The following is a 70,847-nucleotide window of genomic DNA, read 5'->3' on the forward strand; positions in this document are numbered from 1 at the left end:
TGGCGGATCCCTACACTCAAAAGATAGCTGTAAAATGCTAACTTGAATGCAATTCAAATTAACAAAGAGCTTTCCATCCCACCAGGATCTTAGAGATTTGTACGTAGAATCATCCACCTCGTCTATAGCATGTAATGCTTTTGCGAAACAGTCCTTTTAGACTTCTCACGAAATCTGGTCGTATGATCTGCTCAAACTTCGATGAAAACGGGTCTTCCAAGCAAACTAGCGTCGTCGTGTTCTATAGACTATTCACTTTCTATTGGCCCATCCAAATTTGACGAACCCTCCTATGGTTTGTTCTCCTTCTACAAAGGTTCATCCAGACTTATAGACTCATTTCCCGTGCATTATGTGTCCTGTTGTTGACACTCCTCCGCTTATGGCTTGGGTGTATAGAAATTGTTTCTTATATACAATCAAAACATTTATAGTAGTAGCCTTCTATTATGCAAAAATCTTCAAAATATCAAAATAGATTTCCTCAACGACCTTCCCTTTCTTTATGACGACAAAACAATCTCTTCCAAAATGCAAATGCATTACGCGGATGAGGGTTTTGAAATTTCTAGTGCATGCAAAATAAGCAAGCTTTAGTATTATGCCTATGTATTGCGAGTTTAGGGCAAGGCACAATATTCAAGCCTTATAATCTCCAAGGCATGAGATTTTCATTGAATGTAACCTTAGACGTTACCACAGAGAACAATATTTAGCAAGATATACGAGTGTTCTAGCAGTGTTCTCCTACAAGATTACTCAATCATATGAAATTCCGTTAAGAGAGGCGATGTATCACAATTTCAGATGGAAAGGAAAAAAGAGAGGAGAAAATGGGAAGAGAAATTGTGTACTATGCACTTCTCATTCATACGTCTTCTGTTTGTACAAGAGGACTTACTTATAGTACAAAAAATGATTAATAAAAGCAAGTATATATTCTCTAATCTAGGTGTATCAAAATCTTATCCTAGATTGATCACAATCCCCGATTAAGTGTATAAATTATGATCGGGACAAATCCCCCGAATCTCGAGCATATCTTCCAGCACTCTCCCTCAAGCTGGTGGCTTGTAGATGTCCAAGATGCCTAGCTTGCTTAATAGATATGCATGTTGCCTTTGACAAAGAGGCTTAGTAAACATGTTCGCGGGTTATTCTGTGGTCCTAATTCCTCTTGTCTCAATTACCCCTTCTTGAATCTTTTCTCTGGTAAAATGACAATCTACTTCTATATGCTTCATTCTTTCGTGCACTATGGGATTATGTGGAAGTTTGAGAGCTGCATCGTTATCTCAAAACAACTTGGTTGGCTCCTTCATTTGTACCCCAAGGTCTTGAAGTAAGCCTCATAACCATATTATCTCGCAAGTGGTTTTTGCCATAGCTCGATTTTCTGCCTCTGCTGAAGACAACGAGACAGTTGGATGCTTCTTCGCCTTCCATGAGAGTTGAGATTCTCCCAATTTAATACAGAAACCTGTGATGGACCTTTTGCTCTTCGGGCAAGTCGCATAATATGCATCACAATAAGCCGTCATTTCCATGTTGCAATTCCTGGAAAGAAGTATCCCGGGTCCTGGGCATTTCTTCAAGTACTTCACAACCTTCAAGGCAACATTTATATGGGATTGCTTTGGTTTATGCACAAACCGACCGAGTGTTGTACAACATAACATATATCCAGTCTAGTCATAGTTAGATATATGAGTTTTCAAACGAGTTTTTGATAACTTGACGAGTCTCTGAGCATGGGATTGTCATCTTGAGATATGCTCGCATCATAATCCGCCATGGTTAATTTGATATTTTGCTTGATTGGAACAACAACTAGCTTGCATCCCAATAGACCCCGCTTCGATATAATCTCCAACATAAATTTTCATTGGCTGAGAGAGATTCTTTGATCTGAACGAGCTATCTCAATTTCAAGAAAATATTTAGGCGACCCCAAATCTTTAATGTGAAAGGTGGAATGTAGATACTCTTTAAGATTCTTCACAACATATTCATCACTTCCCATGATAAGTATGTTATCAACATAGATCAATAGGTAAATAGATGACATAGCTTTTGTCTACGTAAACAGAGCATAATCATGTCCGGACTGTTTAAAATCGGCAGTTGTAATTGTGTTGGTAAATTTTGCGTTCCACTATCAGAAAGTTTACTTGAGGCCATAAAGGGATTTGCGGAGACGACATGCTCTAGATTTCCCCTATCCCCGTAATCCTTGTGGAAGATCCATATAAATCTCCTTATCCAAATCACCATGAAGAAACACATTGTGGACATCCATTTGATGTAGTGGCCAATCACGAGAAGCAGCAACTAATAAAAAGGAACGAATCGTAGCGTCCTTTGCCATAGGGGAGAAAGTCTCATGGTAATCAAATCCTTCCCACTGTGTGAAACCTTTAGCTACCAACCGAGCCTTATATCATTCAACTGAACCATTTGCTCTATATTTAATCTTGTATACCCACTTGCATCCAATTGGCTTACAATGGGAAGGTAGTGGTACAATATCCCATGTATGATTCTCCATTAGGACTCATAGTTCTACATTGATAGCCTTTTGCCAACGTGGATAAGTCACCGCCTCATCATAACTAGCGGGTTCTCGTTCCTCAAATATACGGCTAATGCAACATATATGCTTTGATGACAACCAATTAAAGGAAACACATGAGGAGATAGGGTAACGAGTACCTGGTGAATTCAAGGTGGTACATACATAGTCCTTCGTCTAGGTCGGTGGGCGAGTGATACAACCAGATTATCGTGGTAGGTCATGTTGCTGCATTGAAGATGGTTCTTTAGTAGTTGGTGTTGAAGGAGCTGCCATTGGAGAATGTTGAGACTCCTCCTCGGTTATGATGGGAGGATGCTCAATTGAATAATCCATTGCTGTACAAGTTTCATCAAATGTTGGAAGTGATACTATAGCCGGTGTTGGATGTTCTAGAGGAGTAACAACAATACATGATTCTCCGGAAGATAAATATTCTTCAGACAAAAATTGACGATTAGTTGTTCTCGTCACTGGACTTTCGGATGAAGAAATCTCACCTTTGAAGGGAAATATGCCCTCATGAAAAATGACATCCCTGCTCACAAAGAATTCTCCCGTGGATGGTTCAAAAACCCGATATCCTTTTTTGAGACTCGGATATCCCATAAATATGCATCGATGGGCACGAGTTCCCATTTTATCCCAAGGCCCCACGGTAGTCACATACCATAAGCAACGAATAACTTTGAGATGGTGAAGTTATGGTTTCTTCCCATAGAGCAACTCAAATGGAGTTTTACAGTCTAGAATACGCGATGGCATGCAATTGATCAAGTAAGCTACCGTGATCACATAATCTTCCAAAAAAGTCTCGAGAACGGATGCTTGGAATCTAAGAGCATGTGCTACTTCTAAGAGATGACAGAGTTTACGCTCAACGACTCCATTTTGCTGTGGAGTGTAAGGGCAAGAGCTCTCATGTAAAATTTCAATTGAGGAGAAGAAGAAAGCACATTCACCATTGAAGAATTCTCTTCCATTATCTGCGAATGTGTTGAATCGATTTCTCAAACTGAGTTCTTGATAGAAATGACTTGACTCTTTGATTGCATGAGAAATACCCATGTGGCACGAGAGAAATCATCTACGATTGTGAGGAAAAATCAAGAACCATCACGATGTGGAGTGTGATAGGGTTCCCAAACATCAACATGGATTAAGAAAAAAATATTGTCTTCACGAGAGTTGTTATTTTGGAAGGGTGAAAATGCTTGTTTTGCTAGGGGACAAATGGAACACCGAGGATAAGGAAACGAAACAGTATGACCCAATCTTTGATGATTAAGAAAATTCTTATCATTGGTAGTAGTGTTACACAATGATTGTTTAATTAATTCAATACAAGATAATTGAAATTGCTTAGCAAATTGATCCAAAAATATAGCCCTTGAGAGATTCTACCCAAACCCATCGGTTTGCCAATCGAAAGGGCCTAAAAAAACACTTATCAAAATTGAATATGACTCGACGAGAATTTTCCTCACAAGCTTGAGAAACGGAAATAAGATTGAACTGGAATTCAGGAACATAAAGCACATTTTGTAATGTGATAAATGAATTAAGATTTACTGTGCCAGTCATCACGACATGTGTGTCATTTCCATTTGGAAGTTGTACCGAGGCAAGAAAGGGCAATTCTTTGACATCGAAAAAGAAATTTTTATCGCAGATAATGTGATCACTAGCACCTGAATCAATTATCCATGCATCCTTGGAAATTGAGTTCATCAAACAATAAGAAATACTCATTCCCCGATCGCCTATAACTCGTTCCATAGGGCTAAAAAAAATTTATAAACGGCGGTGACGGTCATGTTGCCCTATTTCAACTCTGAGATCTATTGAGTTAACGAAAAAAATTTTACTCGATCTAATTGTCCATACATTTCTTTGATATTTTCCCACATTTTTTGCGAGTCCTTCATCGGGGGAAGTCCAACCGCGACTTTTGGGGCGATGCAATTTTCAATCTATGTTTGGAAAAGTTGGTAGCATTTCCTCCAAAGCCGCGCCAAACACTCGTCCGACAGAATCAGAATTGTTCTGTCGAGGAATCCGTCTTTGTCCTTGGTTACTAGCACACGTCGGAACACCCGCGACCAAGTTGAGTAGTTGTCGGGGTCGGATAACTGTTGGGTGATGAGCTTCGGTTCCGGTCTATTGGGGCTTGATGTGTAAAGCGTGTCACCAGGCTCCAATCAGCCACCGGCGGCAACAATCTAATATGGAAGAAAACCCGGTTAGCGAACCAGGTAGAGATTCGTTCCCGGACCCGTAATACTCGACCTGGACGTATAACCCGCATGAAAAAAGTTCAACCCGGTGGTTCGACTTGCCCGGAATGAAGTCGGTGGGCCCCAACTAAGTTGTTCTCTATGGCCCAGGTTCATTGGCCATGGGCCTGTTTGTGCTAGCCCATAAAACCATGGGTTGGGTCCCATCTAGATGGGTAGCCACTGGATGGATTGGCCTGCGATGAGCTGGCCCTTAATAGATTGCCCAAAAGTGGGTTGGCCTAAAATCGGCTATCCCTACTTCACGACTTGATGAGGCGGATCCAATGTAAGTTCTTAGATTGATGGATTTTCTCACGGGTTTGACTCTTCCGAAGCCAATGAGTGGTCTTTAGTCATGGTCTTTGCTAGGGATGAAAAAAAGTATTTTTGAAAGTGTTTAGATACTAATTCCTACACTGGAGTGCTAACCTTGTTTTGCAAGCTAGTGTTCCTACAATAGCAAAGGTGCAATATTATCGGTGGGCAATCGGGAAGGTTGCGGAAGCTATGTAGAGAAGGCAAGCTCTGATATCATGTTACAATTTCAAATGGAAAGGAAAACAAAGAAAAGAAAATGGGAAGAGAAATTTTGTACTGTGCACTTTTCATTCATATGTCTTCTATTTGCACAAGAGGACTTACTTATAGTTCAAAGAATGATTAATAAAAGCAAGTATATGTTCTCTAATATAAGCGTATCAAAATCTTATCCTAGATTGATCACAATCCATGATTAAGTGTATCAATTATGATGAGGACAAATCTCCTGAATCTTGAGCATATCTTCCAACATGATGCATAATCATGTAAGCTTATGAAGAGTTTGTAAAGTTCAAAGCATAGCTCGCTCTCCATATGTTGGCCGCAAGTATAAGAATTGATGCGATTTGTCGTTGCTTCTGCAAACTCTACACTTATTCCTCACTACTTCTACGGACTAAATACTTACTTCTACAAATTTGACTTCTTTGAAATATTCATTATCATGAATATAACGGTTTAATTCGTAATATATTCAAAACATAAATGTATATAAACATCGACAAACAACTTCCTCTCCCTTTTCGTTATCGATGAAAAAGATAATAACCAAAAGGTGTTGGGATATGATTTATGCTCTCATGCAACAGGAAAGCACGTCGGTCCCGCTCCATGCTGAGCGTACGCGGGTCCCGAAAAGCCGTCTTAACGGGGGTTTCAAGGGGGCAGCGTCCTTTGGACACCAAATGATTTTTACGATTTAAGCTTGTAATTTTTTATTAGTAGTTTTGGTTTGGTCTCATGAATAGCTATTGATATATATACTTTTTTTCGCTTGTAATTGAGTATTGTAATTAGAGATGTGAGATGCTAATTATAGTAAAACCTTCTACTGGATGTAGCCCTAAATTAAGGGTGAATCGGGATAAAATTTCGTATCTCAATTTTCTATTTCTCACTCGTTTTAATTCTTTGTGATCGTGCGCCAATCCTAACAAAAGGAACGAGGATGAAGCATGATAGCTTCATGTAAAGAACTTAAAGTTGATCCAGATGGTAGAAGCAAAGAAAAATTAACCACGCATGGCTCCTAATATTAGAACATCAAACTTTCTTCTTCTTTTTCTGCGAGGTTTAGGGAGATTTCGAGGTCTGAGTTTACTGAAGATATCAAAGCATGAAAAAGACCGAATTGTTTGGTCTACACTATGAAGGTACGAAAATTATAAGGTCAATCCTAAACTTACTGTACATATGTTAATTCCATCATGAACTTTTTAATTTTTTGTAACGAATTTTCAATGTAATTCTTCTAGCTGATTATTACCGGAAGCCGGTGACTTGACGTCCAATCTTGGCTGATTGTCCTATTATATCAAGCTAATGATATTTCAAGAATTTATAGGACCCAAATCGGAGTCCTACTAGAACACATTATTTCTGTACTGATTCTGCACTTTGTGCACTCACATCATTCATACTTTCTTGGCCGCGCAAAAGCCCCGTCAAATGCATTTGTCATTGATTACGACGAAGTCATGGCCAGAGAACGTCAAGTGAATATTTGCGTATTTAATTTTAACGTAGGGAATAAAAGTAAATTTGAGAAGGCCGGAAAATAAATATTTTAATTGTCGTTCTATTTAAAATTCTTCATTTTGTTTTGTAGATTTATGTTATCTCATCATATCCCACAATGTCCATAGGGTAAGACGGTGTTTTGGGAAAGGAAATCAGTCACTTCTTCACAAGCGAAGATGCACAACTTGAGAACGCCCCTCGAATTTCCTTTTGCTTTTGGGCCCCTTTTACGACAAGTTGCTTAAATATCTGCATACATTATGTCAAAGTCTTCAGAAATAATGTATGCCGAGATTTACACTGCTGATTGAATTTTGTGTTTGTTTGTTGCAATCCATATTAGAATGCAAATCTATATGAATAACATGGGATATCCCGTTCGATTCGCATGATAGTACACAAGCCGTTTCTATTGGGAGCACGCAACAGGAACTCGATACCTTTACCTACAGAGATTGCCAAGAGGGAGCCCAAGTCTGAGTTCGTCAATATATCTAGTTGGACTCACCTTCACTCAAAAGCTTAAATTAATGAGTTATGGGCCAATTAGGATATATTAACTACTCTCTTAACACAGCTCACACATGTTTCCTAATAGTTTCTTCCACATGCATCGTGTAAACTTTCACCCACATAGTAAAGGGGGAAATTTCCAAGGTTATTAAGAATGGAAGACACTATAATCCTATGATTGGGATCGTTCAGCGTAATTATAACATAACTAGACTAGTTATGATACTCAACTTAATTAAAACGCCCTTTAAATCGGTAGAAACTTGCCAATGGCGGTGATGTATCGACCTTTCAAAGGGGTAAAAATTAGAACCCTTTGTGGTTCTTAACTCGTGATTCGAGTGCACAGTATGCTCGCCATGTTTAAACCAAAAAAAAAAAATTATAGAAGGAAAAAAAAAGGAGAAAAACAATTAAAATAGCCAATAGCACATCCTTGGAAAAGAGAAAATGCCATGTTGCAAAAGTCAAATTTCCCGAAAATGCTTCATACGGGAGATTTCCAATTTGAGGAGGAAGAAGAAGGATACAGAGGGCCAATCCCCCCATTGCTAAAAAGTACATGACTAGTCCCTTCAACGAAAGCATAGTCATGATGGTTTCGAATCATTTTGATAGATCGGTATGTTGTCTCCCACTGACCCTCATTCGTGGAATGATCACGATATATAGAAAAAAAGAAAAGAAAGAAAGGATGAAAATAATTGAGAAAAATGTGAAGGGGAAAAAGAAATTTAGGAAAGAAAACACATAAGCTAGGGAAGGAAAAGTTAGAACTCATTTTTCCATCTCACTGTATAGACATACTCGCACTTTGCATTTCTATGTTTTCGTCCTAAGATGAACATTTGGATTAGCTGGGAAGCAATGATCTCGTGATATTATGATATAATTATTACCCCAACGCTCGTGTTATTGTCGATACTTGAAAGCATGGAAGATAAACAAAAAGAGAAATACAGAGGAAGTCCACAAAAAAAATAATAATAAGATGCGCATGATAGAAATATAAATTTTTGTAGGGCCACTATCAAATGTTCTAAAAATTTAAAACCGTTGGATGAAGGTGTGATATAATATTTGAATTTTTCATCACTCTCCCTTACTCATGAGAAAGGAGAGAAATAAGAAATCCGGAAAGTTTTATATTCGAAATCTCCCGTTCTGATATCATGTAAAATCAAGTAGCGTCACTCCCAATTGTTCTAAAAATTTGAACTGTTAGATACCGTCTTTCAGCACGCAAACCGGCTACACTGATTATGAAGTCACTTTCTTTTAAATTTCAATAGTGGCACTGAATGGACGGCGGAGAGTACTCGTCAGTCCACAAACTTGTACGATGCAAAATAAGAGTTTGAAAAAGGGAGGAGAACGAGGAATTGGAATCATTACCATACAAATATGATGTCATATACTCTGATATTTCTCTATATCGAAGAAGGGCGAAAGAATGCAGATGGTCCAATTTATGGATATTGAGAGCCTTTTCAGATGCATGATTGCCCATCATAATTCATTTCAATGGAGGCATGATGTCCCTCTTGACCATGGGTCGATTTTTGGGTGGTCCAGTGATTGGATCTGTTGCAACTTGCAAGGAGCCATTAAATTTCTCCTACAATTTTCGGTTTTCGATCGGGATCGCAATGTAGAATTCTTCGTTTTCCTGAGTTAGTTCGGGCGAGAGCTGGGCTATCTTAGAAAAGAAGAAGTACCGGGATGGCCCTTAATGAAAGCATCCCCGCTCCTTCAAATCCCCGAGACATGACTTCGAAGCCGTCGACATACGTAATCCGGCGGTGACCCTGTAATTTCGTTCAATGCCTATAGTATGCCCAAAAATAAACACATAAATTATATAAAAAAAAAATTCGGGGTGACCCTGTAATTTCGTCCACACAAAAAAGGGTTCGAACTATTGACTCAAAGTCCACGATTAGAGATTAACGGCAAATGGTCCACCGTCCAGGGAAGCTTTTTCCTCCCATCCAAAGTACGAAATTGGCCGGACCTGAAAAGGCGCCCATAATGTTGGAAATTCAAAGGAAAAAATTGGAGCCAGGACATTCTCTGAGGAAGTTGTTTAGCATGTGATTCACGGTGAATCGATCAAACACATTGTTTAGCATGTGATTCACGGTGAATCGATCAAACACATCAATCTGATTGCATTCTCAAATTCCCAAAAGTAGATAAGATTATGCAGGTGGTGTAATGGCGCTCTCTAGAGTCTAGGGGTGCATCACTTTAGGAAGATGGGCTTACTTAGACATTTCAGAATCAATGCCACTCAAGAATTACTGAAAAAGTCATAAATCTATTGCAATTGTATCAATTCAGTCTTAAACCTTTTGCTTTTGTGTCAACTTAGTCCATCTAGCCAATTTTGACCGACCGGCACTACCAGTGCCAACGCGAATTTTTCAAATAATATTTTCAATAACTCTTTGAAATTTTATATTGAAATGTTATTTAAAAAATCTAGGTCAAGTCGGCAGTGTCACGTTAGCGTCGGCCTATCAAAATTGGTCAAATAGGTTGAATTGACACAAATTCTAAACTAAATTGACAAAATTATAATAGACTTAAGATTTTTTTTTTTTTAATATAATTCTCCCCTACTTTTCCTCGAGGGTTGTTCACCATTCTTAAATCTAACCTAGAGATCTAGCAAGTGGAAAGGGAATTCCAAAAGATGTTAGGAAGCCCTTTTTTGTCTTTTTTGTTTTTTTAGTTGTTTGGGTGGAACCCGCATTCATATGATTAATTGCTCAATCAGGATCAAACGAATGTAAATGAGGAATGATTCCATTTTTTTGACTTACTTTACCACGACTGACTAAGAAGTACCACCTGTCCACTATAATCAATTCGCTTTCTATTTACGATCTCCTAAGTTTTAAGTACACACTTTTTTTTTTTTACACGAGCAGGAGGGTGTCATTTTATAGTATTATTATGAATAGCAAATGAGGAAGCACAAAGATTTACTTTCATAGGTCCAACTAAACGGCTCATCTATCGAATCATTCCCGACATGATTCTTTTTTAACCCTAAAATGTACACAAGTAAGAGAGAGATTCTATTTCGACCAAAAGAGAGAGAGAGATATTCTGAACCATTCCGATGAAATGCGATTAGTCCAAGTGCAATCCAAAGCTTAAGTAATCAAAACCTCGTATTTAAGCAACGCGAGACATGTTCTAAGTATAGAATGGCGGGACAATCGTACAACGTACAAGTAGCGGAACACATAAGAATGCGCGGGATATACAGTATGGATTGCGCTCGAGTTGATTTCTATGATTGAACAGGCATGGAGGACCAAATAGTTACTTTTGCTATCGAAACAGGGGGAGAGGGAGCAATTGGCGAAACTGCCTCCGCCGAGCGTTTATCATAGGAGCTCTGCACCGCACCGCACCACTCCACATGATGTTTAATCGACGGGGTCTGCCGGTTATGTTATTGCATTGTCTGAGCCAAATCACTTCGCACCAAAGTCTCGGACTATCCTCCAAAGCCCGCCACCATGACCTCATTTCGTGGATCGGCTCAAAGTTCAATTCTTAGATTTGTAGGACTCGTGATCTCTAACTACTCGAAGGAAACCACGGGAGTAAGCCCTTGTCCAGATGAGCTACCGCCTTGATTGTATGAGGGGGAACCAATCATCCTTACTCAATATTACATTTCTTTTCGAAACGTACCATAGTGAATTTAATTAAGCAATCTCTTTGGTGCATTGCCATGAGCTCGGAAGTTAGCGCAGTACATCAATAGTTTGCACAAGTAATATAATCAAATAATAAGTTGATTCCATAATTTACGGTTGCAGCTGAACTACTCATTTTAAGATGACTAGCAATTGCTTGTGACAAGATCCGCTGAAGCATTCTATTGAGAAAAGCAATCTCGTGAATCTACTCAACTTCGCGAGTTGTCTCAATAGAAAGAAGTAGCCGTTTCCTTTGAAAATGCATTAGAGAGCCAAGAGAGGACCGTGCTTAGCTTATTCCAAGGAAGGAATCCAGTGCTAAAGAAAAGAGAAGAATTAGTTTTGTGATAGTCCAATTAGTGAAAAACCTAACTTGCGCCAACTAGTGAACGCCAACTTGCTTAAAAGGTCAAGACAGGGATGTACATTGCATAATAATCCTCTCCGTAACCAAGGTTTAGGAAATCAAATCGAAGCATTGGACATCTATCGGCATGACATAGGCTTGATCTTCCGAGAACATCACGCAATCGTAAACAATGTTGTGTAGGAGAAATCATGCTTCAAATCACTTGCAAGAGAAGCTATGGTAAATGCCAAGAGGACTCTTACCCATTAGCACAAGCTCTCCACAAGTGTTTCGGTTGGTTTTGGGCGAGACGGCGACGGCCATAGATGTCTACAATTTGTGGGGCTGATTCTTTGAAATAATGATGTTTTGGACTTTTAAGACAAGAGATCCATCGAAAGATATAGCACAATTCCGCGGGGGTGTTGGCACGAAAGGACTTCCCCAGCTTACAACATAAGCAAATGGGCAATTGCTGTAGGAAAGGCAGCAGGCCCAGCCACTCTTTAAATCTGACTATAGAAGAATAAGTTATCACATTCTCATCCCATCACTAGCTTGAAAGGGAGCTTTCACAGTGTGGGTATCTCCATGCATAATTCAACGAAAACAGCTCCAAGAGAAAGAAATTGCATAAGTTAAAAGCTTCAATTTTATACACGAGCAAATGATAAGCGGAACTTACCGAAAAACTGTCTAATAAAAATCAGGAGCTACTTCTTGTCGGATAGTCAATAAATGAAAGCGCATTTTAATTATTACATCAATGAAACATATGATAAGGACAGCTCCATAAAGAAACTCTCACTACAGAACCGGAAGGGGCAAGCAAGGCCTGCAATTTATGGGACATTTGGGTGGGGGCATGGGGTGGGGGGGCGGGTCCATGAGCAACAATCACAAAAAGTTTACTGAATGTTGCAGTTTTATTCCGGCAAATCAATCATGACTTCCACAAAAGCTATTTGGTCATGGACCTCGGAGGAAGGCGCACTGCAAATTTGTGTCCTCCATCTTATGACAAGGATTCAGACAGCCCAACTGACACGCACATTCCTGCAGATCCCGCATTTGCATTATTTCACATCAGATGACTCGGTCCAGTTGAGACCGCGATTCAAATGTCTAGGTGCAAATGAAGGTACGGACAATCAAAGATATCCTGTATGCACTCTCATCATGGAGAGTGCGCGGTGTGTATACAAAAGGGCACGACAAAAACTCGTACTTGACATCTGTTCCTTTCGTACTTCTATCCAGTCATCAACTACTACAATAATTAAACCCTAGATGTATAATCTTTCCTAACCCAGTGTTTGCCTGGCTTTCTAGCATTCCTCGCACTGTTTTTCCTCGTACTTGAGTTCCTATGCTCAATGGTGCCTCGTGGTTTTGAGGATCCAATGGAATTACGGACAGGAGCAACTGCCTTGTCTTTTTGCTGATTTAAGGCATTGCAAGAATCTGTTTCCAAAGAGACAGCTTCGTCCCTTGGTTGTTGTTGCTCCATATTGTCATTCGTTGTACCAGATGTCGATGAGGTAATTGTCGGGGTTATGTACATTCCCGGCAACACGACCAAGTCCTTCTTGGGTTCAATTAAGCCATTGTTTTCTTCCTGTACTTTCATAATGGTCTCAAATCTCTGCCTTCTGTTATTTTCAGAATCTGACTGGAGAAGCTCCCCATTCTCTTCAGCGACATCTCCTTCAGAACTCTGCCATGACAACCGAGAGAGTGCATTTATTTACTTAACCTGGCTAGCGAAAATATCGAAGACACTCTCAACAGAATACACAAGGAAAAAGGCATTTTGACCACCAATTAGAAGTTCCTTCAGCAGGACTTTAACAGAATCTGTAGTGGCCGAGGAAGAATTCATGAGAAAGAGAACCATAAGTTAATGGAAAGGAGCCATAAGTTAATGCATTAGGATAACGGATATTGAAGGTTTTCATTCCCAGCTTAAGCCGTCAGATGGACACAAATATCATGCATGTTAATTCAGACATAAAACACCTCCAGACTTTCTGAAAGATCCAAAGTCTAGGAACCTCCCCACAAGGGATATAAGGGAATTCGAACTTACTAATAGCTATAAGAATGTCACCCACGATAACACAATAGAAGACCCAGCCAAACCAAAGCAAAGATGTGCAGCCAAAAGGTTACTATAACCAGCACCCGACATCTAATCTGATCTGACATATTATGTTAAAATAGATTTTTGGACATTTGATACATTTGTTTTAATGAGAGAAGCCTTTCTTTTTCCAAATAGAAGTTTAGAAATTTTGTAAGTAATAAAAAGTGCCTGGCGCATTTAAGACATTAAACTTTAATAAGAGGAGCCTTTCTCTACAAATAAAAGTTCAAAACTTTGGTAAATGATGGTAGAAAATTTCAGAAATATTTTTAAATTCTCAATCTAATTTCAAACATCTTATTGTATTCAAATAGTAAATGATTGAACAAGAAAAAACAGCTGTGTGATTGAGAAAAATGTTTCAAAATATATGTGAATCCGTCATGATTCATAACATACATAATCAAAGAGTATTTCAATAGGGTATACACAATAGTAGCTATATTATTTTCATACTAGTTGAATAGAGCAATTTAAATTCATATAGTTCGATAAGGTATATTCATGCTACCTTTATCTATCTAGTCGGTTGTCATACTTCACTGAATGGCTTTGCCTTTTTTATCAAGGAAACTTATTTGAGAGTTTGTCGTATCTTGTTTATTAAATATAAACTCATGCTAATTATTCTTAATAATGTGCTACGCCATTTTTATAGAGTGCAACATGTTACGATAATTTAAAAAAAAACTGTTTCAGCTGCAAATTCTATATGCATGAATTTATTTCATTAGCCAAAAGAGCAATTGAATCTCTATTAGTATTGTCCATCGTCATATGAACCAAAAAACAGAAAACTAAATATTGAATAATTACTTCTAGCTGAATGTTGCCTCCAGCTTCGTAATCTTAGGGGAAGGTAAAAAAATAATCAGATCATCTACCAGATGGTTCATAAAAGTAGAAAAACTGGATATTCAATATAAACAATGGTTTGTCTTTCTATTTCCATAGTATTATGCAACAACTACATTTTGGCCTAGGGGCATGGGCCACGGGCAAGGGGGGGGGGGGGGGTTACGAAATTCCAATGTGACGTCATTATAATCCAATTAGAACTTGAAAAATCCCTTGGCAGAAGTTCTCAAAGTAGCTCTCCATAATTTCGAAAGTTGCTAATAATAATGACTTTCCCAAGCGGAAATATATGACTGACAACAGATTCACTTTTGAGTTTGAATGTGTATTAATGTCGTCCTTATTTTACACGAGCAGTGATCAGTTTGATAACTATGCAAAACCACAACTTTTTACCCCTCTAGTGATTCATAAAGTGTTCTCTAAAACACATCGTATTTCATTGATTTCTTTGAATTTAGTCTTTACCTACCACTTTTTCACACTAAAATTATAGAGATTCACAACTTATGCAACATTATAAATTATTCTTTGAGTTCAGCCTTTAATTCTTTGGCTAGACATAATTTTTTTCATTTGACTACTAGACCAACAATTGCAAAGCAATGGAATGAATCTCGACTTGCAATGTACATTGACATCAAGACTTGACTTATCAAAAACTCAAAAAATCAGCAAACAAAAAACCATTTATTATAATGGTTATCACTGGATCTTTCTTACATATGACATTTCATGGTAATATGTGACCAAATATTTCATGACTAATCCATGGCTCACAAAGAAAATACCTCAAGAAAACAGTAATGGGAGAACTAGAAGATAACTGAAAATACTTTATGAACAGGTTATAATTTTTTGCTACAACCCAATGCACAGTATTATAATAAATTCTTATGTTCTCTCATATGTGAAATACATTTTCTAAATAAAGTTTGAACAATAACCCATGCAATGCATGAGTAAGCTGGCGAGAATCTATTTCCCCTCGTCATATCAATAATATGCAGCAAACAAATTATATTGACCATTTTTAAAATTTTGCCACTTCATGCAGCCAACAAATTATGGCCTAAGTCCTGCATTGTCTGCTTTTTCCCCACCAAAGGCCATTATTGATTTGCTGATACAGGTTTTACAGGTTGGCCCCACATACTGGTTATTTTCTGCAGTCTTTGTTTCTAGTATTCTTTCCCTAAGATTTTCTGCACATGAGCCATCAGGCCACTATACAGCCGCATAAGGTAAATATGCCATGGACCCATATGAGCAAAGACCGCTTCTCTACTACATGCTTCTCCCCCAACCAGTTGTTCCTCAACCTATCTAAAGAGAGGTGACAACCAACTAACGCTGACAATGCAAGTTACAATGACATATGCTTTGAATAATTCCTCTAGACTAATAAGTGAAATGACATACCGACTTGGAGGAATATGAGCTGATTAACGTAAGTACATGTTCCAAATCCTTGGCCTGAAAACCTTTCCTGCAAACTGGACAGTTTCCCTGGCTTTCTAACCCTGGATGCATGTGTAGCAGCAGCCGCCAGTCAAGTACTTAAAAATAAAGATTTGAGCATAAAGAGAGCAATTAATGTCCAAAAAGAAATTAAGTACAATTACAGCACATCAGCGAACAACCTCATCCGATCATGAATAGGTACGTGTCAAGTAATAGTGCTAGTGTCATAATAATGCTCCTTACAGCCTACGAACACAGGAAGCATCAAGTGGTTTCTATCCTATACTGACAATTGAGTAGATGCTGCTACTACAAAGTGCTCTTTTATTTCAGTTAACAGTTGTACGTGAGAAAAGGCACTTGATTAGCATGTTATAGATCAAAGATAAGACCCACTTTGATGGATTACGATGCAAACTAAGGAGCACCGCTGCCCATATTACCGACATTTTATTTGATACTCTTAGTTAGCTTGATATAGAAATGGATATAAGGAGAGTAAGTACCTTGTCAATGACATGAATGACAGAATTATTACTAACCATTCAATAGCAACGTGCTATCATGTAGTTGCATCTTTGAATAATTTTCAAAGGAGTCTTCTCCTTCCCAAGAAAATTTCTATTTTGGCAAAGTTCTCCTAACGATACATTTCACAGATCATACATTAAGTGGCCCTCAGAGATCAGGCACCATGTAGCCAAATGCAGTTAATAGGGCACGAATCAAGGATCAAACATATGGAACAATGAGCAAACAGTTGATCATCCCAGAGAAGACAAATATTACAACCAAAATAAAATTACATGACCTTAAACTTAGCAATCATTGGACATGTTCTGAATGCAAAGCCAGCAGATGAGACAATGTCTTTGCACGGCAAGCTGAAAATTTCCTAGTAGCATCTATGTGTTAGCCGAACCAAGTGTTCTCATAAGATACTAACTACAGAATGAACTGAAAGTACAAATCAGAATCTCCTCAAACTGATGAACCTATTTTAAATGTCCCAGAATGACACATGGACAACCTCCAACCCTAAGAAAAATTCTGTTTAAAAGACTAAAAAAAGGAGAGAAACTAGAATAGAAAAGGAAATCCACCTTTAAGTTCAAAGAGGGACAGTTCTTTCAAAAACCTTCATACCTTTTTCATTTTCCACCTCACCAACTTTTGTTTGTTTTTCGTTTTGAAGCCAGGTCCACCACCTGATAATGCAGTCACTGCCATGGTTCCAGGTGAGGAAAATTAAAGATCAAGGAGGGGAAAAAACATATACATGAGGGACACAACTAAAAGCGCAAGCAAGAATGCATTCTGACCTGTGAAAGCAATGGAAACAAGACATCAGCTTCATAAAAGCCAAATCTCTGCGTTCTGTATCTTCAGGAACCAGAGGAAACAAACACATTGGACAGTCACCCTCTGGGTGGTTCATCTTAGAGAGGAGTTCCACTGCTTCCTACAAAAAGATTCACACCGCGAGATGATTCAACAACAAGAGCCATCACTACTAAGCCATATCCAACTAACTAGATAGGCTATATGAACCTTTCGTGCAAACTAAGCTAAATCATGTATCTAGGTCGGAAAGTATAGAGACTCAAACTTGCACAGCAGACGAATTTGGAAAGTGCCTCTTCCATCTCAGCAGGATAACAAATAAATTTACATATTACCTTCTTTGTAGATTGTGTTACCCTAGACCACACTAGGGACGCCTGATGGGTTAATAGACTAGTTCTGATCTGCGTATACGAACAATTTTATGGACACCTCTCCCAAATACAGTATAAATTTCAAAAAGAAGTCAGAAAGAAAACATTGATTTCTGTTTTAGCTAAGCACTTACAAATGAATGGTTAAAAACTTAAATTCAGACACCTCTACTAACCAAATCAACTGGATTAAGACCCCGTGAACCACAAATGTATGAAGCAACTCAAACTTTGCTTTTTGTTTAAGGATGAAAAAAAGGTTAATCCTTTCAAATTGTTTCACCAAGATTAAGAATTGACATTAAGCTGAAGTTATCAAATCAAATGGTCCCTCTTTAGAAATAACTGCATTGCTGCAACAGTGAATAAACATAATGACAAGAACACAAAGTGTATGCCACATGACCTTGTGTTAGTATCATTAAGGCCGAAGAAATAAGGCTGATGAACGATTGTCTTCAGCAGTCTTGCTCGCAAAACTTGGGGGATAAGATTTTTAATTTCTCAAAGTAAGGGACTAAAACATGAACCTGACAAAGCCTACACCCTACTACTAGCTCGTCCAACACTTTCTGTAGCTACTCCTTTTTCTACCATACCCAAAGCAAGTCATTTTGCAGGAAACATTTCGTCATTTAAATGGTATCCATTGATGTCATACAAGTAACTCTTTCATATTTCTTTAACTGAGTTCACGATGCTAGCCATAGGCAAATGCAACTCTCAAGCTTGAGCAGCCACCTACCTGTATGCAAGGTAGCAGCTACTTCAGCAACTCATTCAGCACAAGTCGACTTCTTAACATTGTGGAGAAAGGAGATTTTAACAGAGTAGTCACGTATACCAGATGATACAGCCAAAAATCCAACAGTTACCAACTAAGCTTCCACTGAGGAGATTTGAGATGCTAAACAATTTGAGCACACTTTTCTATGAGGTCAATAGACATCACGCCAAAAATAAAAAATCACATGAAAAAAGAAAGGATTGCCAGCAGAGAAGACAGTTCATTCCCTAGAGAGCAAATCAAGTCTGTTCTAGCCAGAAAGAAAGGTCAGATGGAGAGGAAAGATCCATGTACATGATTGATTAAGGTGCCCTACAAACCTAAATGAAGTCAAAAATGTTCTTGAATGCGCTTGCACTGTCATGTCAGTGGAGCTAACACAAAGATATTTACATACGGCCAGCACTAGCTACCATCAAAGAACTTGCGTGACACGATCTACTAGGTTTACCTCACAAAGTGCTACTAGCATTGAACACGAGGAAAGTTGACGAGCTTTGTCCAATATGCAATCCAAAAGACATTTCTGCCTTCTATCATCAAGACCCTTCGATTCTATAAGTTCAACACAAGGCGGGACATCTGGATACTACACAAGACATCAAAATTAAAGTCATACAAAAGACAAAGTACAAAGACTAGCTAAAAGTATAGCTTTTGCAAATTCACTGAGTAAAAACGCATGAGAGTACAGATTGATCTAGTAGATACCAGACAAAATCAGCTGCCAAAACAACGACAACATCCATCAAGTCTCACACGCTGAAAGAGAGAGAGATAGATGCATCTCGTTTCAAATGCCAACCATTTATAGATAAGGAAAAGTTCAAAGTTTTGAATGATAGGCAACAAACTTCGAACCTTCACACAGCAACTAACAATTCTCAACATACTCTATTTGCTAAAACAACTTTAACTATTCCACATCTTCACTTCAGTGAACACTGTCTTCGGAAGAGTATCAGTGATCTTGAGGATTACCCAAAAAGAAAAGCCCAAGAGAAATAGACACTGACAAATAACAAGGTAAAAACTGATGTTCAACAAAAACAATCGACCACTATCTTGCTTCCAAGCTTGAAAACTATCTAAATAGAAAACAATTCCAGCACTGCCCAGTGGTGACTGCAACTCAAATTCATTCAACAGTAAGCAAGCCAACAGTCAAAAGTGTCCTACATCACTTCTAACCTAATTGAATCGAAACTAGGCAATCCAGCAATGCTCCTTCGACTTCTAACAAAAATCCGCAGAAGTTGATTACCTGCGGGCCTGCACTTATTCCGATGACTGCTTCCACAAACTGCGAAGAACACAGAGGCAACACAAATGAGACCCGTCCTCGGTCGGAAACGCGCGCGCTCTCGGCCTGCGAAATCGAAATCGCAGAGAAAGGAGCATTGAAAGAGGAGAGAGGGAGAGGCACCTGTTGAGAAGAGACGTCGGCCGTGCGGGGCACGATGCGGACGTGGAGGCGGGGAGGATACCGATCGAGGACGACGCAATCGCCGCCGTAGACGGACTGCACGGCCTCCACTTCCATCGCCACCTCCTCTTCGTGCCCGGCCATTGGAGGTGCGCGGGCGACGGAGGGAGAGAGGAGCGCGCGGTGTTCGTGCGACGGCGATGGACTCGGATGGTAATACGCCTCCTCCTACCGTGGTCTGCGCGTTCCCTCCCGCTCGACGTGTCAACAGTGGCGGCGCAAATAAATTATTATTTTTCTCTTTTCGATTTTATTTTCCTTTCTAAGGCTGTAGCAGGTTGGTCGGTATCGACGTCTTTTTATTTACATGTTCAAATAAATAAAAAAAAAGAGAGGTGCGAATATCCACCTTGATTTTATTTTTTCAATAAAAGAGTTTGCAAAGGCTACAATGATAAAAGCTTGAAGCACTTCATTTTTCCAAATAAGGGCATGTAGTAGATATTATTTCAACTAAGGACTTCAATTGCCCTCATTTTTTCAAATAAAGATAAGAATTGGATATTATTTCAAATAAGGGCCTGAAATGACAATGATAATAACAAATAACGGCATAACCTTATAGCTAAAAAGGGCATTTCCATCCTTTTTTTTTCAAATTTCTTCTTCTTTTTTTTTGCATTCTTTCTTCCTTTTTCATCAGTAACCAATCTCTGGCAATGGGCGGCCACTAGCGATGCTCGAAGAGGGTTGGGCGAGCGTCACCCTTGCCCGATTTGGCAAGGGCTACCCTTGCCTTTTGATGCCGCCATCAAAGGGCCGGCCCTCGCCTGATTTGGATGAGGTTAAAAAAAATTGGAAATGAGAAAAAAGAAATAAAAGCAATAAAAATTGAAATTAAATTTGAAATTGTCTTTGGATGGAAACGCTATTAATTAGCTGAAATATTTAGCCGGCTAAAGAGAGAGACCCTTATTTGAAATTGTCATGGCCACTTCATGTCTTTATTTAACAAAACAATTTTCCCCAAAAATAATACTATCTCCCATATTTATTAGGATTCTCAATTTATCTCATGCAATTCGAGTCAATCCGATACATGCATCTTTGATAAGCCGCTAATCATCCGAATTGCAAGTAAACTTATTAATTTACTATCCAAGATATAATCAATTCAACTGATGTAGTTTTTTCATATCTTTATTAATTAACATGATGTAATTTTATCATATTTTACGAAATATGTTATATTTTGATAGTTATCAAATAGTTAAAAATAAAATTTTGCACTTTATAAGGCAAAGGTAAATGATGACACATTGTATGGTATTATCACACATGCACAGACTTAAAATTTCTTTTCCCAAAACCATGATTCTTACTCAAAATCCAATATCTTATAATATTGTTTATAAAGTCAGAAAAATGATTATCGATATAGAATACTAATTTTAGATACCCTTTTTCTATATTGAATCTCACCAATTGATTCGATTGAACTCTCCATTTACGATTCGTGAATTCAAGTTTTTTTATTTAACATAGATATATTGACAACTTTTCAAATTGAAAAACTACACATTACGGTAGGGCAAGTGTTTTAGTCCCTTTGTTATGATCGCGATTTCTTAAAAGTAGGCATTAGATAAGAAACTAAGGATAATTTTTATTGCACGTTAAGAGCATGTAATAATATTACAGGTGTTTTCTCTTTTCAGCATGTTAAAACAAAAAAAAAAACAATTTCCAAGAAACAATGATATTTGATAAATTTTCTGTATTTCTTCTTCTGCCGAAGAGGACTGGTGGGCGGTCTTGCCTAGGGGTTGGGCCGGGCCTCGAACTAGCCTTGAGGCTCGGATCGAGGCCCGGCCCGAGGCTCAACGAACCCGCAATCTCTCGGGTTTCGGAGTCGCAGGCCAACGTCTCCCGGCTCGTCTCGTCACTGCCGCAGCGACGAGCAAAGCATTTTCTTCCCTCGGCCTTTCGCGACAACCATGGCTTCTCGACCTTCCAAAGTTCTGCACAGTTTCGGTATAATGCGCGGCACTGTGCCTGCGTTCTTGTTCCTTAAGTCTCGTACTTGCACGCTTATGTGGTGTCCCTTTTTGGATTTTGTTTTAATTCAGGGTACGACTTGCTACTCGGATCAATCGCTGCGTTTTACGTGTTCATGGTGCCTTATACTAAGGTTGAAGAAAGCTTTAACGTTCAGGTGACTTCAATTTTCCTCAGTTGTGATTGATTTTGGTCAGTTCAGTTCTTCTGGGTGTGATGCAAAGAACGCCAAAGTTTTCAAATTTTCTGTCATAGAGTTATTTCTGGTTTATCGATGAATTTAAGGAATCGGGTTTCTGTTTCCTAGCTGATAACAGTTCTGGGTTGATGTTGATTTCCTTAGTCAAGTGCTTGAGATGCCTCTGTTGTCGGAGAGCCAAAATGGTGATGCACTGTTTGGATTGTCATAATTCTAGCTTTTGGCTGACTTTCCTGCCTGTTTCCATTGGTATCTATTTTGCAGGCAATGCATGACATTCTTTACCATCGGCATCACCTGGACAAGGTAAATTGAACATCATGTTCCTTATTTAGATATTTCCGGAGTGTGCAAGCTCTTCCCCCTTTGTTGGCTTCGTTCACATTACTCACCCATTTGGAGAAAGTTAAACATATGGCCCAAGTTCTGTGGCCAAACTAACTCTTCACAAGTTTTTAAGAGTTTGATGTGCTGGCTAAAGTTCTTGTGTTTGCTTCCTTGTGTCTTCATAAATAGTTTCCTACTGCAACTTCTTTCCCTGACTACTTTCCCTTCTGAGAGATACTAAGGTGAAATCTATTTGGTTTTCATGATTGTACTAGTATGATCACCTGGAGTACCCTGGAGTTGTTCCCCGCACTTTCCTCGGTAAGCCACCTACAAGTCCACATGGCATATTCTTTTCCCTAGTCTGTAGATGTCTTCTTTACTTTGGATAAGTTCTTCAGTTGTAGACTCTTCTGACCATGAAAGTGGGAAAGCATTGGAGAAATGTCTCTCTCGTTCTTTTGACTGGAGTTCTCTGTACTTGTCTGTCATTTCTTCTACCTTGTAGGTTCCCATGTTACATAAAAGTGAACTTAGTCCAGTGTACACATTTTCTTCGAACATTGCTAAAAATTGATTCTTTGATGTTGTTTATGATACTAGTCTGAACTAAAATGCTCATAGTCTTACTTTTGCACAATTGACCTTTTGAAGTTCATTGCTTCCTGGTAATTTTCTTAGTAATATAGTCAACTTTTCTATACAGTGTACTAGTACTTTTAGTATGAATCTTTCCAATTGCATATTAATCTCCAAAATGGTAAAATGCTATACATTGGTTAAGTCAGATCCTTATGTTAAATAAATCTTTTAACTATTTTATCCTTTCCCGTTCTAGGTGCATTCTTGGTATCAGCTTTGGCAACACCAGTTGTATTGATAATGAGCTTGCTGCACTTGCCAAAGATTTATAGTCTTTATGCAGGTTAGTTGGTTTGGGACTTTTATGAAATTACTGGTCTAAGTACTCTGAAAATTTCTGAGTACTCTGAAAATTTCTTTGCTGTGGTTGTGGGAAATATTACTTTTTGTCAACACTTCTTCTTTTTTGTCCTTTTGTTGGTGACCCTAGTTCCAAATCACTACATGTCTTTATAGAATCAATTTGTTTATTAGATGCGTGGTTCCGAAAATCTTTTTTGAAAAGCATAAATAAGAGGAAACCGTGTAAAAACATATGAATAGAGTTAGACTTCCTTTTGACCCTCAGTTTTGGGTACTCTAAAGTGGAGTTGCGTCATTGATGTGATAGAGATAGAATTTTTCCATATTCAGTACTGGAGTTCCAACATGAATGAGGTATTACATCCCATAACTTGTATATGGGGCTTACAATGCATTATATTCATGTATCCCTCTACCTGATAGCTTAACTATTGCGTTTCAAAGTCCGCCACATTCCATTCCTTAATGCCCTATTGAATATGTCGATTGTTCACATGTGGTTCTAGTCTATCTTATTTCCTTTCATCAACTTCGCCTGTGTGCGAGAGGGAGTCTTAAATATTTTGCATCATTTGTTTATAGGTGTGTAATGGTCTTGTACTTGTCTAGTATTCCTCCACCTCATAGCATAATATTTGGGTTGAAAATTCTAACATCAAGCTCTTTTATATTTGTATGAAGCATGTTAATTGGGCTGTGTATAACCTATATGTGTATACACACACACATATACATATTATATGTGTATATATATATATGTATATATTATCACGGGCACACACATATATATGGACATCAATGAATATGACCCTGAGTTGCTTGTCGAATATCGGTTGCATATGTACTTTGAATCAACATAGAAGCTTCTCCATTTATTGTCTCAAAAACAAGGTCTATATTTGCAAATCTTTGATTCGTTTATATTTAATTTGGTCCTGTATCTCTAATAAATAGAAATTTGGCTCATTCCTCACTTCGCTGATCATTACGAATTAATGGATTACTGCTGCATGTGTAATGGGTATTGTAGTAGAGATTTATTTGTGTGATGCCCTTGTGTCATAATATTTATACTGCTCATGCTGAGGTTTTTTTTGCTATCATCAGTTCGATTGGTGTTTGGTGGCATCATACTGTTGACACTAAGGTTTTGCAGAATTCAGGTATGCTTTTGATACTTTCACCTTTGTTCTACTTCATATTCCTTGTTAATTCTGTTTTTCCTGGTAGCTTGATTGCTCTAACCGCTTCTCCTACTTATGTTTGACTGAAAATATAGGTAGAGAATACATTCTGCTACTTTTATGCGCAGCAAGCATTTATAAAGAATATAAAACCAGTTGGAGGATTGTGGATGACCTTGTAGCTTAGTATCTTGTGACAAGTCTTTTCACAACATCATATGGTGGTTTGCTGGACATGTCAATTCAAGTAGCTATTGTTACATAATTTGAATTGAGTGAGTGATTAATGAATATGTCTTTGGAGTGGACCTGATTTATTTCTAACGTTTCAATTATACTTTGCTTGGGATTTCCAAAGATGAAGGAAGAGGACTGAAACTTTTTCAAGACTATGCTGTCCTCTGGCATCCATGTTGCCGAATGTATTCTTGTCTCTCTCTCTCCTTTTCTTTTGGCTTCTCGCATGAACAGTGTTGGCTGGCCTTTTTAGGATGATCTAGTGTCTAAGTTTTTACTTTTTTGAACATCGACTCTGTTACTATGATCATTTGATCCCTTTGTGTGGCTCAGTTGATGAGTCTCCTGCTTTATGATGTCTAGGGAGGATCACATGTACACACACTTTCTTTTGCAGTTTAGAAATTGTAAAATGTGATCTGCAGGTCAATATAATAACCTTATCATTGCGGCAACTCACTCTTGTGTGTTAAAGATCATGATGACTATTCTCTTTTATGTGCTTCGGCTGGATGTGGAGGCAACTTGTTTTCTTGGATATGGGGTATCTTAGTATTGTGAAGACATATCTTATCCCATACTGTAATCTGTCTTTCTGCAATCACTGAACATTAATACCACCATTCTGATCTTTGAAGGTTTTATTTTAATCATGAGGGTTGAACTTGAAAATTATGCCTCCTGAGACATGTACCTAAGCTTAGTTTTGTCCAGTTGGTGATTTGAGGTTGGAAGCAAGTATTCACTGGGATAGTAAAGTTCTGTGTTTATTATGGTGAAATCGGTCCCTACAAACTTTCTAAACTATAGTTCTCTTTTTTGTTGTTCTTTATTTATTTATTTATTTATTTATTTGGGCAGGTTAGACATAAATTTGGACGTCAAGTAGAAGCTCTCTTTGTAATCTTGAGTGCGATTCAGTTTCACTTGCTATTCTATTGCACCCGTCCTCTCCCTAACATCCTAGCACTTGGTCTAGGTAAATAGATTCATATCATGGCTATCTTATTTGTTGCTAGTTTGGGATTGCAAATCTTCGTCCACATTCCATCTCTGCAAATTCATTGATTATCTAATTGTGAAGCAACATGACTTTATTGAGATGATTATATCTGAATGGTAGTTCACAAGTGCACCATCTGCCCGTTTAAATTGTTGAATGGCGTATTTTTTGCTTCTAATACTTACTGTGACTTTCTATATTGGTTTGATTGGCCTGGAACAGTTATCTTTGAAATCTTGTCTCGATTTGGAACTCTAATAGACAGCATAACTTTGGCATACCATAGTGGATCATTATCAGGAGGGAGTGATGTCATGGATAAAGTTGTAGTTGCTCTCTGTAAAAATGTGGATTTGCTGAACCATTAAACTAAGGTGGAGTCAGGTAACAGAAGGATCCAAACAGAAAAAAAAAATGGGCAACAACAGGAGGTACAACTTTGACAGGTTCCTTCACCAGTCTGTTTCTAAGAGAAAGCTTTTCAAGATATTAAATATTTGCAGTCTCTAATTTAGTCAGTATTATAGAAACCAATTTTCTTTTTCTTAAATGAAATGAAAAGAAATCGATGATGCTGTCTGTCTGTACGACCGGTAAAAGAAATTCCATTATGATTTATGTTCTTTCCAGGTAAAGGAAAATGCGCACATTAACGTCCATGGAATTCAAAGAAGCTTGAAAATGAGCCTCCACTAGGGTTTATGCTCTCTGCATGTGTGTTTGAATAACCACATGATCTGATCATGACAAAATTATTTGATCTTAAAGGATATTTGCAAGTGGCTACAGATTGATCACATCTTTTGCTCTGTACCATCTCTGTTCTCGATCACATTTGCTATGACTGAGATGCTCCTTCTGGTAGTTGTTGATCGGCATCGTTTAATGATGGGAGATCATGAAAGTCAACATAACTGGCAACTTGCTGCTTGTTTATCTTTATGTGTGGGTTATTGCCAGTCTTTCAATATTGTTTGTTAATTATCTTGCAGTTAATATTGCGTATGCTTATTGGATTAGAGGCAGCTTTTATGCAACGTTGAACTGTCTGGTACGCTTTCGTCAACTCTCAAGAAGTTGATCACCGCCTTTGTAGTCACTCACACCCATTTCAATTTTTTTTCCTTAATCGTGTTCTTGAATTTGTTTCATCTCTAGCTTTTAGCTTCTGCTTTGTTTGATTGAATAGCATGTCATTCTGGGGTATGTGAGCATTTCCTAAAAATTCTGAAGGAAATGAAAGTAAATAATAGCATCCTCGGATGGAAGTATACTTTTGAAATAGAGAGACCTTAGCTAAAGCTTCTTTTATCCAGATTATTATTCTTTGGTATCACACCACGCACGTCGTGCGCACACGCTTGCACACATGAATGTGCTTGTGAACCTGTAAACCCGGTTGAGCCTCCTGCCCAAACAAAAGTAATCGAACCACCAATAAAGAACACACTTGCATCCAATGCCAAATACACATGATGCGGCGTCATTGACACCCTCTGCCACCTGCACATCGACATAGGCATGTGCCTGCATTCTGAGTATTTAAGTATGGTGTTTTGCTTTCATTTAACTTTATCCTTGCTCATTTGCTACTGTGGATGGGTTAAGGTTCTATCTCTAATTTCTTGTGTGCTTTTCTTATGACTCTTTGCCTGATTATCAGGTTTTTGCGACCCTGGTCTTTCGATGTGATATTCTGCTACTTTTGTGTCCTATAGGCCTCGAACTTCTTTTGGTGAGTACTGATTTTGTGGCAATCTTTCTCCCCCTTTTCCTGTCTCTCCAATCTTTCCAGTACAGTCTCCTCCATCCTCGAAATCTGGATTGTATCATTATAGGTGGCTGATTGCCTCTCCTATTTTTCACTTACAATTCAACTGGATCAGATCATTTTTGTGTGTTGCCCAGTGCTGGCGAAAGTGATGGCATTTCTCTGTGTTTAGTTTGTCTTGCCAAAGATGGAAATGTATTTTCTACACGATCTCATTGGATTCTGTCTGAGTTATCAATTTAAAAGTTCTAGATGTTATAGGAGATAGGATGGTCCTAGAGTTGTCTTGTTCAGTTGAATTGCAAGATTTATTGCTTAGAGATTTGAAATTGAAATTCTCAGATACTTTCACGGAAAGACATCCTCCTTGGGTCCTCTTTAGTCCACAAGTTGTCTAGTCACATCATTCTTGTGTGGTAGTCAGTGCTGATGAAAGTAATGGCTTTTTTTGTCTCCATAGCATGCCTTGCCGAAGATGAAATTCTACTTCTTTCAGCATCTTATGTTCGACCAATGTTGAATGACATCCTTAATTTGTGTAGCATGAATTTACTTCATCTTACATCTTGATTGTCTTGTGTTATTACTAATGTTCATTCTTGTTGAACGCAGACCAGATCAATTTCATTACTTAAAGCTTGTAAATGGTGCATTCCAATGGCTCTTCTGTGCGTAGGTGAGCCTAAATTTCTTGGGACTTGCTTTTTGCTAATTGTCAATTTGCAATTCACGATAGTGCAATCCAGATCTGTTTCTCATAATCTATTGTACTTTCGACAGGTATTACAACATTTGTGGATTCATTCATGTGGAGGAAACTCATGTGGCCTGAATTTGAAGTTTTTTGGTTTAACTCAGTTCTCAACCGAAGCTCTGAATGGGGTGTATCCTTTTGTGGCAATCTTCATATCTTGTGATGTTTTTTTTGTCGATGTAAGATCCCTCACTGGTAATTTTAAGTTCAATAAAAGCAGAGGAATGTAAATTCTGGCAAGTCTGTTAATTGGATAAAATGATGCATTTTAAGTACGAAATGAAGGACTTCTCCTGTGACTGTTGATTGTGACTTGAGAATGCGAATATTGAGGTGGAGAAGAAAATTTTTTATACTCAAGGCATAGGAAGAGAAGTATTGCAGAAATCTGACTCGAAAGAAATATCTTCCTCCTTCGACTCTTTCTCTTTATCTGGAGTTTGGAGCTGAGGTCCTGTCAACAAATAAATCATGTCCCATGAGGCTTTCAGCTTCAAAAGGTTGCTTTAGCCTGATCACTAGGAGAAGATGGAGCCTATTGAGTGACGTTGATACCTTTCATGTCTTTTGCCTATGGCATGTCCATGTCACTTGTTCATGCTTGTCATGCTTTCATTATCGTTGCAGAGTCTCTTAGTTTTTTTTGCCCAAAACACTGAAAAGATGTGGTTGAATATATGCCATGTATAGTAATCCATTTGCATACACGCTTTAAAAATAAAGGTTACTCTCGAGTATGCCACTTTGAATTTGTGTCAGTGAAAATCTAATTCCATATCTATAACTTTATTGATGATGCTTTGGCCTTTTCTTGAGTTGAGACAATAATTTCCTCTCCTTATGAGTTTGCAATTAGACATACCCATTTCATTGGTACTTCACTTCAGCACTACCCCGCGCACTGCTTGCTGCATATCCTCTTTCTCTGGTGAGTTATGGAGCAAACTAGCAGTTCTCACAGTTGGATTGCCATGCTTATCCATTTCTCTGAATGGTTCTTCAATGCATTATTAGCTATTATCTTGGATTATCAAGCTATTAACTTGATTTCTGGTAAATATTCTGCATAAAAATCAACTTGACTGTAAAATCAGAGTTATTCTCGTTGCTCCCTTCTATAATTTGAATGCTGATCTTCCTACAGCTTGGTGTCTTTCTTGATAGGAGAATGCTATTTTATGTCATCCCTGTGTATTCTTTTGTCCTGCTCTACTCTAAGCTTCCACACAAGGTAATCTAGTTGAAAAACTGCATTCAACCTTTTACTTCATTAACAAAGCGTACAAATGATTTTGTTAACAAATCCATTGCAGGAGCTCCGCTTTATAATTGCTTCTGTTCCAATTTTCAACTTATCGGCTGCAGTTGCAGCAAGCAGGATGTACGTCGCTCCATGCATTGTCTGAACCTTTATTTTTTCTCTATAAGAATGTACAAATGAGATGACAACTTGATTTTGATAGCTATTATGTACTTTGGTAAGGGAAATGTGCTATACCTACAATGAAGAATTTGACTTAGCGAGAGAAGTAGTTAGACATCTCACTAATGCATTAGACTTCTGCCGTGAAGCCTTTAATATTCTTCAGATTTTTGAACAATCATTGAGAGGTTTCTTACCTCCAGGTAACTGCTTCACCCTGTTTTGGTGAATGAGCACTTATGGAACAACTTATTCTGTTGTTCTATTGGATTTTTGCCTTTAGATGGGCTGTATGCCGGTTTAAAATTGGATGCTCTCTAATACGTGACTATTGAAATTAGTGCTCATATGGTACTAATATTGCCAATGATGGAGCTATGGCCTTTAGTTGGTGAGTACAACTTGGTAGACACGAATAGAGACATGATCAAGTAGGCCTAACACGATACACTATATTCTTGAGAATTTTCTACAAGTATTGAGAGAGACATGATCTAGTAGAACTAACATGATACACTATATTCTTGATAATTTTCTACAAGCATTGAGAGGTTTCATACTTCCAGGTAACTGCTTCACCCTGTTTTGGTGAATGAGCACTTATGGAACAACTTATTCGGTCGTTCTATTGGGTTTTTGCCTTTAGATGGGCTGTATGCCTATTTAAAATTGGATGTTCTCTAATATGTGACTATTCGAATTAGTGCTCATATGGTACTAATACTGCCAATGATGGAGCTGTCGCCTTTAGTTGGTGAGGACAACTTGGTGATGACACAAATAGAGACTTGAAGTAGACCTAAAATGATGCACTAGATACTCAAAGGCTAACCATTGGCGATATACATGATATACACTTGATATTTCCTGGAGTCAAAAATACTTTCTTGTTTCTTCCATGCATGTGAATGCTAACGACTGCTCATATTTGTTTGGATCTTTATAGCTATAACAACAGGAAGAAACGTCTATGGAATTTGCTCTATTTCATCATGGTGGGATCAATCGTTGTCAGGTTAGATTCCTTTGTACTTTATTGTTTGGGGTTTCTATGCACATTCATTCTTGCGCTAACATTTCGTCTTGTAGTCTAGGGTGCACGGTTATCACTTTCTTGGCATCATATGAGAACTATCCCAGTGGCTACGCTTTAAAATACTTACATACAAGCAGTAAGCTCTCTCTCTCTCTCTCTCTATCTCTCTCTCTGTTTGTGTGCATGCATAACCATACAAATGTGCGTGCGTTCATTCTTCATCATCCTCTTACAAATAATTCTGCTTACACAGGCCAGGCCATGGAAAATATCAAAGAGCAGTGGATTCACATAGACTCTTTTTCAGCCATGAGTGGAATATCCCGTTTCTGTGAAGATGACTTTCCATGGAGGTAATTTAGTTGCTCTAATAACCAGTTTCTTAGTAGTCCCTTCTAATTATTACGAGTTAGTCTGCTAGAACTTACTACTCTGACATTTCAGGCGGAAAATTGACATTTTTTTGGCCTTTTACTCTATATGGTACATGAATCCGACATAATTGGCATTGAGATATATTGATGTTTTTGGGCTGGTGTAGGGAATGGAGTCTTAGAGCCTTCTTATTTGTTGAAGATGGTATACTTTGGGCTTTAGTTATATAAAGCACAGACATAAACATGGCTCGTTAGAGAGCTCATCAATGATGTTGCTGTTTTTTTGCACTGCTTTGGTACCTTTAAGCGAATGAGTTTTCTTGGTATTTTGTCTTCCAAAAGTTGCATGGATTGAATAAGTAAGCTTTTTTTGGCCAAAAAAATAATAAATGAAGTTTCCTAGAACTTGTGGTTAATTTCAGTAGTTGTACCCCTTCGTTATATCTCTTTACTGAATTTGATTTTACTTATATGTAGGATATAAGATGTAAAGTGCACCTTTCTCTAATAGCTTAAACTCTTAAATAAGCTGGTATTGGTTTCACAATTTAAAATCAGTTAGAGGCCTCAATTTCCATTCGTTACATGTTCCTTTCACCTATGTATGGGATTCACTTCTTTGTTAGTACGTTTCAATTCAAGAGTTCTTTCACAGGCATGTCTTAGGTTCTCACCGTTCCGGCTTTCGTCATATTCCTAAGTTTGCATGAGGTGAAGTGTTAAAATAAAAATGTGAAATCGGCGTTCTTTACTTTCTTAGGTATTAAATAAATTCGACAGTGGTATCATAATTTCAAGTTTCAACACTTCTCAGAAAAGGTATCGCTAAGCGGCTTAATAAGTTCCAAAGCACTCCATCTTCAGTCACATTTGGAAAGGATGCATGATGGCTAGTCCTAATTTAGTTTTGTAAGTTCTGTATCTTTATTCTTTGTTGTACTATGATTAGGTACTCTAAAGAAGAAAGGATTCCCTTGCAAGACTACCAGTTCAGAAATTTCACATATCTCATCAGGTGAGGCTTTTGGTTATTTTTTCTTCCTGGCAAAACATAAGTCTCACATTGTTGATGACAAAGGTTAAGACTCTTGCTGTATCTCTGCCAATGTGCCCAGATTCTGGTAGTATTGTTTGTTTTGCCAATGAGAGCACATATGGAGGCTCATGAACTGAATATCTGAATAACGTAACTCCTCCTTTTGATACGGGACAGTGAGCATACTACAGTAGATGGATTCAAGTGTTTATTCTTCGTAAAAGGCTTCTCAAGAGTTCGTCTTCAAATTGCTTTTCCTCCAATTATGCTGGTAAGTTGTTGTTACAGTGCCATAACCGTGACATGATTATATATTAGGCTAAGATTCTCCTTTGTGCATTTCTAGGTCACGGAACCCAAAGTATTTGTCCATGGAAATTTGCAATACTGGGATCAAATAGATAAAAGGTGGCCTGGATGTTTGTGATATTCTGTTCTTCTATCTGTGAGTATTCTCTATGGCTCTCAGCACGAGGAAAAATATATTCTTGGTGGAAATACAGTAGCCAGCCCAGCAGGTTGTATTCCTTGAAGCCTGGCTTGATTTCCAGGACATGCTCTACTTGAGAAGGGCTAATTTCTTGCTCGAGATGGAAATCTTTCTTTGAGTAAATGCATGAAAAGAAGTCTTAAGCATGGGAACAACTTTAGTCAAAAGAATGCACAGCAGCATCTGGTTTGTTCGAAGATATGCATTGTTTCAAACATGTACTGTGGTCCTATGGGGGTTAGTGATTTTGCTTCTACTGCTGCGGAACTTTTCTAATTATGACTACCTGAGGAAACGGAGTACAATGCGTGGAAGAAAGCAAGGCTGGAAATTCTCGGCACAAGATGTGTCGTATCGGGCCTATCGGCCCTGGTTAATGTCGGGCCATCGATCAAGTCGTTGGTGCATTCAGTGGTCTTGGACATTAATCAAATGTGCCATGATTTGGTTTCAGCTACTGGTCGCCGGGGAGTAGAGTTGCTGTGATACGACTGGGAAGATAGACGCGGTTGAGTTTTGCTAAGGGTATAATCACAACGTAGTAGTTACGTAACACACAAACATGAAGTCTTTCGATCGACGACGACGTGAATTCGAGTCAATGCTAAGTTTAACAAGCGCATCGAGACTTTTCTGATCTTGAGAGGTTTCCTGGGTGCTCCATGACAAGTTGAGCAGTCTCCTGTTGGGATGTTTTGGGTCATTTCTTCTTAGAAAAATTCCAAATAAGGACTTGAAGCCTTCTTATTTTGTCAAATAAGGGCTTTGAGTGGATCTTGTTTCAAATAATGTCTTGAAGTTTCAAATAAGAGCATAAAATGCCTCATTGTTTCAAAGAAAGGCCTGACCGAAGGACGTTTTCATCTTTTACATTTTTAAGTACTTGCCCTTTTTTCCCTTTTCTTTTTGTTCTCTCCCTTCCCCAGCCATCGCTGCAGTCCAATGAGGGCTGCCGTCGTTGACGCATGGGGTTGTTGCCTTTGTCGGTGTCGGGCGAGGACTTTCCTCACTAGATTCAGCAAGGCAATCCTTGCTCGATGTTGGCCTCGCTAGCCCGGGTGAGGGCGAGGGTTGCCCTTGCACCTGACGCCTGTGTTCACTTGAGCCAATCATATGAACACAATGCAAGCGAGGGCAACAACCCAAGTGAAGGGCGAGGGCGACCCTCGTCTGACGGCCGTGATGGCTAGGGGAGGAGGGAGGAAAAAAAAAAGAGGAAAAATAAAAATTAAAAAGAAAATAGAACAGAAAAGGAATAAAAAAATTAAAAATGTGAAGGACGAAAGTGCCCTTTGACCAAGCTCTTTTTTGAATAATGAGGTCACTTTAAATTTTTATTTAAAGTAATATTCACTTCAAGTCATTATTTAAAAAAATAAAGAAATTTCGAGCTTCTATTTGAGATTTTTCATTTTCTTCTCGCCAACATAAATGGACGTAGTTGTCGTGACTTAGCTCGTCAATGCCGTCCCCGACCCGCCTACTCCCCCGTTTACTTTTCTTGTTTTTGTTTTATCAGCTCCCGTTTAGTCTTGACCAAGTCCGATGCACAGCAGCACCATATATTCATCATCATCATCATCATCCTCACACATCTCTCTCTCTCATCTCCATTTCATCTCCACACATCAGGAACATGTCCAACTTTGGAATCACTCAGAGACCATCCTCCATCTCTCCATCAACTCCCCAAATGGAAACTCCCCACGCGCCTAAAGCGCGACCCCTGAACAACGTCAAGCTCGCGTTCCCGTTCGGCCTCCCGGCCACCCCGGAAGCCGCCGCCGCCCGGATCATCAAGAACCTCTCCCACTTCAGCCTGTTCTACGCCCTTTTTCTGTGGGTCGGCTTGTCCATAAGCCTCGTGCCGCAGCGCAGGTACTCGCTGCTGCTGCTGATGGCCACGACCATCATCGCTAACCAGTACCTTATCATGCTGCGGCTGATGCCGAGCTCCATTTGCATGAACAAAGCTCTCGACAAGACGCTCGTCCTGGTGCCCGTGGCGATTGTCACGGCCGTGGGGCTCATCCTGACGCAGGCCGCGATCCACCTTTTCGCGACTCTGGGGATCGGACTACCGGTCATTTTGGTTCACGCGGTGCTTTGGAGGGAGGGCGGGTTCGTAAACGAGGAAGCTTCTGCTCCTGGTGAATTGGCTCCTCTAGTAGACGCTGTTGAATCGGTTTGATCGACGGAGTCGCCCGGCCGACCGATTGAGAAGAAATCAAGAAACCCCCCAACAAGCGACACGATTAGCTTGCGTAATCAAAGCTGCTTTCTTTTCCATTTCCTGTTTGTACTTGCTTTCTACAATTGGATCATGGCTTAGCCATCCCATGTTTTAAATTATCGGGCCTCAGAGTTCCGATCTCAGACGAGTGGATAAGAATAAGCTCCCTTCACTGATTCTCCTTCAAAGTAGTCTTTAGCCAATCGAAACACAAGTACTTGTCATGACAGGTTTGACTGTCTTTACCATGATGACGTGTGTTGAGCTAGTAATGCGGTTGTTTGCTAATAAAATGATGGAATTTGTTTAACAGGACGGCCTTCAATTCGAATTAGTTTATGCCATTCATTGGGATTCGGTTAGATCTCACCTATCGCGTCGCGACAACTCGTCGGGATTACCTTAGAATTGACCAAGTTGTATTCAATTAGCATATTCGGTAGATAATCATGCATTACGATTTGATCAACATGAAAGGGATGCCAAGTGATTTCTTCGGGGTGTCCGAATAATTTTTGGAAAATATTGAAGGGTATGTAAGTAATTTACCCTTACTTGAGATGTCCCCGTATTTTAAGCAATTTCATTTTGAAATTTTGACTGTGGCAAAGCATGCATTGATAACGCATCCTCATTAATAACTTAAAGGGATAAGTGTACCACAAATCCTAATATTTGTTGCGATAGTGTGATTGAATTTTAGAACTTTTAAAAAGTACAATTAAGTATTAAAACTTGTCAAATTAAAACAATGAAATCTCTCCATTAATTGTAACCTCTCAATAATCTAGTTAACTTTATAGGATTAAATGATTCACACGGTCCAAAAATTGAATCTTACTGAGTGTCAATTCTCCGGTTGGTTCCAATTTTTTTTTTTTTTTTTTACTTTTAAATTCTTGTCCTTCGTACTTTTATCTTCTTTTTCCTTTTCTTCTAATTCTTTTGTTTTTTGTTTTTTTAATTTCGTTTACGTGGTGCTCCATGAGCGCCATATGTATTAAGAAAATATAAATAAAAAAGCTACATTAATATTTTATATTAACTAAATCGGACAGAGTTAATAGAGGAGGGACTTGGGGAATATTGCAAAAAAAAGTCATAAATGTATTGCAATTGTGTCAATTCAATTCATTCTTAAACCTTTTTTTAGGCCAATTAAGTCATAAATCTTTTGCATTTGTGTCAATTCGGTCTATCTGGCCAATGTTGGCCGAAATTGCTGACGTTGATAAATTTTAATAATATTTTATCCAACTTTTTATTTATTATTTATTATTTTTTTCCTTTTCCTTCCTTCCTTCTTTTTTTATTTTTTTTGGTTATCACGGTAGTCGGCGAGCTGTGGCTGGCAATGGTAGCCGGAGTTCCCCAATCACTGGGCGCGGCCCTTGCCCGGATCTCCATGCGCACCCCTAATAGCAATATGGCTAGTAATGTTTTATGAGACAAAGTGCTGGGCGGTCAAAATAATAACATGTGCACAAAATGAGTGGAAGGGAGATGAAAATGCTTCCTTGGATATGCAGGCATACGAGAAGAGATGAGATTAAAACTATAAAAAAAGTGGGCGTTGCCCCGATTGAGAATAGGCGGTCCGAGATATTTTGGCTATGTTGAAGCGAAGGCCATCAGATGCCCCGATTGGGAGGTCTGAGCAAGGATTGAAATAAATGATTGGTTAAAAGAGGTAAGGAAGGCTTAGAAGGAAGTGAACGAGCCGACAAGATTATATGTCACATAAAATCCGATAATGGATCGAGGACAATGGCATAATAGGATTCATATAGCCGACACCATTTGGGATGTGTTTAGTCAGTTTTCCCAAGGGGCTCCAAAGCACCTTGAAAAAAATATAAGGTGTTAGGCAAATGTTTTGGGAACCCTATTGACCAAATGTTGGCATTGGAAAAGCTGAAAGTGTAAGGCAAATGAGGGCTTTTAGCATTTTCGGAATGCTGAAGCATCAATGATGAAATTTCCCGGTTGCCTGTTTTGCCCTCAAAGTTTTAATAAAAATCCATATTTGCCCTTTAAAAAGACACGCTAAACTTCTCTCAACACTCCCCCTTTTCCGCCTCTGCATCAACAACAAGGCTTACTTGTTGGTAGACATGACCGGTTCGGTCGAACCACCGGTTCGAGTTCCACGAAAAGGTAGAACCGGCGGTTTTGGGCCTGTTTCGGTTCCCGTTCGGAACCGCCGGTTCCCGAGCCCAACGGCTCTTTCCCCCGTGCCTCCCTTAAATTTATAAAAAAAAAAAAAAAAAAAAAAAACCGGGTCGGAACTGTGGGCCCGGTCAACGGGCCGGTTCCGGGCTCTTGGGCTCATTTGGCCATGTCTACTTGTTGGTGTTGCTGATTAGACTGAATTATAGAGATTTATTTGAAACAAGGAGGGAAACATAAAAATGTAAGAAATAAAACGGGGTGAAAACAGGCCCAAGCAAGTGTTGTGCCGGCCCATTAGCTTCTTCAGTGCAACTTTTACGTAGGATAGCTTGGTCCACGAGAGGGTTTCGGTTTTGTTGGAGTGAAAGCTTAATGTGTTATCTTCTTTACTCATTTCAATTCTTTTCATTTATTAAAACACCCTTTTAGAGTCATCCCCAAATAACAAAAGGTATTTCTTTTAAATGAATAACTCGGACTCTTGTTCCAAATGAATTTCTAAAAAATCATTTCGATCTTTGATTGCAAAAAACCATTTCGTTTATTGCTACCAACATACGTTTTGGTATAAATTGTAAGAATCTATTCTCTTTTTCGAGAAAAAGATCTTGGATAGTTAGGCTTACCCTACCCCCATTTTTTTTCCCATTTCCGAACCTAAGATCTCCCTCGAAAGACATTGGTTTTTCTCATTGCAGCGAAACGGGTGCGTTTAATTCAGTTTTAAAAATGGGCTTTGAGGCTTGAAAGACCTTTGAGCAAATATTGAAGTGTCCAGCAACATTTTTTAGGAAATGCTAACTTTTCCAAAATCCTTCCAAGCCCCTTAACCCAATGCAAGTCCTGCCTAGTCTTGGAATTTAAGCATTTTTGGAATGCTATTTTAGGGATTAATGAACTTTTTCCTTCAAATTTTTCCTTCACTAAAATTTTTAGAAACCCTCAACACATGACATTGCTAACGAGCCAAGTCATGCGCGCAGCAAGCCAAATCTGACTCGTTAATCTTCAAATAGTTTGTTATCATGAAATGATATGATGATTATTGGATATAAAAAGAACTTATTGTTAACATGACGAGAAGTGATAGTTGATCATAAAAAGTGTTGATGGGTTGAAAAGCAGTGATGTTTCTATTTCATGAAGGGGTCATGGAATAGAAACATAATGCTCAAAACGGGTATGCTATCGCTCACAACAACGGTACTTCTTCATAACTACGGTCTGCCTTCTAACTTTTGAGCATCATGAAACTAAACCATAAAACTTTCTTGTTCCAGAATTTCTATTTCACGGGATCCACAGAGTGGCAGGTGAAGAGCATATATATAACCAATGCATCATACTAAGCCAATAATACTATTTTGACCAGATGACAACACCAATCCAGGGGGTACAAGAGAAAATTTAGAAAGCCATTGGAATATAAGAACACACTTTTATTTAGAGGAGGGCTAGTCCGCCCAAACCATTACAACCTACTGCCTTTTATAGGCCAAACGAGTTCTCGGAATTCAAAGTTTACCATAAGAAAACAGACATGATAGTGAATAGTGATAATGAATAGTAACATGTTCGGTATTAGTTACTATAGTATCACTATTAGTCACTTTTTCAAACAGTGAAAATACTTTTTGCTATAGTGAAATCACTATGCATCACACAAGCTTGTCTAATCTGTAGATCTGCAAAATCACTTTTCGAGATTTCACGTCCGAGGAGGTGAGATCTTCATCGTTGCTCTCACGGGCAAACTGTTCCTTTAGTGCTCTTCTTGATTTCTCGGGCAGCCAAGACGTTTTCAAAGTTATATTTAGTCACTTTAACCTTTTTTCTTGGTCTCCTTGGTGCAAGAGCATCAGATTCTCTTCTCATCATCTGCAAAGTATTGGATTCTCTTCTTGTCATCTGCAAATCATTGGATTCTCTTCTCCGCATCTGCGGTTGAGGCCAACCAAAAAAATCTGTGTTCTCCGGAACATCATATGGAGGTACGTCATATGGAGGTACATCAATTATCATATATGTAGGATAAAAATAAAATTCCACAAGTCTTGAGAAAGAGGGCCACCCCATGGATCTAGCTGCTGGTTGTTGTGAATGATTTGCATTGAACTCTACAAGAGCTCATCGGATACCATCTCTAGTAGGTTCCTTGGCTTTGAAGTAATCCCATGGTACTTCTTTATTATAAGCACTCGACTAGATTTCTTTTGGAATTACCTGGTTCTTTTCACAAAGTGTTTTTCGTATCGCTCTATATTCCCCATCAAGATCTGCAATACTACAACCATAAGACATAAACCGTAGCAAAGGAAACCAAAGGACCAAGGTATTCTAGCTCACAAGATTGGGGAGGATGGAATCTATAAGTAAGGAAAATATATCTTCATGATCAGCGAAAAATCACTATGGTTTGGATGACATTCTCCGGGTAGCCATACTTTATTTGTAGGTGAGTAATTTAGATTTCGAATTCGACCCACCAATAGCACATGGGCCAAAACCACTAGAGCATTTCCACTAGATGCTTGAAATAGGAATCTTCATGCCCTTCTTCACATCTTTTGATATATTGTAAAATTCTTGCAGTAGGGAATTCAATTGCAATAGTGAAGTTATGGAATACATATAAGAAAGAATCATTTGAGTTCCTTAGGGGATATGACTAGGCTGATTGTGAACACATGAATGAATTGATAATCATTTCTCGGACCAAATGGTCCGGGATTAAGCCCACCATACTATCCGAAGATCTTGAGCTGGTATTCCCACATCATTTTTCTAAGGCAAGACATAAAGAATCAAATAATTACGGATGAATGTACAAAAAAAAAAAATACTTAATTGTATGAACCGAAAATCCAACATTGCTATTACAAGAATTACAAACCTTTATGGGGATCCATCATAGAGTTACCTCATGGGGAGTAAGTCGCACCCACAAATGATATAAATACAACCAAGAGATAGAATAGTTCTGGCAAGGGCAAGGGCATTACTCGCCCCCTTAGCAAGAGAGAAGAGCCGTAGAATCTTCTTTGTTGGTGGAGAGATGGGACTTCTAGGGCATATCCAATTCTGAGGAATTTGAACTGGAAGAGAAATCATGGAACATAAAAATGGATATTGAGGCCAAACTTTCATTAGGCCTCGAGAGAAAATCTGCTAGAGCATTTTTCTCTCCTTTAACATGCTTGGTGTCAAAGGAATACTTTGAAAACCATTCTGCCTGATGTAATAACTATGGATGTGAAAACATCTTCTACTTATACTTCATCGTTTGAGGAAAGGATGCCATATCTATTTCTACGAGAAAATAATTAACGATAAGATGGAATTCAAACTTTTTTTATCTCATACTTAACAACAAAAATTTCTTTGAACATAGAATGGTAATAAATCTCGGCCTGTGAGAATCTTCCACTTTTGTAACCATAGATTCTTCTTTTACCATCTTCTTCTTCAATGAGAATCGCTGCCGAGTATTTATCATTGGCATTAGTTTGAGAGTTCTCTTTCCATTGGAAAATACCTTTGAATTAAAGCTTAATTAATTAGAAAAATGTCTAATTCAAGCCCGTAAGAAGCAAACAAGCCCACAAAGGAAACCACAAGACATCGGGAAAAGTACACTAGAAGTGCCATAACTTTTGTACGGCGTTTACTTGAGTGCCATAACTTTCAAAACGTTCATTTAAGTGCCATAACTTTAAAAAATCGTTCACTTGAGTGCCATGTTGACGTGGACACCGGAAAAGCTGATGTGGCACGCCGGAAAAGTTGCTATAGCACTCAAGTGAACGATTTTGCTCCGACGTGGCACTCAAGTGAACAATTTTTGAAAGTTATAGCTCTTAAGTGAATGTTTTGAATGTTATGGCACTCAAGTGAACGCCGTACACAAGTTATGACACTCATGATGTACTTATCCCCAAGACATCTAAGCCCATTTGTAGGACTAGCCGAAATCCTTAGGGGTTTGAACAGAATTTCTTCCCTAGGGGTCAAATTACAAATATCCAAAAGCTAGGGGACTATTCCGTAAATAGATGAAACTAAAAACCTAGCGAAAACTCTATAAATAGAGTCTTACATTACAAAATTCTAGGTCGGCAACTCATTCTTCAAAAAAACACTTGAGAAACATGAAAGAGGGAGAGGGAGAAGCTTCTCGGCCGAAAATCGGTCTCGGCCGAGTCCCCCATCTGCCCGATCGCCACCATCGTTGGCCCAACATAGCTACTGCCTTTGCCGTGACACCAATCAAGACCTGCATTTGCTTCCCCACCCGAAGTTGTTCCGAACCCAAGCCACTGGCCACCGTTCTCGCCAAGCCGAGCCCATCCGCAACGACCCTCTACGCCGCAACAAGCTTTTCCCGTGAACCGATGCTGTTCGATATAGTTGTTGACTAAGCTGTCTCCTCTCGACTTCTTTGCTGATCCAAAGCCACCGACCGAGCCGCGATGACAGCCGAGAGATACCATTCGACAATCTTGCTACCTCGGCGGCGCTGCCATTGCCGTGCGAGTCTTCGATCTCCCTCTTGTACCTCGATGAAGCTGCAAATCTCGTCACCGTCCTTGCCGTGTCCTTGATCCGCTGTCCCACAATTGAGCTTATGTTTTGGTAGATCTCTCAACGAGTAGCCGTGAAGTCCCCATCATTAGTGAGCCGGATCGGGAACATGTGATCATCGTTTACGCTAGTCCCGTCGCTAGTTGTCGTTGCCGCCGCCGCCGCCGTCGCGAGTCAAACCGCAACCGAGTGACCCGACAACCGCGAGCCCCATCGCATCCAGCCATCGTGAGCTGTTGCAAGGTGTCGTGATCCGACGAGCATATGTTCAAATTCGGGAAGTTTATCCGCGAATTAGGTAACAATTGTGATCCTAAATATCTTGTTGCCTAATTTGAATGTTTGAATATCTAACAATACCTTTCGAGCATGCAGATAATGCTGCTAGATTCAGCGAAAATATAAAATCTTTATCATTGTTAATTTAATCCGTAAGACTTTTCTAATTATTTTGATTTCAAAGATTGTCAGTAATTGAGAATTTAATCCGAAAGATGCCTAATTATTCTATTTCGATTGTCGCAATCTGAAATTGCATATTCTGAATGGATACATGTAGATTGCGAAGTGATATCTGTTTTTTGTGCGGACGTGCTGCATGTTTTAAAGCTTTAAAAGATTTCATAATGTAGATTAGAATCATTTTAGAGTAGAATGTATCCAAGGATAGAATATTTGCATGATAGAGATTTGCGTAATAAATAATATTTGCATGTTAGAATATATTATAACTTAGGATAGAATCATTCTAGATAATCTTGCATTTTTAGATCTTATCTGCATGTTAAGACTACATTTGCGTGTTTAAATTAATCTATTTAGGATAGAATAGGATAAGATTAGGCTTAATTTCATGCATAATCTAGGCTAAATATTGATTTTGTTAGATAGTATAATTAGGCCATCAATTAATTGCAAATATTCTGTCCTAGGACAGAATATTTGCATCATAGAGATTTGCGTAATAGATTATAACTTAGGATAGGATCATTCTAGATAATCTTGCATTTTTAGATCTTAATCTGCATGCTTAGACTACATTTGCAACTTTAAATTAGTCTATTTAGGATAGGGTAGGATTAGGCTTAATTTCATGCATAATCTAGAGTAAATAGTGATTTTGCTAGATAGTTTAATTAGGCCATCAATTAATTCCGAAAATGATTAAAAAAATGCCACATTTGCCATGTCATCATGTATTCCACGTCATCAATGCCACGTCATTTAGAATTCAAGATAGGTTAGTTAATTAATTCATCATATAGCTGCATGTTAGGATTAGTTTAATTTAATTGCATGCCACGTAGGTTAGTCACGCAGTTAATTAAAGTCATGTCATATGCATCCGTTAGGATAGTTTGCATAGTTTCCACTTCATTGCATTTCGATAGATTTCATGCATTGCATATAGGTTAGTCTTTTTACTAAAAAAGCGAAAATCATGAAGCGAGATTAATTGTTTGGCATATGCTACATGCAAATTATTTGACTTGCCTTGGGTGTTTATTTCATTGAATGCGCACCCACATGATAAGCTTTGTTTGTGACATAGGTTAAAATTAATCTACGATGCCTGCTAAACATCATTGAGAAATCTAGTGGAACTAAGTCCCTAGACTCATTATCTCTTGTTCGTAGGAATAAAGGAATAAAGCATTCCTCCCAATAATTTATTCGGTCCAATTCCCGGTTCCGGGGAGATAGGACCGAATAATTTTTTTTATAATTTAATTTCTTCGACTCAAGGCTTTTATCAGAGTCGAGGAGACAACACATATGAGAGAGAGATCGAAATCTGAAAGCATTGTGTGCCCATCTACCCTAACTAAAACATTCTCCAGTTTAAGGTCTCTATAAATGATGCCAAGCATATGCAAGTACTCCAAGCAAGGAGAACTTCCGCCACATAGTACCTGCGAAGCAGAGGTTTCATGAAGTTTTGAGCAACTATACTTGGCAAATGATATGATGTCTGTAGAGAGGGAGAAGCAGCCATTTCACCAGCTCCATTGAACCGTCCGGACCGAACCGGTCCCAGGACCAATAGGTTTGGTTCCGGTTCCGGGGTGGGACTGGACTGGATCAAGAATCAATCACCCATGAAGGCAACACATAAACACAATGTCTTTCGATTGACGATGACAACGACAACGACATGGATTCGAGTCAATGCTAAGTAAACGCATGAAGCGCGTCGAGACTTTTCTGATCATGAGAGGTTTCCTGGGTGCTCCATGACAAGTTGACCGTCTCCTGTTGGAATTTTCTGGGCCTTTTCTTCTCGCCAACATGAATGAACGTCCCTGTCATGACTCTAGCTCGTCTACTCTTATTGTCCTTCTTTACAGTCCAATGCCGTCCTTGACCCGCTTACTCCCCCATTTACTCTTGAACAAGTCCAATCTACAGCAGCACCATATATTCATCACCATCCTCACACATCTCTCTCTCATCTCCACACCAAAACAAGTCCAGCTTTGGAATCACTCAAAGACCGTCCTCCATCTCTTCATCAACAACTACCGAAATGGAAACTCCCCTCGAGCCGAAAGCGAAATCCCTGAACAACATCAAGCACGAATTCCCGTTCGGCCTCCCGGCCACCCTGGAAGGCGCGGCCGCCCGGATCATCAAGAACCTCTCGCACCTCAGCCTGTTCTACGCGCTCGTGCTGTGGGTTGGGTTGTCCATAAGCCTCGTGCCGGCGCGCAAGTTCTCGCTGCTGCTGCTGATGGCCATGACCATAATCGCTAACCAGCACCTTGTCATGCTACGGCTGATGCCGAACTCCATTTGCATAAACAAAGCTCTCGACAAAATACTCGTCCTGGTGCCCATGGCGATTGTCACCACCGTGGGGCTCATCCTGACCCAGGCCGCCATCCACCTTTTCGCAACTCTGGGGATCGGAGTACCGGTCATTTTGGTTCATGCGGTGCTTTGGAAGGACGGCAGGGTCGTAAATGAGGAAGCTCCTGCTTCTGCTCCTGGTGAATTGGCTCCTCTAGTTGATACTGTTCAATCGGTTTAATCGACGACGCGACGATTCCAGAGCCGTTCGGGAGATCGATTAAGAAGAAATCGAGAACCCCCCAACAAGCAACACGATTAGCTAGCATAATCTAAGCAACTTTCTTTTACATTTCATGTTTATGCTTCATTTCTGTTGGGTTTTATGGGACTATTGGAGTATTGTGGTCCACCAACGTAGGCTATCCTAGCCCTTTACCGAAGAAATAACTGCACTCGACAGTTACTTGGAAGATAACGTTGAAAGAAACGTTACTTGGCAGTTTCTCATATCTGTTCAATATGAGAAAAAGGAACGATATTTACTTCTATAGTGAAAGAAAATCAGAAAACTACTTCTCTCCCAATTGTCTTTAAGGAAGGACGGACAATCTCCGGAGGGATTGCAACGGGTACATTTGATTTGCGAAAATGAGATATATTCATTCTATGATGTATTTCTCCGATCAGTGATTCAAGTAAAATCGTGGGCTCTTTATTTCCGTGTAATTTCACTGCGTATATTGTGGAATGCGTTCCCTTCACTTGCTACAATTGGATCACACTTCACATGTTTCCAACAATTGGGCCAGGGAGTTATGAACTCAGATAGGTGGATAAGAAGATGTTCCACTTCAAGGATTCTCCTTCAATATCGGATACACACTTTTTTTTTTTAGGATAATATGATGAAAAACTCTAAATTGACACTTTTATAATAAATTTATTTTAAATGATCTATTTACCACTAAAAACCCCAAACTAGTACATTTATAACAAATATACCCTCTGTTAGGTTCCGTTAAATCTTACAGTCAAATTTCTGAGTTGGATGACACAAGGATAACACGTGACAATTGACGGGTGTATTAGTTTGGAGTCTTTTGTGGTATTAACCCAATTTAATGGAAACTAATGAATTGCAAATTTGTGGCATGTGTACAACTTTGAGATTTTTAATGGTCAACAAATTAATCTTGGATAAATTTATTACAAGTGTATCGGTTTGAAGTTTTTGGTAGCCAAAAAAGTAATCTGGAGTAAATTTGTCAGGTGTATTAATATGGAGTTTTTCGTGGTATTTAATCTTCTTTTTTTTATAGATTTATTGGCCAACTGAACACAAGTGATAGTTTGAATATTAGATTCAGAAGGATCATAGTGCTTGTCATCATAGGTTTGACTCTCTAGCATGACATACGTTGAGATTTCTGCCCTCAAGTAAAGTGGTTTTTTGCTAATAAAATGATGGAATTTGTTTAACAGGACGCAATTTAATTCGGATCTGCTAATGTAATTCATTGGGTTTCACTTGATCTCACCTATTTCGTCACGACATCTCGTCACAATTATCTTGGAGTTTGAGCCATCGTGCATTAAAATTTGAGGAAAATAGAAGGGGTGTCGAGTAATTTCTTAGGGGGGTCCAAATAATTTGAACGAAATTGAGGGAGTCCGCCAGTAATTTACCCAACTGAAAGTACTTGAGATGTCCGAATATTTTAAGCAATTCCATTTCGAAAGTTTAACTGTTTATCATGCAAAACATGCATTTATAACGCCTCCCTATTAATATATTAAAGTTACACGTGCATCAGAAATCCTAATATAAATAAAATTAAGTACTAAAACTTGTCAAATTGATGCAATTAAATCTCATTGTTATATCCATCCAATTAGTCTAACGAAAACTGTTGACATGACTTTTCATGTTATTTTCTTAAGATGTGGGACGCAAATGTGGCACCCAATAGGCATGGCATCAATTAGAAAACTTGAAAGTTGAAAAAGAAAAATGAAAAGTAAAATGAAAAGATATTAAGAAAGAGGACAAAAAAGTGGGTAAGAATTACAAAAAAAATGTAAAACCTAAATAAGCCGGCGCTCAATCCCAATAAACGAGCCACCACCGTTGGCTGCACCGACAGTGGAGGAGCGGCATTGCTCGTCAGTGAGTTTGACCGTCGAATCTCTGTCGACGGTGTGGGGCTCCTTGGCACCTCGCACGAGATCCTCTTCGCGGCCACATTGTCACGGTGGCTTCTGGTGGCTTTCTCTCGTACTAAAGCGAGAACCTAGATCCGTGGCTCTGTCCTTGGTCGGGGTCGAGACCAAGAATGTCCTTACGCTGCCTTTTACTTGAAAATTTAAGAAACCAAGCTCTCAATGATCCGGTTAAATTCACAGGATTAAAACGATTCACGCGGTCCAAGAGGCAAATTTAATCAACGAGCGCCGTTCGCTAGCTAGTTGGAAGATTTTTTTATAGCTTTCATTTTTATTTTTATTTTTAAATTCGTATGCTTCCTATTTTATCTTCTTTAGATTTTTTTATAGCTTTCATTTGATCCCCCTTAATTTAGGAATAGGTATTCTTCGTTCCGCATTGCTATACTACAATGCTCACCTGCTTGAAAGCCGCGTTGGTCAAAAGATTCGTTTACCAAACACCGATATATATTGGGAGTGAGCCACCACCAATCAATTATCGGCTTTGATACCATTTGTTGGAAGCGCGTAGCAGAAGTTCGATATATTCATCGGAGGAAATGGACAAGAAGGAGCCCAAATCCGAGCCTGTCAACATATCTAGCTGGGCCCACCTTCATTCAAAATCTTAAGCCAATGAGTTATGCACTAATCGGGATATATTAACTGCTCAACACTATATCAATTCTCCGATATTAGATTTACGTAACACAACTCATACGTGCATTCCAACAATAAAGAAGCATAACCTTAAGACTAACCAATAATTTGATCGGAGAAAAAGTTGATAAGTTGCCCAAAAGATTTGGTAATGTTTAAAAGTCTATAATTTACTTATATATACCTTGACAATTTATTAGATTACCTGCTAACTTCTACACAATCAAATAAAAAGTTGCCAATTTGATATAAGGGTTTGTGTAATTAGCTGTGTAGGAAAATTGTAAAAAAAATCCTAAACCTATTGCACTTTTACCAATTCGGTTATAAATATTTTAATTTTGTCAATTCAGTCATAAACCTTTTGAATTTGTACCAATTCAGTCCATCCGACCAACTTTGACTGGTTGATGCCGACGTGAATTCTGTTCGGCATTGACATGGACATCAACGCCGACATGAATAATTTTTAATAATATTTTAATATTTCTAAGAATTATTATTTTTATTTTTCTTTCTCTTTTCTTTTTTCCTTCTTCTTCCTCTAGCCGGTCGTGGCGGCGATTGGTTAGAGGCCGGGGCCGACAAGGCTGCGCTCCCCCAACCCCCTCCGGCCACTGGCGAGGGCAAGCCTCGCGACCTTGCCTAGGCCGGATATGGACGAGGTCGACCTAACCAGTCCTAGACTCTAGTCGATCGTCGAGGAAGAAGAAAGGGAAAAAACAGGAAAGAGAAAAAAAATAAATATTATAAATTGTCCAAATCAAAATTGGCGTCCATGTCGGCGCTAGCCAATCAAAGTTGGTCGGATGGATTGAATTGGCATTAATACAAAAATTTTAGGATTGAATTGACATAAATGCAAAATGTTTAGGACTGAGTAGGCAAAATTGAAAAGTTTAAAATGAAATCGGGAAAAGTACAATATGTTTATAATTTTTTTTTTATAATTTTCTCTTAATTGGGACTTGAGGAGATTTCTAATTCAGCAACCGAAGACTAATTATTGAAACCTCATCAATTGCTTGCCAACTCCTATAGACAGGGACCGCATGTCTGGGCCAAAAGTCTTGACTAAACGGGTTTATAGCCCTAGCAGGTTTATCCATCACCTCTAAGTAGTGAGGCCTCGATGCAAACTCCTCCAGAATCCGCACGCACAAACTTTTCAGGTATGCAATAATCGCATTTGACACTGGTCATAAAGAAGATACGTCCGGTTTAAATGAGAATGTTTCCTATTTGGAGAATCGTATGGGAAGAACGACCTCTGTGTCTGGTAATACTTTGAGATAAAAAAGAATTACCAGAAAGATTACCAATTCAATTATAAACATATTGTACGGATGTGAATTCATTCCTAAATTTTTTTAATTTTGTTAATATAGTCTTTTGATCGACGGCGACATGAATTCAAGTCAATGCTAAGTAACGCATCAAGTGCAACGAAATTGTCTTATTGTTACATGTTTTGTAGGTGCACTCTGTAAGGACGAGCGGTAGAACTTTTTGGGTCATTTTTCTTGCCGATCTTGTCTCGACTTTAGCTCATCAACTCTAAGTCTTTCGATCAAGGACGGCATGAATGCAAGTTGATGCTAAGTCAATGTATCAAGCTCATTGAAAATCTCTTATCTTTAGATGTATTCTAGGCGCTCGATGAAAACCCGAACCATCACTTGTTGGAATCTTTTGGGTCATTTTTGTCACCAATATAATAGAATGTCCTTCGACATGACTTTAGCTCGTCTATTCTTACGTTCAGTCCAATGCACAACACCATACATATTCAATACCATATGTTGCGTCCTCGCCTTCGACCTCCCTCGGAGGGACCGGCGGATTTAGAGGTATTGCCATAGATCAATGGCGTGGACTCTCCCAAGTCCTACCTCGCGTGATATTGGATTTCTTTTTACTGATTAGCAAACTAAAATGCTATTAAAAGTTGCCACTAGCCTATTAGGGTTGGCTAGAAACTAATCGAGACACGGGAGGGTTATCTCAATTCCTACGCAACCAGAGCTTCTAGGTTCGGGGACTTGTTTACGCTAACTAGATAATTAACGCCTTTCGGTACCTAACCGATCGATATTCCCTAATGTGATCACACATTCTGCATATCATGTTTAGCTCATCAGGTATCTAACCAAGTACTAAATGATCATACATAATGTTTTTCTGTCATTTCATGCAATTATCTATTTATTCTTAACCTAACAATATAGGAAAGACGATTAACATGCAATTTTTCAAAAGACAGTGTTATAATAAACACTCAATTAAGTAAATATGCCAAATAAAAATCAGGATATGCACATGCAAACCAAATCTATGATGAGGATATTTAAACAAACAATTTCGACTCGAAAATCGAATTACAACAATATCAGGCCGGATTGGACATCGGTCTTCAATCAATGCCAATATGAGGTATGAAAATTCTCACTAAGGGTAAAAATGTCATGAAAAATAATTTTTTAATTTTCTGAAATTTTTCTGATTTTTATTTTTATTTTTTTATTTTTCGAATTTTTTTTTTTTTATTTATTAAACGGAGTCGGGTGCGGGTCGGGTTCTCGGACCCGGACCTAGATCAAGTTGTCGGGCCTGATCTGGTCCGAAGGAGTGAACCAGACACGGGGCCCGGTGGGCACAAAAGGGTTGAGGCCCACTTTTTTCTATTTTGACTGAACTAGGTCTAAAATTCCTTCTGGCCCAACTTCAGCACCCAAGCCCGCACAGGCCCAGCAGCCTCTCCTCATTTCGGCCCACTCAAGAAGCCACACAACCCAGGCCCAAAAAGCCTTTATTTTCTCCACATCGGCCCAACCGAACCCAATCTCCTCCTCTTCAGCCCAGCTCCCAATGCCTAACCCACACAGGCCCAGGAGCTCCTTTTCATTTCTTATAATCCAAGCCCCACGCATGAGTGGCCCAGACTACAACCCAAGTAAACATCCTAATCTGCATCTCAGCCCAACCTCCACTGTTCATCGTCTGCAAGCTCACGCACGCAACGCGCACTGCAACTACGGCCGTGAACAGAATTGACGTCGCCACCAGCCTTCGCTCGCCTGCATTGCCTTCCGTCGGGATCCGCTTATCGAGTAGTTGCTAGGCCACGCCCGCCTGACCTGCTGGACGCCTGTTCGGCCCACTTCGTGTTTACCGGTGTTCGCCACCTGCCGATGCTTCGATTGCTCTTCGTTACCTTCGGATGCCAATGACAGCCGCCATGCTTTGCTCGCCTGGATCCGGTCACCTTGCAACTATCATCGGGATCTGCTTGAGTGTCGTTACTGGCCCGACTAGTCTTGCCACCGTTCTGCACACCACCAAGGCCAGACCTCCAACGGGCGGGCTTCCGGCCATCGTCGGACTAGCTAGTGGATATCAGCCGCCTTTTTAACAGCCCCGAACATCCTCCTTTGTATTACTACCGACCCACTAGCTCAGACAGGCCAAACCAACCTTGCCGCTTCGACTCCCCTCTTCCCGGCTCCTAAACCGACGTCTTGAATGAGCGAAGGCAACCAAACCCGAAACAGTGTGCCTCTGGCTACCGTCCAGTCGACCACCTGAATAGATCGCGACTCCAGAACATAGCACGGACCACAACCTCTACAAAGGGACACGAACGCCGAGAAAAACCAACAGGAACCGCGGGGGGGAACGGGAAAAGTGACTGTTTGAGGCCAAATTCCAACTTAAAAAAAAGTGAAAGCCCAGGTAAAGAAGTGAGCAAACAACAACCCTTTTACTCAGCGCACATAACTACTAACGTTAACAAAAAGCTGTTCATAACTCGACCGTACAAGACCGTGACGGGACTCGAGGCTTACCTAGTTCAAGAGCGTTACCAGCTATAGGACTACTGAAGGTATGGTGACTGGCAAACTGTGATGGGCGGAAATGGTCTTTCCCGCCTAGGGCATGACTGGTTCCTGTTTCCTTGCACCTCAACTCCCCTCTGCCTTTTTCTGGTTTTTCTCCATTTTTGGGATAGCCAAGCCGAGCCCCTTTCTTCTTGGAGCCGAACCTCTTTCGGAGCCCGAGCCAAACGAACCAACAGCCAGCCCATTTCTCCTTCTTTTATCATCTTCTTGACTCATTCCCCAAGTTTCAATCTGCGGACGGGAGTGAAATCCGCTCGACGTAGACGTGGGTTGGTGAATAGCCACGTGAAGTGAGTGGTGAAAATGTGAGTGACGTGAATCTTGGGCAGCAGAGGGTGACGTGAGTGGGGGTGAAAAATGGAAGATGGGCTATTGGAAAATAAAAGGGGAGGATGGGCTGAGGAGGAGAAAAGAAAGAGATGGGCTGAGGAAAAATTTAAAAAAAGGGGAGATGGGCTATCCATTTGGGGTTGCCAAAATTGACCCATTAGACAATATTCTAACGGAATAAAATAAAATAAAATAAAATAAGATAAAACAAAACAAAATACGGGATTGCCAAAATTAGATGTCAACACCATCCTCGCTCATCTCTCTCATCTTCATATCATTTCACAAATCAAAACATGTGTCCGGCATAACACACAAACCATCCTCCATCTCTCCATCAACACTTCAAATGGCAACCCCCGAGGGGCCAAAAGTGAAATCCCCCAAAAAAAGACTCAACCTCGGGTTCCCGTTCAACCTCCTGGCCACCCCAGAAGCTGCAGCCGGCCGGATCATCAAGAACCTTTGTCACTTCAGCCTGTTCTACACGCTTGTTCCGTGGGTCAGACTGTCCATAAGCCTCGTGCCGCAGCACAAACCCTCGCTGCTCCTACGGATGGCCACGACCAATATAGGTAATCAGTACCTTATTGATGCCACAGCTGATGCCGAAAGCCATTTGCATACGCAAATCATGACCACCGTGGAGCTCATTCTGACAGAGGCCGGGATTCACCTTGCTGCCACTCTGGGGATCGGTGTGCCGGTCATTTTGGTTCGCGTGGTGTTCTGGAGGGACGACCTGTTTGTAAATGAGGAAGCTTCTGCTTCTGCTCCTAGTGAATTGGCTCCGCTGGTAGATGATGTTTGATCGGTTTAACTTATGTTGCGTACGATTCTGGAGCCATGTGCGCATACTTTCTTTTTTTTATCCGCTTATTTCCTCTTCATACTTCCTTTATACAATTGGGTTATGGCTTAGTGTTACACATGCTATCAATCATAGGGTGAAAGAGTTCTGATCTTTAGATCAGTGAAGAAGATGTCCCACGCTGGGATGTGTTTGGTAACATTTCTGTTTCCAGAAACAATTTATGTTAAGAAATAGTTTTTTCTATTTTTATTCCTTGGACGAGTTTATGAACAAAATTACGTGTTTGGTAATTGCACAAAATTTATATTTCTGGAATAGAAAAACAATAAAAATACGTGTGGTACGACCCTAAAAATTTCTATTCTTAATTTTTTTCATATAATTATAAAAATACGAGTGGAGGCTTAGGGCGTGCATTCTGCATCAACTTCCGGCAAGAAGTTGATTTTTCTACTTTAACTTAGAAGCAGAAGTTGATTTCTGATAAGAGAAATTCATTCGGTAACGGTTGAAAATTTTTATTTCTAAAACATTATTAACACAAAATCTTCTATGAAAAATTATTGTCAACCGCTGAAAAATTTATACTTCATTTTCAAGCTTTTTAAATTTCTTTAAAAAATAATTTTTATTATTAAAAATACTATTTCCTTTTTTTTTAAAAAGTAATTATTTATTTTTTGCTCCGTTTGCAGGAGATGGTGACTCTATGGCGGCGACGGGGGAGGTCGGCGGTAGATTGTGGTGACGGGCGGTGCGGTGGTTGATGGTTGGTAGCGGGGAGCAGAGGTGGTCGGCGGTTGGCGGCGGTCATGGCCGGCGGAGGGCGGTGGTGGCCGATGGTTGGCGGCAGGAGGCAGCTGGGGGGCGACGACGGTTGCGAGTGGCTATGGGTAGCAACCGACGAAGGCTTGCAGTGGTAGCGGTGGGCGATGGTCAATAGTTGGCCATGGTCGTGGGCACCGATGGGCGGCGGCCGGTGGAGGTCCGCGATGGGTGCCCGCAGGCGGTGGCCGACAATTGGCAGCGAGGGGCAGCGGGTGGCAATGGTTGTGGTCGACTATGGGTGGTGGTCGGCGATGGGCGGCGGTGGAGGTCTACGAAGGCGGGCGTGGTAAAAAATAGGGTAAGGACGTAATAAAAAGAAGGTGAGACGAGAAATACTTCTTGATTTTTTTTTTTTTTTGGGTCCAAGAAGTACTTCTTGAGCTGAAAAGCAACTTTTTTTAACTTCTCAAATTGGGGAAAAAATAACTTTAGAAGTGAAAATTCACTTTAAAAGTAGAAATTTCTTCTGAAAGTAAAAATTTTTACCAAACAGATTTCGTCGTCAGAAGTTATTTTATCAAACGGATTTCTGCTCCCCGAAGAACTTCTCAAGCAGAAATTCAGTTCCAGAAGTGTTATCATGCGCACCTTTAACAATTCATGTTTGATAAATTTGGAATTTTTTTAAGTCCTTAATTGATCAAGATATTCCAAAATATCCTTAGAAAACCTAACGTAATAATAGTTAGTAGAGGTGTCAAAAATACCCTACACGGTCCAACTTGACCCGACCCAAAATTTTCAGTGTTTTTCAATTTGGGTCGGGTCATGAGTAAATTATTTTAGGTAGTTTGACAATTCTGGTTGAGTCGGGTCGGTAATTTATTTTTATTTTTATTTCTCCTTCTTCTTCCCTTCTGACCTGCAATCCCTAGAATCGTAAAAAAGTCCCATAATTAACCAAAAGATAATATTTAAATATTTAATCCAAAAATTGATCATATATAACTCTGCCCTCCTCGTTGACTTCCACCACACCCACCTCCGATGAGCAAAAGATAGTACTTTGATAAAACTTAAGTGTTGACATAATTCATAAATATGAATACAAAACATTCGAATACAAATTTAAATTCTCTTCCATTATTGTCAATTCTTTCAGGATGCATATGAATTTCGGTGTGCCTTTTGTAAAATGTATTTGAGAATGCTGAATGAAAAATCTTAGCATAGAAATTAAAATAAATCAAATCGATTATTTGATTCTATCTTGACATTATTTTGGTGACAAGTATACTAAGGAAGTCCAAAGTATAAATTATCTTCTTAAAAAAAAAAAAAAAGGAAACCAGCTCAGCTCGACCGGACTCGACGACTTGGGTATATGAGGGTCGGGTATTGGGTTGGGTAGGGTTACACTAAGCTTGTTTCTCTAAAATGACCGTAGTTCTCTTTTTGTTCTCGGGAACAAAAAAATAACTTTTTTTTTCTTCTTGTTTCTATTCCAAATTTATTCAATGGCCATTGATTTGTTCCGCGGAATAGAAAAATAAATTGACCTTATCAAATAGATTTCTATTTTTTTTTCTGCTCTAGGAAACAAAAGGACAGGAAAAAGAGAGAAAGAGAAATGCTATCAAATGGGACTTTATTCTCCGTCAAAGTCGTAATCAGACTTTTTTTTTTTGTCGAGTTATTAATCAATTGCATTAAGTGCTAGATCGAAATGATAAATTCAGAAGGATTACAAATTGTCATGATAACATTTTACACTTTGGCATGACGAATATGAAGGTTAATAAAGTGGTTTCTTTATTGCAATTGATTAATAAATCGACAAAAAAAAGTTTGATTACGACTTTGACGGAGAATCAAGGCTTACTTGATAACGTTTCTCTTTCTCTTTTTTATACAACCAAAAAGAAAAGTGGTTTCTTTGCTTATATTATGATAAGATTTGTTCAGCACGACGTCCTTCTTGGGATTGAGAAATTTGTATTCAAATTAGGGTATTCAATAAATTATAGGCATATGACAAAAAAAATAAAATAAAATAAATTATAGGCATTACAATTTGAGCAAAACAAAAAGGGTCTAGAGTGATTTTTTAAAGTAATTTGAACAAATTGGGATAAGTGTCAAAAAAGTTCCAAATCTGTTGAATTGATGCCAATTCGGTCATAAACCTTTTAATTGTGTCAATTTAGTCCTAAACAATTTGCATTTGTGCCAATTGAGTCCATTTGGCCAATTGTAATTGAAAATCGCTGATGTGAACATTAGTCGTCCGACGTCGTAGAGCCAGCGGTGACATGGACTTTTTCTTTAATAATTTTTATCTATTATTTATTTATTTATTTTTATTTTTTTGGTAAGGATTTATCTATAATTTATTATTATTATTTTTTTGGTAAGGTATAATTTATTTATTTTCCTTTTTTTTTACTTTTTTTATTGAGGGCCAACGAGGGTCGCCAGCCATGGGCCCTTGCTCTGGCCTATGAGGGCCACGACACCGTTGGCCAATGTCGACCCATAGGAAAAGAAAAAAAGAAGAAGACAAAATAAAAAATACTATAGAATAAAAATTATCAAAAAAATGTCAACGTCAGCGTCGTACGTGCCACATAGGACTGTCGGCCCATAGGAAAAGAAAAAAAAAGAAGACAAAATAAAAAATACTATAGAATAAAAATTATCAAAAAAATGTCAACGTCGGCGTCGTACGTGCCACAGAGGACTATTGTCGTCAAAAATTGTTGGCTGGATGGACTTAATTGGCACAAAAGAAAAATATTTAGGATTAAATTGGTATAATTAAAATATTTAGGACTAAATTGGAATCAATGCAATATGTTTAGGACTTTTTTGACAATTTTCCCTGAACAAAATTGGAAGGGTTTGTTAGCAATTTACCCTACTGTGAAAATTGAAGATGTTTGAGAAATTCAAGCAATTTTATTTCGAAATTAGAACTGTTGATCATGTAAGGTATACATTTACGACTTTTCCTTATTTATATAATAGCTTGATACCACTTGATTTGCAATATTGTCTTAAATGAGTTTTATGTCAACTACCCACGAACGTTTGAATGACATAGGTTCATGGTACAGGAATTATCTTTCTTTTGAAAATCTTCTCAACAAATATTCTCTCTTTCCAATCGGTTTTACAAATTCCTTTATTACGACATAGGTTAAAGGAAAAATAATTCATCGTGTTCAATAGGTACTTATTAGAGCTTCAATTTCTTGTTAAGTTGGCTTTAATGAGCTCCGAGAAGCCTTGGATAAATCATGTGTTATGCAAAGATCCCGTCCTCTCTATGCGTAAAACTTTGGTCATGGAAACCCTTACCTTATTGAAGTAACAAATCAAAAAGCAAAAGGTCAGAAGGGGGAGTCCTCTGCAAATCAGCATGAAGATAGCATATCAAGCAAAGCATCCGCGAATTGGTCATTTAGAGATTTCTATTGATTTGTTTTTTATTCCTTTTCCATGTATACCAAAATTATTATCTTTTAACATCAGATTTGTAGGTGGTGATATCTTTATTTATACAGTACTATATATCAATGAATGAAACGTAAGCTTCATCGATTTAATTCTTTGTTTTCTTTATGATATCGGAGCCACGTAAGGACAATCTCTTCTTGTTAAAAAAAAAAAAAATGGTACAATCATGTAGCAAACTTCGCCAAACCCTAGATTTCTTCAAACATCAATGTGGCAAATTTTTTTTATATTGAAGCTTATCGAAAACAAATGCTTACTTTGGAAGACACAGGTATTATCTCCGATTGAAAGTCGGGACCTCCTTTGCTTCCTTACTGGTGGGACAATGGCAGTGCCACAGACTTGGACAACAAAAATGCAAATCAAGTCAATAAGCCAGAATATACATTATGGGTGCATAGTGACCAACTCGTAAAGTCTTGAATCGTGGGCACACTCTCGGAAGAGGTTCTCGAACATCCCGTCGGACTTCAAACAGAAGCAAAAGTATGGAAAGCTTTCATCGATCATTTCAAGCACGTTGCCCGAAGGACTTGATAATAGCTATAAGTCATTCAAAACGACTATGTTCAGGCCTCCTGTCTATTTCATGCTGAAGTGGTTGCACAACTTCAAAGTTATGAGTTAAGAAACAAACGCACTTCAACCATGCTTCCGAACTGTTCAAAGGCGTTTATCTCGCAGTGACGCAACGGTGGCTACAAAACAACCCTAGAGGAAGGAGTAGACGACCCACATTTGATCTAGGAGTCGTGGCTTTTCTCAAACAAACCAGAATGGTCGGCCATTTGCGGGAAACCATTATACTACTCAGCAAAGAAACACCGTCTGTTCACCGCCAAATTCAAAGTTGTGAGTGTAATCTCTCATCTATCAAATCTGTAATAAGAAGGGGCATGATGCATTGAATTGCTGGTATTGTTTCGACAACAATTATCGGAGTATCAATATACCCCACAGCCTAGCTGCTCTTCATATCTCAAACTCAAACTCACATGATGGAGAATGGCATTTGAACACCGGTGCTAATACTCATATGACAGGTAATCCAGGTAATCTTGTGGACACAATTCCTTACAATGGGCATGACAATGTGATAGTCGAAATGCTATATCACTGCTGATCACTCATATTGGGATTGGTCAATTTGGCAATGAGACCAGTCAGCTTTCACTTAATAATGTTCTTCGTTCCACAAATTAAGAAAAATCTATTGTTTGTCTATCAATTGGCACAAGTTTATTCTTGCTATTTTGAGTTTGATGTCTCTGGTTTTTCTATCAAGGACTCGAGGACACACCAAGTATTGCTGAAGGGAACTAATCATTAAGGATTATAAACCAATAAGAACCCTCATTCCATGGCATTCTTTTCTCGGAGAAACAAGATTGTGAATGAACTTTCATGGTATCGTCGATTAGGCCATCCAAATAGTTGTATTTTATAGCTTTTGCGGTCTAATGATTTGATTTCAGTAAATAATTCCATTGGCACTTTATGTCTAAGTTGTCAGATTAGTAAAAGTTCAAGATTGCCATTTTCTTTATCTGATTCTCGATGTTCTCACCAATGGAGAAAATATATTGTGATATTTGGTGATCGAGCTCAATTCCTTCTATGCAAAGATTTTGATATTATATAGTTTTTATTGATGGTTTTTATCGATATTGTTGGTTGTGAAAGTCCAATTTCTTTGAGATTTTCCTATCTTGATAGGAAAATTAAAAATTGTCAATATGATGGAGGAGATAAATTCATGAGTAATAATTTTCTCACGCATCTTCGTGAATGCGGCATACAACAACTCTCTTGTCCAGGTTCACTAGAGAAAAATGGTGCTCCGAGAGGAAACATCGACACGTTGTTGAACTTGGGCTTGCTACTTTATTTGAGGCATCTATGCCACTCAACTATTGGTGGAGTCACTCACAACAATGAATTATTTGATAAATCAGCTTCCTTCAATTGCTTTGGGCAACCAAAGTCCATACTCGGTATTATTCAAGAAGGACCCCGATTACTCATTACTTTTAGTATTTGGTTCTAGTTGTTATCCATATTTACGCAACTATGCAATGAACAAATTCGACAATTGCCGCGCGAATTTTTGGGAAATAGTGAAAAGCACAAAGGGTACCGTTGTCTTCATCAATCTATCGATCGTGTTTATATATCTCGACATGTTGCATTTGATGTGCATTACTTTTCTTTTGCCTCCTCTTCTCAGGTTGCTACTACAACTAAGGGGGAGCTATTGCAATGGTGTTCAACTTTAAGTTCACCGCAAAGAAAAGCTTTTGATGATTATTTGACTATGCCCCAATCTAGTCCAAAAGTTGGTCAACATAGATGTTCACCAACGGATCTTGACATTGCAAGTGAATGTGCATGTTTATTTTTTGAGATAGAACCAAATTCGAATGCTTCATTTGGTAATCTCTCTAATCTTGTGCCACAATCAGCAGAAAGTGAATCTTTAGTTCAGTCTCAATATGAAGTTTCTGTATCCATAGTATATCCCATGGTTACACATTCAAAGGCTGGGATCTCGAAATGCACTGTCCATTCAGCCTTAAAACACCATGGTTGGATAGCCACTATGCTTGAGGAGTCGCATGCTCTTGCAATTAACAATGCAGGGGAACTTATTCCTTATCATCGCTTGATGAATGTAGGAATGTAGTTGGATGTAAAAGGATAAACAAGGCGGAGTTACATGTAGATGGTTCATTTGACCAATTGAAAGCCTGCTTTGTTGCAAAAGGCTTTCATCAAGAGAAGGGCGTTAACCTCCTAGAAAGTTTTAGTCCGGTAGTCAAACAAGCCACCATTCGTAGTCCTATGTGTTACTACTATTCAACATTGGGACATTCACTAATTAGATTTCAAGAACGCCTTCCTACACGGCGATCTAGATGTTCTTGTCTATATGGAACAATTACTGGGCTTCTGTGATTCACTCGTTCGGACCATGTCTACTTACTCCAACGTGCGCTATATGGCCTCAAACAAGCTCCCAGGGCATGGTTTAAAAAGTCTAGTGATTTTCTTCTTGAATTATGGATTTTTCTGCAGCACTACTGATCCATCACTATTTGTTTATCGTGATTGTGGTCATATTATCATTTTATTGCTCTACGTGGATGATAATCCTCATTGGCAATTCTCTAAAATTATTGAAACATCTTGTGCAAGAATTTGGTCAAGCGTTTTCCATGAAAGACCTTGGCGCTCTTCATTATTTCCTGGGGATTGAAGCCAATCGCTCCACCGATGGACACTTCCTCTCTTAACTAAAATATGCCTTGGATCTTTTGAGTCAAGCATCAATGGAGCAATGTAAGCCGATTGCTACTCCAATAGACATCAAGCAACCACCACTCAAACATGGTGGTAAGCCTTACGTTGATCCGTCCCATTTTCGAAGTATTGTAGGCGCTCTTTAGTATCTTACCCTCACTCGTCCGGATCTCTTGCTTGCGGTCAACATAGTTTGCCAACATATAGATTCCCCAACCGTTGCTCACTATTAGATGGTAAAACATATCTAACGATATGTTCACATTACTTTGTGCACTGGGCTTCACATTTTGTCTCATAGTTCTCTCCATTTATTTAACTTTGCCGATGTAGACTAGGCCGGGTGCAAACTCACTCGACGTTCAACCACTGGTTATTTTACTTTTCTTGGCTCAAATTGTATTTCATGGTGTGCCAAGAAACAGCTTACTGTGGCCCGCTCCATAGCTAAAGCTAAATGCCGGGCTCTTGCTTCTACAGCTGCTGAACACACTTGGATTTCACACATACTGCGTAACATTGAGATCTACCAACGTCAACCTTCGTTACGTTTCTTGGACAACATGTTAGCATTATATCTCACAACTAATCCAGTTTTTCATGCTCGGACAAGTGCATTGAGATCGATAATCATTTTGTATGTGAAAGGTTGCTCTTGGTTCTATTGTAACATGCTATATTTCGTCTTCCTTACAAGTTACTGATATTTTCACAAAAGCATTGACTTGAGATAGGTTTGTCGGTTTACGAACAAAATTCGGTCTCCGGTCCTTCCCGTTAACCGGTTTGGAGGGGAGCATTGAAGTAACAAATCAAAAAGCAAAAAATCAGAATGGTTGGAGTGCAGAATCTTCTACAAATCAGGATGAAGATAACATATCAAGTGGAGCATCCACGAATTGATCATTTAGAGGTGGTGATATCTTTATTTGTATGGTATTATGTATCAATGAAAAGTAACCTTCATTGACTCAATTCTTTGTTCACTTTTTCTCTTTCTTTATACTAGCACATTTGCACGCGCATTGCGTGTTTGCAAAAAATTCGAATATTAAACAAATCACCTTATTGTGAATGTTTTCAATCGGCGGATAATGGATTAATAGGAGTACAAAATGCGGGTTAAATGATTGACTGGCTTGAGGAATAGTCAAAGCCATGCTCGATCAAAAAAGGAGTATAAAAAAAGTCATAAACCTATTGCTTTAGTAATTTGGTATCAATTCAATCTAAAACTTTTTAATTGGATCAATTCAGTCTTAAACCTTTTAATTGGATCAATTCAGTATTAAAATTTTTACATTTGTGCCAATTCAGTTCATCCGACCAATTTTGATTGAAAATCGTTGATATGGACGTCGGCCATCCATTCTTTTTATTTATTTATTTATAAATATAACTAATGTCCTTTATAAGTGTAGTATTTTCTATACAGTAATTACATCAAAGTTAATTCACAATGTACCTTTCAATTACACTTTACGAAGCAATATTTGCATTTTAGAAAGCTCTTTAACTTAAAATCATGTGCATTTATGTAAAAGCTTTTCCCAAAAGCCAAACCAAACCTAAAGCCCTTTGCATTCATTGAAGTCTCCGATGTATGTTCACTGTAATGTAATTTTGACTTTTTGAAGGGTAATTCTGCGAAAAAAGGCCTAGTTGTCTTATCATCTGCTTCCATTTTCCGCACTTTTGGGACGAAATAGGATGTGAGCCTGCAAAAAAATAAAATAAAATAAAATAAGAACTTTTCTTTGCCTTCATCTCTCTCTTATTTTCTTTTGGGATTTAATAAGGTATACGGTTAGAAGACAATATTCTTTATGCAAATAATCATGTAATGGGAACTTGTATCAACTAATTCAATGGACTCATTTATTTAGTATCTAAATTTTAGTCACGTACTAAGTATGGTAGATCGTCATTGTATCCAATAGAAATTCTTTGTTTATACTCAGTTGCAGTTCCACTTCACTCTTGGTCTTTAAATTGCATCAATACAGGTTCTCATTGAATCCCATCTTCAGATGTGGTAAGGGCAACAAAACAGGAGAAGACGATTTGGTCGATCAGGATAACCATGGATCACAATAACCATTAAGTCGCGTAAAAGAAAGCAAGACTAGAGATATCGTGGCACAAGATGCATTGCCTTGGCGCTACTTAATGTTCAAACATCGATGGATTCACTGGCGCATCCCGTGGTTTCGGACACTCGGTCATCGAGAAACAGTCAAATGAGCCATGATTTGGTTTCGAATGCTAGTCTCGGGGGAGTAATGTTAGATTCAGTCTAATTTGTATAGGATATCATCTCAATGGAACACACAAACACAAAGTCTTTGGATCGGCGACAACATGAATTCAAGTCGATGCTAAGTCAATGCATTGAGCGCATGGAAATTATCTAATCTTTAGATGTTTTCTAGGTGCTCGACGACAAGTCGAGTAGTCTTTTGGATTTCGATGCGCTCAATGACAAGTTGAGCTGTCTTTTTTAGAACTTTTTGGGTCATTTTCCTCGCCAATATAATAGAATGTTCTGGTCATGACTTTAGCTATTCTAGTCCAATGTTTAGTCCAACAAACAGCCTTTCGATTGACGGCCACGTGAATTCAAGTTGAAGATTGGTTAACGCATCGAGCGCATCGAAATTCTCTAATCTTTAGATGTTTTTTAGGTGCTCGATGCAAAATCAAGCACTTAAAATTTTTCGGGTCATTTTCTCGCCAAATATAGATAATGTCCTTGTCTTGACTTTAGCTCATCAACTCTTATGATTAGTTCAACACAAAGTCTTTAGATCGACGGCGACATGAATTCAAGTTAAAGCTAAGTGAACGCATCAAGCCCATCGAAATTTTCTAATCTTTTGTCAACTCTTATGTTTATTCCAACACAAAGTCTTTCAATCTACAACGATCCGAATTTAAGTCGATGCTAAGCCGACGCATTGGGGGCATCGAAATCTGTTTAATCTTTAGATGTTTTCTAGGTGCTCGATGAAATGCCGAACCGTTCTCTTGCTGGAACCTTTTGGGTCATATTTGTCGCCAACATAGTAGAATACTAGAATGTCCTTACCACGACTTTAGCTCTTCGATTCCTACGTTCTGTCCAATGCGCAGCACCATATATATTCAATACCATCCTGACACATCTCTCTATCATCTTCATATCATTTCACAAGTCAAAACATGTGTCCTGGAGTAACACACAGACCATCCGCCATCTTTCCATCAACCCTTCCAATGGAAACTCCCGACGGGCCAAAAGTGAAATCCCCAAACAACCTCAATATCAGGTTCCCGTTCAACCTTCCGGCCACCCCAGAAACCGCTGCCATCCGGATCATCAAGAACCTTTGTCACTTCAGCCTGTTCTACACGCTTGTTCTGTGGGTCGGACTGTCCATAAGCCTTGTGCCGGAGCGCAAAACCTCGCTGCTACTACTGATGGCCACATCCATTATCGGTAATCAGTACCTTATCATGTTACAGCTGATGCCGAAGGCCATTTGCGTACGCAAAGCTTTCGACAAAATGCTCGTCCTGGTGCTTATGGCAATCGTCACCACCGTGGAGCTCATTCTGACAAAAGCCGGGATTCACCTTGCCGCTACTCTGGCGATTGGTATACCAGTCATTTTGATTCACGCAGTGTTCTGGAGGGACGACCTGTTTGCGAGCGAGGAAGCTCCTGCTTCTGCTCCTGGTGAATCGGCTCTTCTAGTAGATAATGTTTGATCGGCTTGATCGACGTTGCGTACGATCGATTTCGGAGCCGTTTGGTCAATTATTAAGCGAAAATAAAGTCGCCCTACGGGCAACACGATTAGCTACTGCAATATAAGCTACTTTCTTTTTAATCTCCCGCTTATTTCCTCTTCATACGTAATTTCTACAATTGTGTTATGGGTTAGTCTTCACATGTCATTGAGCGAGAGAGCTCTGATCTTAGATTTGTATGAATGATAAATAAAGTGGCTTCCTTGCTAATAAAATGGATTAAAAAATTTCAACACGACGTCCTTGTTGGGATCGAGAAGTTTGTCTCTAATTAGGCAATTAGGGCATCCGATAAATTATAGGCATTATTACTTGAGCAAAACAGGAAGGGTTTAGAGTGATTTTCTAAGGGGTGTCCAAGTAATTTGAACAAAATTGAACGGTGTTTTAGCAATTTACCCTACTGAAAATACTGAAGATGTCCGAGGAATTTAAGCAATTTTATTTCGAAATTATAACCGTTGATCATGCAACATATACATTTACAAAATTCTCTTATTTATTTATTAGCTTGATACATTTCGCGAGATTGAAGCGACAAAATTGAAATTCGTCGGAGATAAAATATCATATGCAAAAGAGGTCATTGCGATAGGATCAGGAAGATAGACTCAGTCTAGTTCGTGGAAGGATATCATCTGAACAAGGCCACATCGAGACTAGTCATTCCATTGACGTCGGCCTGAATTTAAGTCGACGCGAAGTCAAGTGGATCGGGCACATTGCGATTGCTCCCATCTTGAGATGTTCCCTAGGTGCTCGATGCTTGTCGGAATGATTTGGATCATTGTTCTCGTCGGGATCACAGAATGTCCTTGGCATGAACCTCTTAACCTGTCCTGGGCTCTTGACCATGTCCAATACATAGCACCATAAATTCATCGCCATCCTCGTACATCTCTCTCGTCATTGCATGATGCTGCAGTTGATGCTGAATTTCATCTGCATACACGACGCTACCGGTAAAAATGCCGGTCCTTGTTCTCAATCGGGGGGTGGTCGTTCTAATGCAGGCTGCAGTCTGTCTTTTAGGGTCTCCGGGGATCTATGTACCGATCAATTTCTGTCCAGGCGGTGTCTTGGAGAGGCTGGCTGTCTGGGAATAAGGAAGCTTGTGCTTCGGCTTCTGGTAAATTTGCCTCTCCAGTGCACAATAGTACATCCGATTCTCAAGATCCGGTTTGATTAACGTCACAATTGTTCAAAAGATTGATTACAACTTACAAGCTGATGATAATACCTGCATGTAAATTCTATATGCAGGTTACTAACTTGGTTCTCTGGGCTATTTATAAGTTGCTCTACCAAGTGAAACCCTAAGGGGCTTGGGGGAGGGGGGATGCCTTCATAACGGCATTAGCCCACAAGAGTATACTTCTCATGTTTGTGACTATAGTTGCTACATACAAACTCCCCATAGGTTGCGCATCAAATCATTATTAGGGGGGTGCAACAGGAACCACTTAAACCGGGAACCACCTGAACAAGATTATTATTATCAAAAAAGTTTTAAACTTATTGCAATTGTGCCAATTCAATTCTGAACTTTTTTTTTTTTGGCCGATTCAATCCTAAACCTTTTGTAATTGTGTCAATTCAGTCCATTTTACGAATTTTGGCTAGTTGGCGCTAACGTCGATACTGGCCGAACCGACAAACCCGATTAAGGATATGTGGACCTAAGTTCAATATGGAGATAGATGAGATGAAGAACAAGATGGATTTTGAACTACGAAAGCTCAGAAACCGAAAACACGAAAGAAACAAAATGGGTAAACATGATTCGGACATTATGTGATGGTAAAAATTCAGTTTGATCCAAAAGCCCTTAATGACAAAATCGATCCAATTCGACTCCACTAATAGGTACAGGATGATGAAAAACATAAGGTAGAGAAGTTCAGGTGTTATGGTTCTCTTCCATAGATTTTCTGGAGTTGGTAAGCTGTTCTAGCATATGTTCCCAGTAAAGAATTTGATTTTTGAATTGAGTTTTCTTTTCGAGCTCAAACTCAAGACTGCTTCACTGTAAGTTCATTACTATTACTCTATCATAGCCCAGGTACTCTTTGGCTTCACCCTCCCTTGGCCGGGCAAGGCCGAGCCTCACTTGCTCGGATCCGGCGAGGCGAGCCTCTCCCAACCATGGTGAGACTCCCTCACCGTCGCCGGGCGAGGCTCAGCCATCTTTGCTTGACGAGGACGAGGACGAGCCTCGCCATGGCCGGGCGACCTTGCCTTGGCTGGGTGAGGCCGATCGTTGAGGTCCAACAATCAGCTAGAGGTAGAACAAGGATGGGGAAGGTGAAAGGGAAGAAAAAGAAAAAGAAAAAAAAATCAAAAATAAAAAAAATTATTAAAATATTAGGTCGTCGGGTAGCCGATGTCCAAGTCGATGTCGGCCTACCAAAATTCATTGGATGGACTGAGGTTTTTTTTTTTTTTTTTTAATAGATGGATTGAGTTGGCAAAATTGCAAAATGTTTAAGACTGAATAAACAAAAAAAAAAGTTTAGGATTGAATTGACATGATTACAATAGGTTTAAGACTTTTTTGGTAATTTTTCCCTTTTAGGTTGTATTAATAATCGACCAGCCCACAAGAATGTACTTCTCATGTTTGTGATTATAGTTGCTTCATACAAACTCCCCATAGGTTGTGCATCAAATCATTATTGGGGGGTGCAACAGGAACCATCCGAAGGATCGGACCGGCCAATTCTGGGCAGTTTTGATGGGCACCGGTTCGATTCCCGATTCCATAAATTTAGAAACGGTGACCGGGGATCTGGCTCCTGATTCCATGATGGGAACCGGGCCGGACCGGACATTCATACTAAAGTCTAAATCCGACTACCATCCTCGTTTTCTCTTTCTCGACACCCATGACAATGAAATCACAAGGCAACTGCAAGAAAAAGACATCACTTTCCGATAAGTTGTAAAATATAATCATCACCACCGCCTCCCAAGTTTCACTTATTCCTCAATCACCAAGATCTCAAAACCAGCAGATCCAGCAAAACAGAACTACACCGAAGTTCAGCCCGCTTACGTTCAAACAAACAACCAACCGAAGGTCAACGAATGGACTATTTCGAACAATATAAGCGATACCAAACGAATGTGGGTAGACGAAATTCGAAAGAAAATATAATCTTGTTTTCAGCTTACTTAGCTCATCGGAGTTGAGAACTGGCAAGTCGGCGACGACCCGTGGGCTTGCCCTTCAACTTTCCTCTTCCCATTGGTACCCCCACAGCACAATTCGCGCGAAAGAGATGATCGACCTAGATCTAAAATAAGGCGGCCGACCGGTTCCTTTGGACGACGAGCTCGGCATCTGCCGGTTTCGTTGGACCACTTGGTCCCGATTCTCGATTCCGAAAACTGAAAATCAGTTCTCTTGATCTCATTCCTAAATTGGACTAGATCGAATCGGGAACCGATCATCCCTAGTCATTATAGATAGTTAGTTACAATACACCATGTCACTCAATTGGGGACACCCTTTGTCCTCAAAGTTCAAGGATAACATTGTAAAATACTGCCTGAAGTTCGAGCCCCGACATTTTTGCAACCAGCACCCAATTACAAATGGAAAAATTTTAAGGTTATGCTTGGAAACCGAGGAAATCACAAAAAAATCATACATTATTGCATTTTTGCCAATTCGGTGATAAATTTTTCAATTTGATAAATTTAGTCATAAACCTATTGCGCTTATACCAATTTAGTCCTAAATTTTTTAATTGTCCTAATTAAATTCTAAATACTTTACTTATGTGTCAATTTAGTCATTCTGGCAAATTTTGGATGAAAATTGCTTACGTGAACGATTTTGGTAATTTGCTAAAATTTCATAATTTTCCTTTTCTTTTCTTTTGTCCTTTCATTTCTCTTTTTTCATTTTTCCCTATTTCCTTCCTCCGGTCGCCAACCTCCGCGATGGCCTGATACCCTCGCCGACCAAAGGTGAGGCCAACCTCATTGACCTCTAGCAAGGCCACTCGCTATATCTAGTGAGGGTCGGCCTCGCCTGTGATCGGTGACCGATAGAGGGAAATAAGGAAAAAAGATAAAAGAAAAGAAAGGAAAAGAGGGGGAAAAACCAGAAAATTGAAAAAAAAATTGCAAAAATCGTCCATGTTAGTCTTGGTTGTGCCACCTAGGATGACCGACTTCAACTTGAGCATCACATCAGGATTTTCGGTCAAAATTAGTCGAAATGACTCGTCAAAATGTTTAGGTTCAAATTAGCAAGACGTCAAAAGATTTAAAGCTCAGTTGGCACAATACAAATGGTTTAAGATTAAATTGACTAAATTAAAACGTTTATAACTAAATGGGTACAAATGCAATAGGTTTAGAACTTTTCTAATAATTTTCCCTTTGCAAGACACCCTGGGGAGGAAAATGTGGAACAAACTACAAGTTATGTATAAGCTTTCCCCTCATGATCATGTCTCTGTTCGAATCATTGACGACGATGAATCGCTCAAATTTTACGGGCCATTCTTTGACTAGCTCATTTGTAAAACGAGCAATGCTGGACGTACTAAAAGTTCTCAATAAAACTCTCTTACCAGATGACGTGGCCGTTCTTTATTTTGAGTGTCAACCACGTGTAAAACGATCAACACCCAGTCAAAAACCATCCCATTATTTAGGCTCAGTTTGTTTCGCGAAAAAAAACTCTCTGAAAATATTTTTCAAATTTTCCGGCGTTTGATTTGCAAAAGATAAGAGAAAAATTACCAAAAAAGTCCTAAACTTATTGCAATTGCGTCAATTCAGTCCGAAACCTTTTGCAATTGTGCCACTTCGTCCATCCGATGAATTTTAGTTGGCCGATCTTGACGTGAATGTTGACCAGCCTGCAATCGAATATTTTAATATTTTTTTGAATTTTTTATGATTTTTGATAATTTGTACTTTTTTTTCTTTTTCTTTTTCTTTTTCCCTTTTTTTTTTTCGGCCCCCTCCCCACCTCTAGCCGGTCGCCATGTCCGGTGACTAGCTAGAGGCGTGGTCGGAGAGGTCGAGCCTCACCTGGCCATGGCGAGGGCCAACCTCACAAGCCCAGATTTGGCCCGGCGAGGTCGAGCCCCGCCCCATTGCTGCCTTGCCCGATGACGGCGAGGTCAACCTTGCCATGGCCTAGGAAGGTCGAGCCTCGCCATGGCCGGGCGAGGTCGAATCTTGCCTGGCCATAGCGGGGCTCGACCTCGCCGTCGCCGCCTCAACCGGTGATGGCGAGGCTCGGCCTCTCCGGTTGCGCCTTTGGCTGGTTGCCGGACTTTGGCGACAGGCTAGAGGCAAGGAGGGGAGGGGGCAAAAAAAAGGGAAAAAGAAAAGAAAAACATAAAAATTATAATAAAATTGAAAAGAAAAATATTCGATCTCTAGTTGGTCAGCATCCACGTTAGTGTCAATTGGCCAACATTAACCGAATGGACTGAAATGACACAATTGCAAAAGATTTAGGACCGAATTGGCATAATTGTAGTAGATTTAGGACTTTTTTGGTAATTTCCCCGAAAATAAGCTAATCTATGAAAACATTTTTCATTCATGGAAAGAACTTCTTCAAAAGTGGGGAAAATGTTTACGTCTTAAATATTTGCTCTCACCTTTGCTCCCTTAATTCTTTTACATTCATTTTCTTTAATGCTATTTTTTATTTTTCTTTTCTTCTTTTCTTTATTTTTCTTTTCTCCTTCTTCCTCCTTCCATTGCCTGCGGCTCCTTCCTCCTCTTCCTCCGCCGACCACGGACCTCGGCAATGACCGACAGCCCGACAGTCGGCCATGATGGGGGACAATGAGTTTGAGGCTCGACCGGTCTCGGCAATCTCAGACTTGTCCGATGCCGACGAGCCCCGAGCTCGAAGCTCGCCGATTTGGCAAGCCTTGGGCGAGCTCAAGCTCGTTTAGATCCGGCGAACTTGAGCTCACTTTGATATGGCAAGCTTGTGGCTCACCAACCTCGGGCGAGCCCGAGATTGTTGGGACCGGCTGAGCCTCAAGCTCAACCGGTTGCTAGCTATTGTCATGGTCGGTGACCGGACCAAACCGGAAGGAAAATAAAATAATAAAAAAGAAAAAAGAAAAAGAAAAATAATTACAAAAATTCCAAATTTTTTTAAAAATAAAAAAAAAAATTATTGAACGGAGTGCATAGACAAAAGTCAAATCCAATTTTCCGTACTAAATAACTAAAATTATTTTCAGGTCTTTTCCATATTTCAGCCAAGCACCGGAAAAAAAGTCATTTTTCTAGAAAATAACTTTCCGGAAAACATTTTTCGAAGAAGTCCTATTTTTTAGAAAGAGTTTTATTAGTAATATACCTTGATACTCTGGCATTTCTCTTTTGTAATTCAGATTTGATACATGAATTGAATCCCACGTCTAAAGAAAGATCCTATCTATTACTAACCAATTTGTGTCGGCGACGCATACAATTGAACGTGCATCCATGGACTTCGCAGGTTTTGTGTCGTTTGTGAACATTACATTTGACTCCATGTTTGGTTCCCCCACGTCTATACAGAATAAGAGCCCCAGACTTCACAGATAACTCTAACAAAAACTATCTAAAAAAATAATTTCCTCGAACATTAATTGACATTATCGACCCAATTCTAATGGGATAGAGCCCGAAAAATAAGTTACCGCCTGCTGCTGCGTACGAATTTTCGACAGGATACAGAAATATGATTGAAGCTCGAAATCTTGTCGCAACTTGACAATTTTCCTTATGAAAATCACATTTTCCTCGTATCTAATGAATTTCAAGCTATTCTACCAGAGCGAGGCTGCTAGTTTAGCGAGACGAATCACTACTCGTGCACCTCCGACTTGGGAGGTATTAAAAGGAATTACCGATGATTTTTAAGTACGGCTTTCAACGCAAAAATTCGAAAATAAAAGGAAAAATACGTCAAGTCACCAAAATTTTTTTGAAAGGTAATGTACAACCCCTGGCAACATTATTTATAGATTTTAAAAAATTTCAAGTGTTTTGTATAAAAAAAAATTATA

General features: G+C 39.2%; 3 protein-coding genes across 8 annotated transcripts; 2 read left to right on the forward strand and 1 right to left on the reverse strand.

The window, feature by feature from the left end:
- Positions 1–12,164: 12,164 nt before the first annotated feature.
- Positions 12,165–20,228, reverse strand: LOC115726305. 2 transcript variants are annotated; one of them, XM_030656111.2, is made up of 7 exons: positions 19,896–20,228; positions 19,734–19,772; positions 18,921–19,058; positions 17,287–17,426; positions 17,111–17,187; positions 15,923–16,023; positions 12,165–13,213 (listed from the first exon to the last, which is right to left on the reverse strand). In XM_030656111.2, the coding sequence occupies exons 1-7, from the start codon at positions 20,037–20,039 to the stop codon at positions 12,776–12,778; spliced, it is 1,077 nt and encodes a 358-aa protein (XP_030511971.1). In that variant the 5' UTR covers positions 20,040–20,228; the 3' UTR covers positions 12,165–12,775. The 2 variants fall into 2 exon arrangements, with proteins under 2 accessions (XP_030511971.1, XP_030511972.1); XM_030656112.2 differs by lacking the exon at positions 19,734–19,772.
- Positions 20,229–21,765: 1,537 nt separating this feature from the next.
- LOC115726301 (dol-P-Man:Man(7)GlcNAc(2)-PP-Dol alpha-1,6-mannosyltransferase) lies at positions 21,766–33,047 on the forward strand. 3 transcript variants are annotated; one of them, XM_048276014.1, is made up of 21 exons: positions 21,766–21,929; positions 22,025–22,110; positions 22,417–22,458; positions 22,755–22,800; positions 23,318–23,404; positions 24,532–24,587; positions 25,707–25,824; positions 26,841–26,899; positions 27,512–27,583; positions 28,232–28,295; positions 28,400–28,503; positions 29,230–29,301; positions 29,518–29,604; positions 29,687–29,754; positions 30,743–30,811; positions 30,886–30,968; positions 31,086–31,185; positions 32,159–32,224; positions 32,423–32,516; positions 32,592–32,690; positions 32,756–33,047. In XM_048276014.1, the coding sequence occupies exons 1-20, from the start codon at positions 21,893–21,895 to the stop codon at positions 32,670–32,672; spliced, it is 1,491 nt and encodes a 496-aa protein (XP_048131971.1). In that variant the 5' UTR covers positions 21,766–21,892; the 3' UTR covers positions 32,673–32,690; positions 32,756–33,047. The 3 variants fall into 3 exon arrangements, with proteins under 3 accessions (XP_048131971.1, XP_030511968.1, XP_048131972.1); XM_030656108.2 differs by lacking the exon at positions 32,756–33,047 and having other exon boundaries at positions 32,592–32,726; XM_048276015.1 differs by lacking the exons at positions 21,766–21,929; positions 32,756–33,047 and having other exon boundaries at positions 22,032–22,110; positions 22,712–22,800; positions 32,592–32,726.
- Positions 33,048–34,301: 1,254 nt separating this feature from the next.
- Positions 34,302–44,863, forward strand: LOC115726294. Of its 3 annotated transcripts, none has more exons than XM_048276801.1 (2): positions 34,302–34,909; positions 44,736–44,863. In XM_048276801.1, the coding sequence occupies exons 1-2, from the start codon at positions 34,372–34,374 to the stop codon at positions 44,750–44,752; spliced, it is 555 nt and encodes a 184-aa protein (XP_048132758.1). In that variant the 5' UTR covers positions 34,302–34,371; the 3' UTR covers positions 44,753–44,863. The 3 variants fall into 3 exon arrangements, with proteins under 3 accessions (XP_048132758.1, XP_048132757.1, XP_030511960.1); XM_048276800.1 differs by having other exon boundaries at positions 34,302–34,905; positions 44,732–44,863; XM_030656100.2 differs by having other exon boundaries at positions 34,303–34,914; positions 44,741–44,863.
- The last annotated feature ends 25,984 nt before the right edge of the window (positions 44,864–70,847 follow it).

The sequence above is a fragment of the Rhodamnia argentea genome, chromosome 3 (genome assembly GCF_020921035.1).
Source record: "Rhodamnia argentea isolate NSW1041297 chromosome 3, ASM2092103v1, whole genome shotgun sequence".
NCBI classification, from domain to species: Eukaryota; Viridiplantae; Streptophyta; class Magnoliopsida; order Myrtales; family Myrtaceae; genus Rhodamnia; species Rhodamnia argentea.

What these genes read in the sequence shown, in the direction of transcription:
- LOC115726294 (XM_048276801.1), top strand. Translation starts at nt 34,372, where the DNA reads ATGTCCAACTTTGGAATCACTCAGAGACCATCCTCCATCTCTCCATCA.
- LOC115726305 (XM_030656111.2), bottom strand. Translation starts at nt 20,039, where the DNA reads ATGGCCGGGCACGAAGAGGAGGTGGCGATGGAAGTGGAGGCCGTGCAG. An exon ending in TGCTAGTAGCACTTTGTGAG is followed by an intron (nt 17,427 to 18,920) that starts GTAAACCTAGTA and finishes ATCTTTTTGTAG; the next exon opens with GAAGCAGTGGAACTCCTCTC. An exon ending in GCTCATATTCCTCCAAGTCG is followed by an intron (nt 13,214 to 15,922) that starts GTATGTCATTTC and finishes TTGTCATGGCAG; the next exon opens with AGTTCTGAAGGAGATGTCGC.
- LOC115726301 (XM_048276014.1), top strand. Translation starts at nt 21,893, where the DNA reads ATGGCTTCTCGACCTTCCAAAGTTCTGCACAGTTTCG. An exon ending in CAAAGTTCTGCACAGTTTCG is followed by an intron (nt 21,930 to 22,024) that starts GTATAATGCGCG and finishes GTTTTAATTCAG; the next exon opens with GGTACGACTTGCTACTCGGA. An exon ending in GAAGATGACTTTCCATGGAG is followed by an intron (nt 31,186 to 32,158) that starts GTAATTTAGTTG and finishes TACTATGATTAG; the next exon opens with GTACTCTAAAGAAGAAAGGA.